General features: G+C 38.5%; 3 protein-coding genes and 1 pseudogene across 3 annotated transcripts in view; 3 read left to right on the top strand and 1 right to left on the bottom strand.

Moving 5' to 3' along the window:
• Positions 1 to 26,873, bottom strand: part of LOC144664206 (uncharacterized) — a 37,793-nt gene extending 10,920 nt beyond the window's left edge. Inside the window, exons 1-14 of the mRNA XM_078525317.1 lie at positions 26,738 to 26,873; positions 24,163 to 24,294; positions 13,508 to 13,670; positions 12,626 to 12,798; positions 11,891 to 11,923; positions 10,032 to 10,188; positions 9,034 to 9,206; positions 7,948 to 8,181; positions 7,415 to 7,532; positions 6,293 to 6,367; positions 2,996 to 3,067; positions 1,430 to 1,501; positions 686 to 757; positions 1 to 63 (exon numbers count right to left, since the gene is read on the bottom strand). The exon at positions 1 to 63 is cut by the window's left edge and continues 9 nt beyond it. Of these exons, the coding sequence (XP_078381443.1) occupies positions 1 to 63; positions 686 to 757; positions 1,430 to 1,501; positions 2,996 to 3,067; positions 6,293 to 6,367; positions 7,415 to 7,532; positions 7,948 to 8,181; positions 9,034 to 9,206; positions 10,032 to 10,188; positions 11,891 to 11,923; positions 12,626 to 12,798; positions 13,508 to 13,670; positions 24,163 to 24,253 (1,496 nt within the window). The 5' untranslated portion in view covers positions 24,254 to 24,294; positions 26,738 to 26,873. The remainder of the gene's footprint in view (positions 64 to 685; positions 758 to 1,429; positions 1,502 to 2,995; positions 3,068 to 6,292; positions 6,368 to 7,414; positions 7,533 to 7,947; positions 8,182 to 9,033; positions 9,207 to 10,031; positions 10,189 to 11,890; positions 11,924 to 12,625; positions 12,799 to 13,507; positions 13,671 to 24,162; positions 24,295 to 26,737) is intronic.
• A 4,335-nt stretch (positions 26,874 to 31,208) lies between these two features.
• LOC144662703 (uncharacterized) lies at positions 31,209 to 71,750 on the top strand. The gene is made up of 26 exons (XM_078523568.1): positions 31,209 to 31,260; positions 32,955 to 33,086; positions 33,567 to 33,729; positions 40,448 to 40,620; positions 41,069 to 41,101; positions 41,829 to 41,985; positions 42,178 to 42,350; positions 43,286 to 43,519; positions 44,517 to 44,634; positions 45,659 to 45,733; positions 46,862 to 46,933; positions 47,318 to 47,389; positions 48,891 to 48,962; positions 49,942 to 50,013; positions 51,283 to 51,354; positions 51,759 to 51,830; positions 52,710 to 52,781; positions 53,058 to 53,129; positions 53,863 to 53,934; positions 54,486 to 54,557; positions 54,793 to 54,864; positions 66,644 to 66,858; positions 68,011 to 68,136; positions 68,440 to 70,005; positions 70,574 to 70,952; positions 71,289 to 71,750. Exons 2-25 carry the CDS (start codon positions 32,996 to 32,998, stop codon positions 70,945 to 70,947), a joined length of 4,290 nt encoding a protein of 1,429 aa, XP_078379694.1. The 5' UTR covers positions 31,209 to 31,260; positions 32,955 to 32,995; the 3' UTR covers positions 70,948 to 70,952; positions 71,289 to 71,750.
• On the top strand, positions 57,437 to 58,510 carry LOC144662739 (uncharacterized; annotated as a pseudogene).
• On the top strand, positions 58,606 to 59,548 carry LOC144662744 (uncharacterized). The gene has a single exon (XM_078523637.1). The coding sequence runs from the start codon at positions 58,606 to 58,608 to the stop codon at positions 59,485 to 59,487; it is 882 nt and encodes a 293-aa protein (XP_078379763.1). The 3' UTR covers positions 59,488 to 59,548.
• Positions 71,751 to 72,089: the final 339 nt, after the last annotated feature.

Here is a 72,089-nt window from a genome sequence, read left to right as displayed (position 1 = left end):
AGATTTGTTAGCGCGGTAAACACTCCGTCAGGTAAAACGGAGATAGCGTTTGAAGAAATATCCCTGATGAATGATGAAAAGTTCATGAAGGAAAAGTCATGTCGGTGGTGCTACTAAGAGGATACTGTTTTCGAATTTTACAATACAGTGATTACAGTCACGAGCAATTAAAACACGAAAGGTTCTGTAAAATGTGCATAGCTCCTACTACTTTCAACACTATCAGTTATTTGAGTCGTCATTTTGCACGTAGAAGATTGAAATCTTTATAAATCCTGTGTTTTTGCTATCCTATTAACATAATTTCTCAAAGCTTACTCGAATGAGCAAGCAGGCACGTGAAAAGTACTATAACAAAAAAATTAAAACAGGATAAAATCAAGATTAAACTTTGTTGAATTTATCAGGATTTGAGTTCAAAAAACCCGAATACAACTGTTATTACTAATTTGCCCAAAAAACGCTTTCTACTTGTGCTGTTACCCTCGAAAAACAAGCTCCTTCTTGATGGATTAAATAACTGTTATTATTCGTTTTCAAGTTCTTCTTTTTGGAGTAACAGAACAAAGGGCTCAACATTTAAATTTCATCGCCGCCAATTTACAGCTGTTTCGTTCCACAATTGAGACCTGCTCTCTCCATTGATCTCTTTATTGTGTCCGCGAAGGAAGATTTTTTCACTTACAGAAAAACTAATTCTGTCAACGTGGCAAATACCCCATATGGTAAAACTGCAATAGCGTTTGAATCAAAATTCCTAGGAGTTTAATGAATTGTCTAATTAACGATTTATTAGGTCTAAGTAGTGGTTTAGATTAAAATATTTGCACGTCTATATAGGGCATCATGGGAATAAATACTTTTATTCGTGACATACATCTACCCGAATGCAATTGTTTTGTTGATATTGAGCGAAGTACGTCCCTGCACTTGTTAAGTCTCGTTAATACATTCGTCAAGTTAAAAGAAATGTTGCTACCAAGATTTGTGGTCATATATTCAACTGAGATGAAAATATTAATAAAATATCTTTTCATCCACTAACATTATACATGTGACGTGATAATGACGTCATATTAAGTCATTATGACACCAAAACTTTAACAGTTACTAAAATTACTGACTATATCATCGTGTGTCAATTTGCTAATCATGGGGTTTATCGGTTTTAAAGTTACATGGGGTGGGGAGTTTAAGCCCCCCCCCCCCCACCCCCAGTCCCAGAAGGCCCAAAAAAGCCGGGTCTGAATGCGGTTAACATGTTTGCGGATTTTTTACAGCAAATGCTCTGGGAGATATGAAATAAGGATACCATCTTTGTACAATTCTATATTCTTTTTCTTTTTTTTCTCGTGATTGAAAATAAAAATTTGTTTCGGCAATTCAACAAATTGAAATTCCTTTGCAGTTTGCAGATCCTTTCACTTACAGCCTCCACAAAGCTGTTAATCTGGTAAACACTCCATCAGGTAGAAATGTGATAGCGTTTGAAGTTAGCAGTCTGTGAGATAAATTTGAATAATCTTTAATTAAAGCGTGAGACTCCTCTACGTAACACAATATACTCACTCAAATACAAAGAAATTGAGATTTCCTTTAATAACGTACCAGGAACTATTCGTTAACAGGTCTAAACAACGATTAAACGAACTGTTTGATGATGACACCAAAGTTGGTTATGTCCAAGTTTGGCAAATAACGCGCATTACACTATAGCAAGAAGCACCGCAAAATAGGTGTTCCATAAAGGTTACGTAATGGCATTGAAAGGCGCGTTTGTTATGTGACTCAGAAATTCATTGTTTCAGAAAAAATATTAAGCTCTCTTCTAAAGTGTCTGAGGCTGATAAAGTTTTGCATGGTGGCTAAACAATCCTTATATAGTAAATGGTTTCAACCCAGGAATATCAGTACGTCGTATAGTGTGGTCGTCCGGGTGAGAGTAGTTCGGAGAAGAACTGATGTTGGTGACTGACATTTCGACAATCTGAGCGATGTAGAAGGCCTGGCAGTCGGAGTATTGGTTCTTATAAATCGCTCCCTGTCTGTCATTACGTTGGTCCATGTCTTTAACGTTGGTCAGTTAATGTCGTAACGTAGTTCTAGGTTTGTGAGCTACACGGATTTTGTAGGATTGTAGAAACCGCGCAATAGTCTCAAAAGTGCCCTTGATGTAGGGTATAGTCCGAATTCCAGGCCTCCTTCATCGGAGAGACAGGTAGAAACCTCAACAAGAGACTGACTGAACACAAACGAGCGACGAGAAATGTTGATGTCAATTAATTATCACATTTCTGAACACCATCGACTTACTAACCACAAATCGACCTGGATTCTGCTGAATGCTTAACTACAATACTAACTATTTTCAACGACTGCCTCTGGAAAGCTTGTACACAAACTTAGAACAGACGCCTATCAACAGATGTCAACAACTACTGGCACCTTACAAACGACTTATTTACGACATAAACAGAACTTACAAACGGACCGCAAACAGGGCGACTTAATTTGACTAGCAGTAGACGGAACTTTAACGACTTAATTTGACATACGGATCGAAACTGACCAATCACTGTTGAAAAACTTTACACGAGCCTTACAGCCAATAACATCACGGCTAAACTGACCAATCAACTTTAACGGACCAGACTTATAACATCATCGACTGACAACAACTTTTCACTTGACTCCGAAGATGACCTCCGCTCAGGTTGTCGAAACGTCAGTCACCAACAACAGTTTTTCTCAGGACTACTCTCACCCGGACGATCACACTATACGGCCTAAAAATTCCTTAAGTACTTCAACCGCTTCTTCCCTAACATAAGTTTAATTTGTCGCCATTATGGTTTCTGAATATTTAATCGTATGACAAATTGGATCGTTGTTTAATTCTGCAATGTTTGTTATTACGCGAGGTTTTTAATCGGAGTTGCAAAGGGAGAAATTTGCTCACTGAAGGTCCTAAAAAGTAAACAGTTTTTGAACTTACAGTGTTTGTAACTTCGTTAAGTTGTCAAATATGTTCGCAGGTAGCTTTTGAATGTTGTTTGATCTCAATGACCTGGAAAATGAAATGAGAGTAAATGTAACGTGGCAGGGTCCTAAAACTGTTATGACATTGAATTTCGCCAGGCGGTGCCGGAATCTCTTGGTGCCACTGAAAATGTCCTTCTAAAAATAAGCAAACTGTTGCTCGATGTTCTAATATATTAGGAACTGCTGGTAAAATCCTAACGGTTACCATGGCATTTTCCAAGCCGTAGCTAAACTTTTTGACCGGAAGGGGGTCATTAAAAGAAACTAAAAGGGAATCTAGTGAAAATTAAATAATAAATTGGCCACCAGGATTATAAGTTTTTAAACTGACATCACAGCCGCAAAATCCCATTTTATTCAATTAAGATCGAAAAAATATAGATATTTATTTTTTTTCTCAGCGCGCGAGCGGGCAAGATGAACCGAATCCTGCAATCTGATTGGTTCCGGGAGCGGGCGGAATTTTCCGATCTTGACCGCGGTCAACGGAACGGGATGCGTCACCGCGCGAAATCAGTTTGCAGCGCGAGTCGAACGAACACATGAAAAGTTTTGCTCTCCAAAATCGAAATAGCTGTTCACTAACCGTTGTAAATTTGAAAGGACTAAAAAGCAGTGGAATTAAAGGCCTCAAAGTTCTTCAAAAGGCGAGTATTTTTTTTATTTCTCAACAAAATTGAGCTGTAGTGTACCGTTCGTAGTTTGCCGTTGTTTGTACATGCATTTCGCAATGATTTTCACACCACTGCGGTAAACTTCACCGGTTTTTAGACTTCCTCTAAGAATTAAACTGCCTTGTTTATCCGTCATTTTTGGCTTAAAACAGCACTCTTTGCCATCATTCAAGGAAATGAGATTCTTTGATTAAAAACGGACTAATTAATTATCACAATATTGTGCCGTACGTTGACACTACGCATTTCATTCAGTTTGGCACTGTTTATCAGATTAAAATTCTACTGGGATTCATTCAGAGATTATTATTGTTCAATACAAGTGTGAATAGCTTGTAAAACTGCTTTTCAGTCAAAGAGTATTTTCGAGTCAAGAGAAATAGGATTACCACCCTACGAGCAAAGTTTCAAACTTTTCAAAACATTTATCGGCAATTGTTCGGGAAGCCGAAATCGATTTAAATGTGTTAAGTTTTGTGTCTTATGTGTGCTATATTTATGATGTTTTTTCTTGATTCTCAGCAGTGTAAATTAAATATGCTGAACCGTTCTTGAGTATGGTTCATTTTAAACGAAGCTATTTTATTCCGAAATAAATAGCAAACAGAATTCTTCACTCTTGCTCGTCGATCGAGTCGGACTCAACATTGAAGTCATATCCGCGCGTACACAAACAAAGATTTTGCGACGCATTTTTTCTCGGTTTCTTTTCCAAACAAATTAAAGTAGGAAACAAAATAAAAACGTTATTTGCCGGCCTAGGTCGGTCCGTACTGGGAAAAACTGTACCCTCGGTCTTGAGCACGGCCCTTGGCCTGCGGCCTCGGGCCGTACTCAAGACCTCGGGTATAGTTTTTCTCAATACGGACCTCCCGGCCGTGTATTTCACATATATTTCTCAACTTTCCGCATTTAATAATAATAATGGTACTAAGCGTAAGGTTCAGCTACTCACTAACGCCAGTTTTAATAAACGGTCTCGGGTTCGGGAATGAAGCCCGACCCCCGGTGAATAAACAGCATCCCTAACCTTTCCTCGGTCATTGTAGAACGGTTCCACAATTTAAGACGCCTTAGATCTGAGCATGAATGTTAACAGGAAACTCCTTCCACGAGTGTAGTAAGAAGAATGGTCAAGATCTTGTGAATGTCTGGAAAAGTCTGAGGGTCACAAGCGCGCAATGCTGAATTTGCGTTAATCTTCAAACGACATGTTCCCATCATAAGCACTTTTTCACTTTGTAACCTTTACTGAAAAATAGACTGATTCTTCAAGGTAAGGAACTTCTCGCAGTATTTTAGCATTTCATTCTAATGACAGGTATCAACGTTTATTGCTGTCGATTGTCTAGCTGTCTGCGATCAAACCTTTGAGGCTTTCTGATCATGACAATGTGCATAGTGTCGATTTCCGGGACTACATGATCCACAAACGAAAAGAACACATTCACTTTGTAGTAGTAACTTGCAGTATGGTCAGAGATACGTCATGCATCAGCACGATGGCGCTGGATGTTGGCAGTTCGTTAGTTTTGTGACTGTGGTTCCCATAGCCCTCGCAATTGTCTTAATCTGGTCCCACAGCCTCTTCAAAAGCTCATCTGATCTGTTGTCTGGCTTGCATGCATTTGATATGTGGATAACTTTGTAAGCTTCACAAAGGTTGCAGTCTTTTGCTTGGATTGTCATTGTAAAAACAGCAAGAATATAAGTACAGCTAGTGCTACTACAATAGCCATTATAAACGCTGAAACACTTAAAAGACAAAATACGCAGTCGCTATATTTTTTGCATCACTTCTACTGCAATCTGCATTCTTTCCAGTGCCTGAACTACAGAAGCTTACTTCGCCAACAAAGCTGATAGAGTTGTAACGCTAACTGTCCAGCTGGTTGCGCAAAACGTTGGAACCGTTTTTTGCATTTGACGCTCGCTCAATGTGTTTTCTGTGTTCCTTGTTTCCCAAAACAAACACAGTAGCTCGTCTACTACCTGTTGTAGAAAAGGAGTTGGAGCAAAACGAATTGTCAGAAGCTTGATCATTGCCTCATGATTAAACAAAAAGATATACAGGATCACCGAAATCATTGCATATATTCGAAACAAGACCAGCACAAAAATTGGATTTTGTTTGGGGGGGGCAAACTGCCCCCTAGCCCCTATGCTAGCTACGGCCATGCTTTCCCTCTCATTTGTCTTCGCCAATATACCAAAACATAGACAAGGAATCTGGAAGCGTTGAAAAGAGCGGGTGGTGAAGAAAACCAAGAAAAAAATCCTAATGAATGTACAGCCCTTACAGAATATTGAACTGTTGATTTGTTTGATCAGGTCGACCCCAAGCTTAACCGCTGTGTTGTGTTTTATTCAATATTTACTCTTATGTTGACGACATCGTTATTAGCTGTGCCGGTCAGTCTGCTGTGAAAGCTGTTACAAGTTTCCAACAAGCGAGCTTAAGGGTCGTGGCTGCCTGGCACTTGCAAGCCCGTAACGTTTGTTTTTTGTGTGGATTTTGGCACTTCACTGTGAACATTTTACATTGCATTGACACATATCATTATATATATACTGACAGCCACCGCAGACTTTCAAAGCCTGAAAAAATCCCAGCCAAAGGATGTGAAAAGTTGGCCGTATACTCCATCGAACTGCAAAAACAAAAATAAAATAAAAATTTCATCGGAAACAAAACATTTCTTACGTCAGCTGGACAGTGGGCATTCAATGTTTATATCGCTTTTTGAACTCAATAAGTGATTACTCGCTTCAAATGCTGCTCTACATTGCTGATAAAGGCTGTGTTTCACAAACAGCTCACTAGCGAAGGAGTGGGAGTTGGAATCGAAATCAGAGACGTAGAAATGCTTACGGACTAGCAAGCTTGAAAATCGGAGTCGTAAACGGATTCATTAGCGACCTTCAGATTTGAGTTCGAGTACGAGTTCGACTAAGAGTACGACCTTCGAATTTCAATCCAGTTAGGTTCCTAGAGCCCTCACTCCTCCCTGTTGCCGACCAGTTGAAAATAAGATTAGTGTGAAATGTGATAATTAAATGCGTAAACACCAGGTTTCAAAAGTCATACTCGTACTCAATCTCGTACTCGTATTCCGATCTGAAGTTCTTTAATAGCTCAACGAAAACGGAGTCGAAAGAATTCGAACGTTTCCATTTTTTCCGATCCCGTTCAGCAAGATTCCGTCGCTTACGATCCAGTAAAGACTACAATGACAAGGTCTAGAGTAGAAGCAAAAGAAAACAAAACAAAAAAAAAATTAGTGCAGGTTTTCGGACCCTCTGAGTGCTTCCTTTCTGCTTGCAACTCCGGCAATTTAGTTTTACTGAATCATTAGCGACGGAGTCACTAGCGGAATCAGCCTGAAAATCTGCATACGACGTGGTCGACTTGACTTTTCACGAGATCGTGACGCTCTACGCTTCTGATTACGACTCCGACTCCGACTCCGACTCCGACTCCCACACCGTTGCTAGTAAAAACCAGCCTTAAAGTAAAAATTTCAAAGAAAAACATGAAGCAACATAGCCTTATCTACGTTATTTCATAAACTAAAGGCTTGGCAACGGCAGGAATTTGACACTTATCTGCAACGAGGCATATACTTTAAGTTATACGTATCTCCTTTTAAAAACATACCAAACAAATAATTTAACGACAGTAAAAAAGACAACCTTACATCTTGTCAGTGACCGTTGTAGCGCATTTCGTAACGAGCTCGGGTGACGTAAGATTTAAGCACAAAAGACTATTGCCCCCAAGACCGTCTGTCCAATAAGAACACTGAGATATACAATCTAAAAACAGATAATAGGAGAAATATAAGTTAGAATACTGGGTCAATGTTTAGAAAAGGGGAATTTTAAAATAGATGTAACTAGTTGTGGCCGTTTACCCACTGGCGATTGCTGGCAATGATTGTGTTGCTCTCTTTGAAGAGCAAGAAAAAATGCAACTTGTGTAGCCCGAGGATATGAAGTTGGTTATTTTGGTCCATTTTGCATTTAAGAATACGGGTTGCACATCATAGGCGCGCAAATCAAAAGAGATGAGATGTAGTGAGGTTTATAGAAGCTTACAAAGAAGTTCAACCATATAGCGAGTTGAGAAATTTTGGGGGTTGACACTAAAACTCGGCAATTTGCAATGCAGAACGTTAGTCTTTAACTCAAGAAAGTGGTCTGGATGTTCCCTGTCAAACCAAACACTCACCGGCAAAGGTGACCAGGAAATCGCTTATGTTGTTTCCATATTTGCTTGTCGCTGCACAAGTGTAGTTTCCTTCCTCATATAAACTGATTTTTACAGTACCGGTTGTATTTACCAGCACTGTAAAGTTTCTTATCAGTGCTATGTGTATGGGAGGACTTCCAGTAGCTGAACACCACACTTTGTAGCCTGGTAATGATCGTACAACAGCAGCTGGTACCAATACCCTAGGTGGTACTACAAAAAATAGAAAATTGTACATTAATGTTGTTCTCATAGAAATCATAAAATTCTCAATCCTGATTGGTTCTTAGTACGCACCTTTGGAAGTGATGAGTTTTTTTTTTTCTAAATCTGTTACCATGCAAGCAGAGTCGCCGCTCCAGAGGCGATAAGATGAGGAGAAGAAGGGGCAAGGGAAAGACAAACTCTTTTGCTTGGCTTTTCTCCTTATGCATGCTTATTGCGAGCGGAAAGCCTGCATATTCATATTTACACAATCACTATCACTGTGATAAAATGTATTGTTCGTTTCAAGTTTCCTCTCAAGAAAAATTAAGTTTGGTACATAAATGTAAAATCAGAATATTTCTAAAATGAGCATAATGACATGCTGTCTGTGAAATCCATTTACTGTTAATTTGTTTTCTTGGTGAAAGTGAGTGATTGGATAGTTCCATGGGTTATGTCTAGTCAAACGATTTTCAAAATTGTATAGGGCTATCATTTATTATTTTGTTTAGATGCCTTCCAAGTGTCTTTCAAGTTTTTTTTATTTTTTAAAAAAGGAGCTCATTTATTGTTCTAGTTATAATTATGATTGAAAGTATAAATCACTACTAATTCAGTAAGCGCTTTCTGCGTTTTGGAATTCAATTTACTAATAATTATTAGTTATGTCTTTTTGGCGCCTTTCAGCACCTTAACGACCTTTTTTATTTAATTTACCCTGTGGAATAGCAGTGAAAAACAAATCCTTACAAATATTTCCGAGTCGTTAGAGTCTGCCCACTCTCACTTATTGGTGGTTTCCGTTTCCTTTTTTACGTCTATTTTGAGGAATCGAAAGGCTTCGGGTTTTTTACTTACCCTGTGGAACAGCAGTGAAAAATAAAAGAAATCCTCTTCTTTGAAAACTTGAATCTGAGTGGAACATCAGCACAGCGTAATCTCCAGTTACAAGAACTGTCTGTCCTGATTTTTTACCACAGTATTCACCAAGGTTGTCATTGTAATCATTAGTAATCCTCAAATAGTCAAAGCTGCAAGAAAAATAAAGAACGTACTAGTATATACAAAAATTAAAGCCATACTGGCCCAGCATCTAGTTAATTTGTCTACAGTCTACTATTTGTTTTTGATCACCTACGAGTGTTGTTATTTGTCGACAGTTTCGCCACATGAGCAGGCTACGGCTTCATTTACAAGCTTTTCAGCCTATTCATTCTTAGCCACAAGGAACCGTGGTAGTTTCTTCTGACAGAGCCGCTTCGCGGAAAAATTTCACTAAAATTTCGGACTCTATGTCCCTTTCTTCTACAGGATCATAGGCCATGTTAATCCTCTGGAGAGATCGTGGTTTAAAATAGCATATTATCTCATTTCTTTTTAAGTGTCGCAATAAGTGTTTTAACAAATTTGACCAAAAACCAGAAGACAATGGCGGTCAGTTTTGAAGTGGGTCTATTGCCTTTGTGTTATGCCATTGGGTAAAAAAGCAGAGTGGAGTTGACAATTAAAGTATTCTTTTTAATGAAAACTTTGCGCGCAAAGCAAAATAGAAAGTATAGTAAACCAAAACGCGTCATTTCAACTTCAACTTGTCATTTCAGAGCGGCCTTTTAGCTCTGTTTCAAACCGATTCCTATTGCACAACCTTTTTGTCTGGAGACGAATTTGATTGCAAGACATGGAACGTGTTAGTTAACATCGTTTCGTTATCAAAGATTGTGCACCAGGGCTAGTTTCAGTGAGACTGGGGAATCTCGAAAATGGCATATTTATAATTCTTTCTTTGATGTTGATTATCTCATCTAGTAGAACTAGTTCATGAACTGCTAAGCCGCTCCAATATTGCCCTGCAGTACCTGCACCATTTATCGTCCTCCATGTCAAAGTCGTGAAAGGAAATGTTCATTGTTGTGCCTTGTGGAATAGGAACCACGTAAACACAGTCCATGCTGTTTGGATAAATGCTAGGGTATCCAGGACTTCTCAGTGTATTGTTTACCACCGAGCCACAAACTATTAAAGAAAATATAAAATATTTGTGAGTTTTGGGTACGTTGATCCTAGGCAGGAATTTGTAAACAAGAATTTCAAGAAAGTCGAGCTAAATGTAATATTAACTCACTGCATTTGACAGCCCAACGTTATAAGATAAAGAAATGGACAATTCCAAAACAGGGTCTAGTTGGGCTATGCGAAGTTTGAACCAGAGGTGTCTACCCAAAAGTTCGTTTGATTGACAATTGAATAATGGTAAGTATTTAGCATTATTAAATTCTCAACCTCGGATATTGCATTTCTAGCTTTCTGATTGGTTTACTGAATCCCGGTTGTCAGCTCGTATACCTATGTTTGACCTTATATGGGAAATGAGTGCGACAAGTGCCGCTTAGCGTAAATTAAAATTTTCAGGAAGCGACAGTTCCTTCAAAATAACTGAATGGTTTTAAACAGCAAATTTGGCGAGCTTCATGAACAAGAAATAATTAGCGGTGCCTAGAAAAACCACAGAAATGCCATAGTAAATTTAACTACGCAAAACAAAAGGATTGATGCGAAAAGTTTAATTAATAATACTTTTAAACGCACAACTGCAGAGAGCGAGTGAATAAAGTAGAAAAACGGCAAATAATTTACGAAAGAACGGCAAACTGACACAGTTTCATTCAGTGTACGTCATAAAACTAGGCTCAGCACGTCAGTAAAGTTTGTTACCTTTTAATCTTGGTTTTGTACTTTAACACTTCAATAAACCCGTTCGACTTTGAGCTCAATTTCGCTTCAAATAATATAGAAGTCTTGATGACAGCCGTGGAGCCGTAAAGAAGTACAATGTAAACACTTGCTTCGTTCGACTTGCACAAGACTTGTAGTTTCCAGAAAGCTTTTGCTTCGGATCTTCTTGTAAATCTTAACTGTTGTAACAATTTCCAGGATATTTAGACGACTTTAGAGGGGATTGTTCGAGGAAAATCTTGGGAAGAAAGCTCTCTCACTCGCTTTCCTCGTAAGTTTCATTCAACTCAAGAAGTGAACACCGCGCCTGAAATTTTCGCGCCTTCTCAAACTATCACTTCGTTTACATCAAAATGAAATGTCCAGTCGATTTAAACTTGAGAAGAATTTAATAAAACAATTATTCCATTCGCCCTTGTTGGATACGAGTCGTTATAGCCAACTCGGCGCTTCCCGCCTCGTTGGCTATTTACCACCTCGTATCCAACGCGGACTCATGGAATAATTGTTAAATAATCAGCTAACAAATCGAAACATACGGCGCTTATCATTTATAATTTTGTTTTAAGTTATTGTTTTCTTTTGATGGGACACTAGAAAAGAGAAACAAATGGTGCTAAATTCTTTGACGGCCTGTATTAACCGGCATTAAAGGAGGTCTAAAATTTGTAAACAATTTCCGAATGGATTTCGCGGAACAATGCTGTTAAATGATGAGCTCCTCAGGTCTTAGATCGACACTTTTCAAAATCGTTGTTTTGAGGCTTTTCGCATGTACACTTGCGCTGAGGTATTCGTAATCAATGCATCTGTAGTGATTATAAGTTAAAATGTTAAACAGAAATTATTGTGACTCATTGCTGCTTTTTTTTATTACAGCGCATGTTCGGCAACCACGGCTTTTAAGGGAAAACATGTGTGGTTGATATCAACTTTGCACAGGATTAGAAAGAAATGTGGAAAGCAAGATAACATATTTTACCGTTTGGTGGTGGCTGAGTGGCCGTCTTGTTTCCTATTAAAAATCAACTAAACTTTAGAATTTACAATAGAAATACAATAGGAAAATGAAAAACGCAAAATGCCATTCCAAAAGTCATTCCAAAAGTGAGAACTGGGTACCGGGGATAAAAGACGAGTTTAACATACGTTGCCTTATAAAGATTGAGAGTTGTTAGCTATTTAACAGTTAAACTACGAGCCCGAGTTTTTCTGAGTCAACGAGGCTCATGCATATGCTTTGAAATTATTAGACACTCTAAAGGACTAAAGTCCGTAACCCTGAATTTTTATATATTGATTTTGAGTCACAAATCAAGTATGATTTTCTTTTTTATAACATCTACGCGCGCACTATCGTGATCTGTCAAGAAAACCAATCAGATCTGACGGATTTCCTAAAGAACGAGCTGAGTGTTACTAAAAAGAAACTTAATCACAGGATTTTAGACGTTAATTTTTAAAAATATATATTTTCAATTCTCACTGTTGAGTCTTTGAGTAAAAGTGTGTCAACTTTGATGGCCAAGTAACTACTTTGATCGAGGAAGAGTTAAATTTTTATGCAATCAGATATCTCGGGGTACATCAAGCGGTGTTACATCTTTCGCCCGAAATACCACATTGCTTATAACATGGGCGATCGATATCTCGTTTCCTTCATGAAAATGATTTTTGATCCTACTCTCTTATCAATATTTCCTATCAGTGTACTTACCGATTGGGACAGCGGCGAAATACAGGAAAAATCCTTTTTCTTGATCACCCTCATCTGAATGGAATACTATCACGGCGTAGTTTCCAGTTACAAGAACTGTGTGTCCTGTCATATCGCCACAATACAGACCATACGCTTGGTTTTGGTCATTAATAATCTCCAAGTAGTCATAACTAAACACAAAGAACAATGAGTTTTTTTAGCAGAAAAAGTTTTACGAACAATAGCAAAAGTAAACAAATCACTTGATAAATTCGAAACAACTTGAGGACCTGTATTTTTATTCTTTATCGCCGTTTCAATGAGCAGGTTACTAGCATATACTAGAGAAAACACTTAAGCCTGGTTTTCACTAGCGACGCAAGCACACGCGCAATCACAAGCGCGATCACGCAAAAAGGACAAATTTTGACCCTTGTGCTTGAGCTTGCCGCAAGCAGAAACAAAAGCATCCAAATGCAATAAGCCGTTTTCACGGAGAAACAAGAACTGTTATCCTTGCGCTTGTGCTTTCTATTGTGCTTGCGTTTGTGCTTGCGCTTGTGCTTGCGTCGCTAGTGAAAACCAGCTCCGCTTTCCTACTCAGGTTTCCCTTACTCCCTAACTAGTCCATCAAAAGACTTTCCCCCACCCACCTATCCTCTGTAGCATGTTCACCCACACAACGCGCATGAGCCCTCCATGTAACGCTCTATGCAACTCCACAAAATGAGCAGGTAACGTTCTTCGATGATCACATTACGCTAGAACACGCGAACAGCGAATAAATTGGTTATTATCCAGTGGTTATTGTCCCGCCAAAAGTACGTCACATGACTTGGTAGATTATACAAATATCGCACGTTAGTTGTACTCTAAAAAATAGATAATCAGGTTACTTACTCGCAGTAGGGTTGACTATCCTCAATGACAAAGTCCTTAAAGGAAATGTTCATAGCCATGCTGTCTGGAATATGAACCAAATAAATACAGTCCATGTTTCTCTTGTAATCTAAGTCTGGATATCCGGGACTTTTCAATGAGTTGTTTACCACTGAACCACAAGCTGTTAAAACGAAATATGTTTTTAAATATCTTTGCAACAATAAATTTAAATAACACAAAGAAAATCCGTCGATCGCAGATTAAATAAATAAATGAAAGATTAATCCGATTAATAAATGGCACAAGTTATCCAAAGATATTTATAGCATAGCTAGCAGAACCGAGCATTGAAATATGGTATACGCAAGCATGCATCATAATCCAAAGGTGCACACAGATAGCGTGAACAAATCGCTTCACCGAAATTTTTTTTTGACACGAATGCGTGGTCCGCGTTAGAGGGGGATTTATGTACATTGCCATCCGAAATGTTGTAAAACAAATATATTGCTCCATGCCTTTAGCTGTGCAAAACCGAGAATTGCTGCATGTGTAAACCAAAAGAGTTGCTCTCGGCTATCGCATTGAGCAACTCTTTCGCTTCTTTCGTGCTCTCCAAATAAACTTCCCACGTTCACCATAATTCGATATTGCACGCTAAAGCTTGATCCAGTCGGTAAAAAGCGGAGAGCAGGGATGATGCACTGGTGAGAGCGCTCGCCTCCCAACAATGTGTCCCGGGTTGCATTCCCGGACTCGGCGACATATGTTGGTTAAGTTTGTTGTTGGTTCTCGTCCTTGCTCCGAGAAGTTTTCTCCGGGCTCTCCGGTTTTCCCCCTGCACAAAAACCAACAGTGCCAAATTCCAGTTCGATCTGGAATCAGTGGGATCAAGAAGAGCCACAATGTGGAAGAGGCCACTGTAAATTACCATTTATTTATTTATAGCGGAGCTAACACGCGCCGAAGGCGCGTAGCGTAGCTCCATTGGTAACATGCGGGTACGAGGGAACAGACAGGGCAAATGGTATCCTATCGAACCGAGAAATTTTGGTTGTCGCGTACGTACGTCCGTCCGTACGCACGGAATAGGCCTGGGAACGAGCTAGGCTCCGGTGGCAACCCGCGTCTTTTGGCGGGAAAAATCATTACTATCAGGCCCTCAGCAAATAAGTTTTTTAAAAACGATTTCTACTCAGCTATATATAGTAGGAAGTTTTAAACGCGAGGGAAAAAAACATTCTTAGCTCTTGTTGACAATGTTAGAATTACATGAAGGGGAGACTAACTTGAGGAAGTCCGCTGGTGGCTGTCCGGCTCGTCTGGATTTATCAGCTTGTAAGCGAGCTTTTAAACTTGTGCATGGATTGATTTGCCAAATGTAGCTAAATGTTCTGGTTCATACGTGATAAGCTCTCGGGAAACGGTAAGGTGAACAGCAGAATTTTGAATATGGTTCAGAGTCAAAAGTCAGGAAACAATCTCACAGCATGCCGATTTACCAAGCGTACGCATGAGTTCACTACTAAGCATGAAGACTTCGCGATTGAAAAGCACACGAAGAACTCAGTTTTAAAGACAGTTTATTACAGATACATTATTTCTGGATATATTTCTCGTTTTACCCGCGATGACAACCATAGTTAGTACAGGAGTAAAGATTGTGGCCGATCGAAATGGAAATCTTCCAAGCTTCTTGGTGAGTTTGAAGCAAAGACGGTCAAAGACAACATTCCTTTACGAAAACAAGGTGAGCTATTGATGTTCATTTTTTTAACAGATTACAAAAGTCTTTGGTATTTAGATTAACCAGCATTCAACCTAATACATTATTTTTAAACGAAGCTGGGTTCTAGCTCTCAGTCGTGTACCGGTATGTCAAACAAGGACATAGACTTAGTGAACTGAAATTCGGACTTAGTGAACTGAAATTCGTTTTGTCTTAAACACGAATTGTATATTCAAAGCATACCTTACTTCTGGTTTTTCCTATCCGCGTTAATTTGTTTATTCTGTAGTTAAATCACCGAAGTAGGAAGAACACACCACTTTTAAACGTTGGAAAGAGTACAGAACAAGTAGAGAACAAAATTTACATGAAAATTTGTGAGGATGTGGTCGAGTCAGATGCAATATAGGGGACATTGCTAGCTGAGAGTCTTAGCAAAATATAGTTTCTCCATGACCTCTTTTTTTTTCACTGAGAACTTTGCGTAGTTTTCCTTATTTTTAAATTTTTATAATATGAATGTTATGAGTGAAAACGTTTTGTGAAAGTTTTGTATTTCTTATCTGACAACAGCCTTTCTCAGAATAAATTGACTAGTTTATTCATATTTTTTTATAACTTACCGTATTTAATCGATTAAACGCCTCCCTCGAATAAGCGCTACATGTTAGAACAGAAATATTAATAAATGTCGCCCTCGAATAAACGCCGCATCATGATCATGTGGCATTCATTTGAATAACAGACTCGGAAAGCAAATGCAGTAATAATCAAGCTTGAGCAGGCCAAAACAAATATTTTTCTTGATTGTAACAAGGTTTTAAGGTATTGAAATTGACTTTTCAGGCATGTACTAAAACATGTTTCTGTTTTTTTTTTTTAATTAAAGTGTTCAGTTACCATACTATTGTTTACAAGAAATAAATTGAATTTTAAATGAACGGCGCCCTCGCATAAACGCTTCCCTCTAATAAACGCCGCACTCCAATCACGAAAAATTAAATAAACGCCGTGGCGTTTAATCGAATAAATATGATACATAAAAGAATATAGCACAGATTCTAAAATGTTATGCAAAAGATCATGAAATTTTCTTAAGTTATAACAACCAAACTGATCCTGAAGTTATAATGTAGGATAAGGGCTTGGAAAAAAATAAATTCCAGATTTCCCTGTGATTGACAAGCAGCTCTCAAATTTTGCTTGCCTAGGACTGTGCATGATTGTGTTTCTTAGTAAACTTGTGACTGTATAATTTACATCTAGACGACTTGCCTGGGCCTTTTAACCTATTACGCAAACAGGCATGAAAAATTAATTGCTTGACAGAAAAATCTACTTGCCCCAGACAATCAGAGGGTACTTTTTTAGCCCTGTGGCTATAAGCATTGCTTTTTTGAAGGTTGCACATGACTCGTACAATTTTTTAAGCCTTTCAAAGTTTTCCACTTAAAGCAGTGACTAAATCAAATATTTTTGCCAATTTTTTTTCTACAAGAGAAGTACATGTAGGATTAGTTTTTGATCGTGAAAAAAATATGTTCAAAATGGGCCTGTCTGCGATGACTCGAGGATATAATTAAAAGTAAATAATACATGTACAACAAGTTTTTTGAGGTCAATTCAGTGAGAAGTATTTATAGAGGGTGTAAGATGCAGTTTGAAGTTATCATTTATTTTGGTAAATCTGTTGTCTTTCTAAAACTTGCTATGATAGGATTTCCATACTTTTTGCCAGGATGCAAGTTAAGAATTTTACAGGTTTTTGGTATGTATAAATTTTGTTTTCAGTGCAGGGAAAACAGTCAAGGTGCAGTTAGTGAAATTGGTGATGCAGGTAATCATAACATTAGTGTCAGCTTATACCTTTCTTTATCTAGATACCCGGGGGGGGACTCCCATATGAAACGGACGGGGATGCTCGTCGGAAATTTTGAAAAGAACCCCTAAAAGAGACCAATCTGGGTGTGGCTCAAGCCTTTCTTGACCCCTAAAAGATACCAAAAACTAAAAATGGAGTTTATATTTGTATATTTCTTCGTGTGTAACCCTAAACGAGACCATTATGGCAAAAAATATTGGCGTTTTGGGCGTGTTTTTTTTTCCCGGAACACCCTAAGCGAGACCAAACGTCCGAAATTTACACCCCTAAGCGAGACGACGAGCATCCCCGTCACTTCCATATGCGAGTCCCCCCCCCCCCCCCCCCGGGTCTAGATATTAAAGAAACTCCATGACACATTAGTGCATGAAACTTGTTTTTCAAGTGTAAAACTTTTGGGTGTGAAAAATGGTATGTGTTTTAAGTGTCATTGTCAGAGTAAACCAGGCAATGTCAAAAGATGGAGGTCAGCCGATTTCCCTCATATTTTCAGCATTTAAAACCTATTAGATAAGATTAAGATTGGTGGCATTTAAATGATTTTCTGCCTTTTCAATCTTGAGATTGACCACCCCCTAGTTTTTGGCACAGAAAGTGCCAAAAATCCTCATAAAAAAGGCCAAATTCTCAGTACAGGAAACAGATCTTCCTTTTGCATTTCGTGCACAAAACTTTTTCTCAAGTTAAATTAACTGGTTGTTGATGTTTTGCATGCTTAGAAATAACTTTTCAGTTCAACTGTAATTTTTACCATATTTTCTAAACTAGGTAGGTAGCTTGTGTCTTGCCACAGAGTGAATTTGGGGGATTTTCAAATTTAATTTTTTCAAAAGTGCGATGGTTTATTTTCTATTAAAAGCCATTTTATAACAGTCCATACCCTTCTTAATCGAAAACAATAATTTATTGATTGGCACAAGAAATTCTTTTTCCACTAATTTAGTTCAAAAATGGCTCTGATCGCTCTTATGGCTATTTTCCCGCCAAAATTAAATCACACTAAAATATCACATTACATCGATAAAATTATATTTTGAAATAAAATAGTTGTATTTTAATTCATTGAAAGGAGTAGAAACTTCGGCAAATGTGTTAATAATTGATTTTGAATTAACTATGTTAATTAAAGTAATAGATACCGCATTCTGTGCATGAATTAATTGTGTATTTCCTGCGAAAATTTAGTCGTATTACGTAAGTATTGCTTCGATTTTCATAGTTTAGTTTGGTATGTCTTATAAGCGAGATTATAAACCTAATATATAAGGCGGTCTTTGTAGTAATGATCCAAGGTACCAAAGAAAAAAACCACGAGTCGAGACGTTATTTCTCACGTTCGACACGGAACTTTTGTCAGTTTCAATTCATGTTATCACGTTTCATTCGGGACAAACACTCTTATAAGTATGAATTGTTCGTTAGCTTCACAAGAATCACCTTGTAGTCTTCTCGGATAAAGTACAACTATTCTATTCTGCTTGTAAACAAGATGTTATAGTTCGCTTACTACTCGAGGTCTTGTTGTGAGTGGCAAGCGAGGATGGCGATCTCCCCGGGGGGGGGGGCACTCCCATACATGAGCTATATAGGTATGTGCCGCTGTGAAGGGTATGGTTTTCAAGCAGTTTAATCTGGGATAGGGTATAGAAATCAGAGAATTTTGGTCTAGAAAAGGGTAGCATTTGCCGGGAAACCGATCGACGGTATGACGAATATAGTCCAGAAACTCGGAAGAGAAAGAGGCTTTCCTAAACGTAAATAAAATCATCGCGGCATCGTTGTTCACAGATGGTTTTCCATTAAAACACTGATAATGATACAGTTCTAACAAAATGCAAGTCTGGGATAGGGTAGGGATTTTCAGTGTCTAGTCTAGTATAGGGTTGCAAAAATCAGCTGAACATGGTCTGGTATAGGGTAAGGGCTTCAAATTCCCAGCGGCACACCCCCACCCAAAAATATACCGGGTGCCCCCCCCCCCCGGGGCGATCTCGAAGTTCAGAAATCACTGAGGGAGCTTTCTTCATTCAGTTCAGGTGACTTTGACTTATCCGTAGATAGAGTGGCAGGTATGAGCATCTGTCCAGAACACTAAAAGAGAGTAACAGGCGACTGCATGCGACTGGCGACCTTGAAAAAATACCTGTTGTTATCACTGCACAAAGATCATTGGATCAATGCAAACAGATTAATGACCCACGCCGTGTTTGCATGACCTTTGTAATGTATGCAACACTGTCACGCTGGTTGTAATTCGAGCTCCTATCTTTTCAAGTTAGTCTCGAATTCTTTTCATCCTAAAAGAGACACAAAAACGCACAATAGGCCCAAATAAACATAGGTAGAAGTTCAGATCAGCTGTGTATTTTTTTTTCAAGAATCTTTAGTGACAGGAAGCGTATTTTTTCATTTCTAATTTTTCTATAACGCAAGTGTCATCGTGACGCACTCGAAGTAAGTAGTAACTCCAATTTAACCAATAAAAACAGAAAAGATCTCTGTTTTGATCTTTGTCGAGGACTGCATTTTCGTTTTGGTCATTGGAGAAAACTGAAATGTGACCCAAGTCGTGTGTAAATTTTCATAGAAGCACAACCTTCATCAATTTATCGTTTCAGGTCACGAGAATCAATGTCTAGTATATGTCTGTGTCATATTTTATAACTGAATCGTCTGGTCAGATCAGAATTCGTACCCAAGCGATGATGATGCACACACTTTTCTTATGATTCGCCACTACGAGAAAACGTATTTAACTAGCTCTGGTTTCCTTTCTTATTCAAAACTATTTGTGAATTAAATTAAGAAACATAATTCGTAATTTTTGTAGCACAAACGCCTGGTCAAACCTGACAAAGGTCGTGATGGTGGCAACAATAACTTTGTTTCGTGTTGTGTACCTTTCAGACACGATAAATTTCTGTGTGGGCGTGGTTCACCTACAACCCTGAAGCAGATTTCATTTGTACTGTAAAAGATTTGTACTACAGAAACCCTAAGAAAAAATCGTGCAAATGGAATATTAAGCCAACCTATTGCCCGGCTTTTTAACTATCAAAATAAATAATTGGGCGGGGCGAGAGTTAGCCGATGTAAAGGAGAAATGCTTACAAGAGTATACATCGCGCCAGTGACACTGTCGTGCATGTCTAACAATTATATTCGTTTTTCCTTTACGATCACTTGATTGCCTGTACAGCAAAATATCCAACATTCAACCAACATAAATTAAAGGAAAGGGTAAGCAAGTGATCTTCTTGTTCAAATGTTGAATATTTATAGATGTATCCCACTGGCATTTCAAAAAAATGATGTTTTGTATACATCAGTTTCCTCTATTCTAAGAAGCTGGGTGTGGCCATTACAAAACTGTGTATCACTAACCCGAGTTTTCTATGAGTTAGATTAATCAACGAGGCTCAGCCGAGTCGACTATCGCTATCCAAAACCTAAAATTTAAAGCACTTTTAAGCCAACGCACAGTCATGCCCTATCAGCGATTATAGTTCACCAATAAATTTTCTCAGATTCTGATTGGATTAAATTGATCACGTGACGCGATGGTGTTCATCCGCGGAGGGCACTATCAGCCCATAGTGAAGCTAACGAACAATTCATACTTATAAGAGTGTTTGTCCCGAATGAAACGTGATAACATGAATTGAAACTGACAAAAGTTCCGTGTCGAACGTGAGAAATAACGTCTCGTGGTTTCTAATTTAGTACCTTGGATCATTACTACAAAGACCGCCTTATATACTAGGTCTATAATCTCGCTTTTAAGACATACCAAACTAAACTATGAAAATCGAAGCAATACTTACGTAATACGACTAAATTTTCGCGGGAAATACACAATTAATTCATGCACAGAATGCGGTATCTATTACTTTAATCAACATAGTTAACTCAAAATCAATTATTAACACATTTGCCGAAGTTTCTACTCCTTTCTATGAATTAAAATACAACTATTTCATTTCAAAATATAATTTTATCGATGTAATGTGATATTTTAGTGTGATTTAATTTTGGCGGGAAAATAGCCATAAGAGCGATCAGAGCCATTTTTGAACTAAATTAGTGGAAAAAGAATTTCTTGTGCCAATCAATAAATTATTGTTTTCGATTAAGAAGGGTATGGACTGTTATAAAATGGCTTTTAATAAAAAATAAACCATCGCACTTTTGAAAAAAATAAATTTGAAAATCCCCCAAATTCACTCTGTGGCAAGACACAAGCTACCTACCTAGTTTAGAAAATATGGTAAAAATTACAGTTGAACTGAAAAGTTGTTTCTAAGCATGCAAAACATCAACAACCAGTTAATTTAACTTGAGAAAAAGTTTTGTGCACGAAATGCAAAAGGAAGATCTGTTTCCTGTACTGAGAATTTGGCCATTTTTATGAGGATTTTTGGCACTTTCTGTGCCAAAAACTAGGGGGGTGGTCAATCTCAAGATTGAAAAGGCAGAAAATCATTTAAATGCCACCAATCTTAATCTTATCTGATAGGTTTTAAATGCTGAAAATATGAGGGAAATCGGCTGACCCCCATCTTTTGACATTGCCTGGTTTACTCTGACAATGACACTTAACCCCTTGGTAAGTTTACATTGTATGTTTCCCTAAAATCCTCGTTCAATCGAGGAATTTAATATACACAATTTATATGTAACAGCACATGTACATAAAATGTTTTTATTGTTCAAGAAAAATGTTTTCATTGTTCATACAATGCACCCCTTCCCCACCATGGAGGAGGGGTATGAGGGCAAAGACCCAACAAGATCTGCTACCTGACCCGACAAAATACCGGAATACTTGTAATGATTTTGTGGGAGAAGTGCAAATTGACCTGTTGTGTTTGAATTCCTTTTGTTAATACCTTAAACCTTAATAGCTAATAAGCTCAAGCACTAACTTAACATAAATTGTCTTGTTGTGGTACCAGGCAAATGTAGAAATAGAACTTAAACTCAGCTGAAATTTTACGTGAATACAAAGACTTATTAAAATTTTAGAGCTGCTTAGCCCAGAAAAGCCATCTGGGCTTGTTGATGAGCCGGCTTAGTGTTTTCTTAGCTATATCCCTGATAAAAGTTTTAGGGAGAATATGTAAGCTTTCCTGGACTTAATCACAGTACTTTCAACAGCACCTGTCAGAGATAAATATAAGAGTCTTAAAAGACACATCATTTTATAGGGAACTCTTGAATTAAGCCGGTGTTTCACACCCCAAAACATTTATCAAAGCCTTGCCATGTGCCGGGTCTTATTGATAGCACTATTAGTGTCTTCAGTAGGTAAAAAAAGGTTTTCCTGGCACACTCACTCTGAAAGGACTTTTTGGTTCTAAAAATATCCCTCAACACATTCCCTGGCCCATGCAAAAATTGGAAAAATAACTCTCTTTTTTATGTATCTGTATAATGTTCTGAATAAATTAAATTAAAATTATAAATATTCATTTGATGTCAATGATCATCAACAAAATGGTATCTGTTATTTTCCCTTTTTCAGGGTTAACACGAGTAGCAGAATTTCCACAGAGAGTTGCAGACACAGAGAGAGATAATTGAACAATCAGAATGTATTATTTCTTCATTGCATGTACAACTAATACTTATGTACTCTGTGTGAAAATATACAATTTATGTGGTCAGGTGTAATTTTAAAGTTAATGAAATAGAGCCAGATAAGTTTCAACCATGTACGTATTTCTTAAGGGATCTCTGACAACACAATATAGATAGATAGATAGATGGATAGATGCTTTATTAAAACTAAATTGCAACCCAAGGGTTGAATAATATAGTTTTTACAAAAAAATTACAATGGTTAAAAAGGTTAAAATTACTTATATACACAAAATGAAATATACAGCTATAAAAAGTCAAACATTTAAAATTTGAGCGCATTGCTAAAATAAAAAAATATAAAAATCATCCGGCTACCCAAACATTTGTGGGAGGTGTGGTGACCTAATGGTTATTGTGCTGGACTCCGGATCGAGCGGTCCGGGTTCGAGACCTGGCCCGGGCACTACGTTGCGTTCTTAGGCAAGACACTTTACTCTCATAGTTCTTCTCTTCACCCAGGTGTATAAATGGGTACCGGCTTATTTACTGCTGGGGGGGGGGGATTAACCCTGCAATGGACTAGCATCCCATCCAGGGGGAGTAGAAATACTCCTAGCCGCTTAATGATGCTTCAGAAACCTGGTTACGCTCCAGCCTGATGAGCCATGCAAAACTTTCTAGTTTGTATGCTTTGTACAGCTATAACATACCAGTTATGGTGGGTGTATGGATATTTTCTAGAGCAACGCTTTCTTTGTTCTAGTTTCTCTTTGAGAGTTTATATACCTTTGGGAGGTTATGCACAAACTGCTAGATAATTATCCTCTTTTGATTGATCAACTATTTTTACTTTTATTTGGTGCTGTTGTTCATGGTGAAAAACAATACATAATATATATAAAGAAAATAACACGAATAAAAAATCATTCTAAAAAAGCTGTAAAGGGCATATAACCTGGGAGCTCCGCTTTTAGGCTTGCCTAAATCTATATATTATTTTTATTTTTTTATAGCACGACCGTAGAGAGGAAAGCATAAACAATTTAAAACGCCTATGTTATGACAATTTCATGTCCACTATTTTGAATGTTACAGTTGTCAAAAAAATCACTTTTTATTGAGTGTGTGATGGACACGGCATTGTCTTATTCAAGCTAAATCCTTTTGTTCCTAAAAAAGGTTTAACTTTATAGGAAAATGGTTTGTGACTTAAGTTAGGCGAAATAAACCTTAAATTGGCGACGCCAATATTTTTTTTTTAAAATTGCTTTAAAAATAAGTTATATTCTCATTAAAAGCTTTGACATGGACTTCGCCAACTTGTTTATTTCGTGTAGTTCTGTCTTGAGAGGTCAAAGGGCGACAATAGTTGTAATTTTCAGATTATTTTACACTTGTTCCAGGCCCTTTAAGCCCCCAATATGTCTACAAATAAAGAACTGTGTCTTGAATTCACGTGGAATATATCCTTTGACTTACCTTGTGTAGCAAGAGCGTCGCTGTTTCCATTCCACATAAACACAAACAGTGCCAAGATAATTTTTATGTTGCTGAAGTATTTTTTGTCCATGATACCACTAATGATTGACCGTTACTGGAAAGTCACCATTTCTACAAAAAAACGAAAAGGAAATGTCTCAATCGTTTTACAGCAATTTTCAAAATGCTTTGCCGTAGGGATCAGCTTACCTCTTTTTACATCAAATAACGTCTTGTTTGTTAAAGAAACCTAGAAAGATTATGTCCCCAATTTTTTTTTTTCAATGTTGAGTCGATCGACGGGTTAGCAAAAGTAAAAATGCTGTTTGCTATTTATTTCCGAATAAAATAGCTTCGCTTAAAATAAACCGTACTGAAGAAATGTTCAGCATATTAAATTAACACTGCATAGGGTCAAGAACAGCAAATTAAGTAATAAATATAGCAAAAATGTAGTGCAAAACTTAAAGGCTTTGTCACGGTTTCCTGCCAATCTTTGTGTCGTGCCTGGGCCATATCTGGCGTGACTGTGGGTCTGCCCTGCGGGGGCGGAGGCTCATTCATGGTTGGTGCATCTCCTGAATTTTAGGCGTGGTTGTCCCTCCGCGTTCGGTTTTCTTCCTTTCTGTTCTGTTGACCGGTTGTTCCCTTGCGTGGACTCCTCCTTGACGTGCCCCTTTAACAATTTTGAGTCGATTTCGGCTTCCCGATAAAAATTCACGATAAATGTTTCGAAAGGAAGTTAGGGAAGTCAGGGAGTTCCATTTCTCTGCAATTTCTTTCACGCTGGGAAGCAGTTTGTATGTTGTAGCTCAATTTTATCCTTAGTTCAACTTTCATTTTCCTTTGTTTGAAACTCATTAATTAACCTACATAACGGTACCCAATAGCAAAGGAAAATAAAATTTATAGCAAGGATAAAATTAAACCACAACATACACACCACTATTAAACAAATTAAGAGGCTGTCTCTATAAAAAACAATGTGGTCGACATGACTCGAAAAAATAGATTTCACTTATTCCTTGTGTTGCAAGACTCTCATGTACTTATACTAAAACCATAATCGGCTTTATTGGATCATTTAGTTTTCCGAGCTTTTAAGAACTTTTCGGTTCACCCAAACGAGCTCTCGTAACGACCACTGTCAAAGCTCGACTTTGAATAAAAAGTTAAAAAGAACTAACAACTTCCGTAACGAACAAACACCACCGCCAGTTATGTTATGTCTTTTTAATTTATCACACCAACTTTCATGAACATTGAGTTCGAATCAAGCCAGCAGCAAGACATTAGCGGTGTACACCTTGATTAAACACGCAAAAACGGCTCACAGTCAAACTTTATTTTTGAAAAAGTGAGGCGGTCTATTTCAATTTAACCAATGCAGCCGCAAAGTAGATACAATAAAAAAATTTCCTATAGAAAAAACCTTGTGGTAATCTAATTCCCTTGAATGATTGCAAATAGTGTTTTGTTTTGACAAAAAGTGACAGATAAACAAGGCAGTTAAACTCTCATAAATGGAGTCCGAAAACCGGTGCAGTTCACTGCAGTGGCATGGAAATCATTGCCAAATACACAACAACGACAAACTACGAACGTTATGTAAACTACAACTCGATTTTGTCGAGAAAAAATCAATGCTCGCATTTTGAAGAACTTACAATGGCTGGTGAACATATATTTCAATGTTTGAGGCAAAACTTTAATGTGTTCATTAGACCGAAGCTACAAATGATTTCGCGCCATGGGCGGTCCGAGTTGGAAAATCAAGATCGCTGGAGCACCCGCAATAGAAAAATCGAATTCAGTGGATTGAGGATTCCGGACCACTAAGATGCTTGAGAAAAAATAGCGTGATATATTTTACTGCGCCTTTCAATAAAACGCGGACTCCCAACTAACGATTTCGTGTTCCCCTATGTCAATCATAATTATGGCGACAGCTAATATACCTTCAAAAACAGAAACAAACAAAATAGATCGAAATCTACCAATCACAACCGTGATTGCTCGATCCATTTTCACGTATAATAAGAAAAATTATGGGATTTTCGGCAATCAGCGATCGAAGTTTGTAACACGCAAAGGAATATTAAAAGATTATTTTGATGATCAACTTGCGATACTCTTTCTCCTGCTCTTTACAAGTAAATTTACTTGAAATTAACTTGTTTGTCAGTTCGCTTTCTTAAGACAAAAAGATCTTATGATCTTTTTTGTCAGGCTCGAAGCAGATGTTCCATAATAGTGATACTTGTTTTATGGGCGGTTTTTTTCTTCACAATCTATACTACTGATAATACCCTTAAATCTGGAATCAACTGCTTTAAAAGTTTCGTTGGTTTTGATATCAATAAAGTTTGGCCGTCTGTGAAGTATTCGCTTGCAACAGCCGTGTGAAAACTTGCATAGTAGCTGGATGCATGCACATGTTGACTGATCACGCACGATCTACATATAGCTTCAAATTGTGCCCGGAAATTGTGACAAACACAAAATTAAATCTAACTTTGGCAAGTTGTTCAACTTAGAATTATTGACAGCAAAGTTTCTTCAAGGAAAGACATACCTTTTAACAGCAACCAACATGAACGCGTCAAGTATAAGACTGGTTTTGGGATGAGTGGAAATTCTGGAATCACTGCCAAGTCAAATATATTTTATCAAGCCGTAACGTGAGAACAATCAACTTCGTTCATCTTCTACACCGGACGCTCTGATTGGCTGTTAAAAAAAGCAAACAAACTAATGTCAAATTATCCAGCTTGTTTTATAACATCTTGAAATTTCAGAGCCTCAGAATGTTTTTTAGGTCACCAAAAAGCTAAAGAGCCCAATTCCTGTCGGTTGGAGTTTTTCATTTAAAGGAAATAGTTAATGATGGTTAGTCAATGCAGCATACTTCTTGATACATGTCCTACTGACATTCCCTCCCAGTCACAACAAAATGTAAAAATATCAACAATAATTGTTATTAACACGAAGTTGATTGTTTCATGACGTGACATAGAAAAAGAATACGATCTCCTCCTGTTACAACGGACAGCTTCAGGACCAATGGGTTTTTTAGGGCCTAAAATAATTTTCTTCATGGAAAGTGGTGAAGACTTTTATTTTAAATAATATTATACTATTAGTATGAACGCATTTTTGGAATAACAGATATTAACTGCCTTAAGCTATTTTCTGCTAACAAGCAAAGGCTGTCTTCTAACTCGACATTTTGCCCCGGAAATATTACTGAAATTCCTAGTTAGCAAAACAAAAACGAAAGTGTTTTTTTTAAACAAAAAACAACACATTAAAAACACAGCTTGATGGGTATTCAACTGAGCAGAAATTAAATTTTGCATCATAAAAGAAAGGCAAACGACTCCATGAATTCATTATTTGTTTCCAATTATTTTTTCCGCTCAATTCAATGTTTATTCCCCAAAGCCCGGTTATTGCTCCCTTGCTGGAACACGTAAGCAACAGATAGTTTTTCACCCAACTACAAACAAAAGACTCGGTGAGACAACACTATATATGTTTTGACAAATAACGACATTTTGCTCAACCTCGTATAAATACCCGCTCACTGAGTCGCTGTTCCGTTTACAGAGCATGTTAAATGTATTCCAGATGGTAGTTCAATACTCGGAATAATCTGGAGTAATGATGTTTTTCTTCGTATCGCAAGCTTTAAAAAAAAAAAACAAGCAAAATTGGCGGCCGCTGCCAGTGAAAATGAAACGTCAAGAGGGAATATCCACGAAGACCGAGCAAGTGGTAGCACATAATAAAAAACAATAAATTCTTTATACTTTGCCCTATGATAGTCCTAGGGGCGCTTTCCAATTACAATTACAATTTCGACAAATGTAAAAGTGCATTTTTGTTTCATCACGTTAAGAAAAAGCTAAAGAAGCTTTTCCTTTTGAAAATGATATTGTGATAGCACCGCGAGAGCTTGGATCGCAAAAACATGTCGATCGAGGGTGAAACTTTTCTACGTTATCTTTTGTTTTTATAAAGCCTTGGAAAAAGTTCAAGGTAAAAACTTCCGCCGCTTGAGAAGAAACGCCCTCTATCTACACTCGACAGGAATTTTGAATAAATTTGAATGGGTACACTTTAAAATTGTCGACCTTGCTTTTTGAACAACCATTCTGGCTGTAGCAAATTCTTCATTTGCATTAGCTAAAACCCTGCTTTTGGCCTTTAAATGTGCTGTTGAAGTGTTTTTTTTTTGTTTTTTTTTTTTTATAAAATTTTTTTTTTTTTTTTTTTTTATTTTTTTAACTAAAATAAATTTGGGGGGGAAAAGTTTTTTTTTTTTCTTCAAAAAAAAATTAGGGGGAAAAAAAAAAAAAAAAAAACCCCCCCCCCCCCCCCCCCCCCAAGAAAAAAAAAATTTTATGGTTAAAAAAAAACCCCGAAAAATATTTCACGCAGAATCCCCCCGTGAAAAAAAGACCCAAAAAAGAGATTGTAAAAATAAAAAAGAAAAAAAAGCGACTCAGGTGTAGCCGCCTCGGCAGCCGCGGCAGTTTTATGTAGAAATATATTAATATCCTGTATTGCCTGCTCCAAGCTTCTCTGTGTGCGCTCTTTCGATCAGAAGCGCTCGCTCTGATCTTCCCTGTGTGGACGCCAATTCTTTGTGTATAGAATTGTACTGCGGCAGCCGTCCCGGCTGCGCCAGAACCTCTAGTTTTTATATTTATGCATCGAAATACTCATGAATACAGTGAAAACTGAACTATAATAGGTCAAATACTTTGATGAAAACGAATGGATGTCGTTTTGTTTTCCTGTTGGGGGAGCAGCCTCCCACCAAGTGGCATGGCCTTGGATAACTTCCGGCCCGGTACCATATGTATGTTGAGTTTGTTGTTAGTTCTCGTCCATGTTCCGAAGGTTTTTCTCCGGTTTATCCAGTTTTCCTCCCTCCACAAAAGCCAACATTGCCAATTCCAATTCTAGGAGTTTCATTTTCTATTGAAGGTATACGAAAGGACTACATTTTCTGTCAAAAATGGTTTAAAAAAGATGACGGGTTGTTACACCCCTGGAGGTCCAGCACATGTGATGAAAATGTCCTTCCCCACCATTTTTCCACAAATGATTTGCCACTTTTTCATTGTTTAACCTTTGGTTCATTGTGTATTTTTTTCAAACTTGAATTTAACTTGTAGCGACTAGATAGTTGTAAAATTTTTTAATTTACAGTGTGAAATCAAGCGAAGTTAAAATGAAATTAGTTTACGGTTGTAAGTCCCTTTTTCGATTTTCGTGTGACAGGTCGATCGTAAGCGCATGTTCGAATAGCTTTAACATAAAATATCTTTCGATTTGTTATTTTTAGTTCAATTTATGGAAATCGTGTCACAAAACCTGTCGAGTGACTATAAGAGAAGCCATTGCTTGACAGGCAAATTTAGAACATCGGACAATAACAGTTCGGTTTCAGGCAGACCGTGGATAACAAAAGTATTTCGTTTGGGACAGCAAAGGGTTGACACTAGAAGGTTCTCCTAACTCAAGAGATGTAAATTTTAAATGTCGATCTTAAAATTATTATTAATTATTATTTTTAACAGTCCAACATGGAGATTTATCGAGGTTGAAGAGTTTCCAGGGAATACACTTATTTGCATTTTGCCACTTGGGTTTGAGCAATTATTTTCGGACAATAATTATCGTATCTACAAACACGTAATAAGTCAGAGTCTTTCAGGAATCTTTGTTTTAAAACCTACTTTTCAAACGTAGGTTCGGTTCAAGCGGTTTTTAAATAAAAGGGGAAAGACGCCGTCGCTATCAAACTCTTAAAAGCATGTCGACACTTCTTAAAGTTTTGTTTCAGTTTATGCTAAAACATATTGTAATGTTACAAAAGAACAGAAAACAAAATATAATGACGGAGACCTTAACTCTTGAATAGTGCCATGATATGCCGAACTTTTTTTGCTGTTTTTTTATTTCAGTCTTTTTGATCACAACATGGTAGTGAGTCAGTGAGACTGCCGCACTTCTTACGACTATGACAATAGAGAACCTGCGAGACATAACATTGTGCTTACCGTGAGGAAAAAAATATCTGTTACTTAGTCGTTGGAGAGAATTAAAGCACTGCTAGGTCAACCAATTTGGCAAAACATGTGATTAGAAATCCAATGAATTCGCATTTTTATTGTAAAATTTAATTTCTGCTTAGTTTAAAAACGAATCCAGCTGTGTTTGTTTATGTATTGATTTTGAGCCTATATATCACTTGTTTTATTTCTGTTTTGATGATAAAACGTCGGGTTCTCGACGCAGTTTCTAGAGACCAACGTCTAGGTAAAATACACTGTTTCTAGTAAACAGAGTAGGTAACTACTAGTTTTATGGGCTGTAAATGTAGAAAGTGAAGTTTGTTTTTGTTGATGGAACACGCATTGATCATAATTTATGTGCTTGGATTGGTCCCACACGTTGCTTTTATTGACCCTCGTATGGCCACACTAACACCAAGTCACGATCGTAAAAGTTGCCTGTTATAGCAAAAGTTGGCTGTATTGTTTTTCAGAATAGGATTCCGATCAGAAGCCTAAAGTCAACCCGAAAAGAAATGACAAAACTACAAAACCTAGCGAAAAAGAGAACGAATGTAAATACCGGCTTAAGCAAGAAAAAAAAGCCACTTTTTAAAAAGTGGATATGGGGATGTCAGCAGGGCATGTATCGGCTAAATGCTGCATTAACTAGCCCAGCTGTTTCAAGCCATTGGTATCAGCTATCCATCGTCACTGGGGAGAAACTATTTACATAGAAAACAAAACGCCAAGTAACAAAACTGGGATCCTATAGACGACATATTAGTGTTTTGGTGAGCTATACATGGCAGCCAAACCCAATTGCGTTTTTAGGATGTTATAAAACAAGCTAGATAATTTGACATAAGTTTGGTTGCTGTGTTATTAACAGCCAATCAGAACTCTTTGGTGGTCGTAGGTAAACAAAATTATATGATCTCACGTAATGGCTTGATAAAACGTATTTGACTCCATTGATTCCAGTATTCTATTCGTCCCTTACGGTTCGATGTTGGTTTACTGTTAAAAGGTACGTCTTTAAATGTAGAAAACTTGATATCAAGTATTTCAAGTTGACTAACTTACCAAAATTAGATTTAGTTTTGTGTTTGCCACAAATTGAAGCTCTTTGCAGATCATGCGCAATTTTAACATGTGCATTGCAGCTTCTATGCAAGTTTTCAAACGATTGTTGTAAACGAATACTTCATAAACGGCCAAACTTTATCGATTCCAAAACCAACAAAACATTTTATGATCAGGAAGGAGTCAAAAATTGCGAGGAAAATTACAGCCCTTCATACAAGTATTACGATTAGGGAACATCTGTTACGAACCGGACAAAATAAAGTCCTTCAAATTTATGTTGTAAGCAAATACTTAATAAAACAGTGGTCAAATTCCATCGATACCAAATCCAACGATGGTATCCAATGCTTTAAAAGCAGTTGTTCAATCAAGATTATAACGTATTACTAGTATTATAGTTTGGGATGAAAAGAACCCCACTTCAAAGAAGTATTGCGATTATGGAACATCTGTTTCGAACCTACAAAACGTCTCCCTTCAGTAAGGCAAAGCAAAGACATTGATAACGTTTCAAGAGTTTTTGTACATATTTTTAGCATAACAAATGACAACTAACTTATTTCAAGTAAATATAAGTAAGTGTATGGAGAAAGAAAAGCAATACGATGTGACGATCCTAACAATCTTTTACCTCGTGCGCGTGTTACAAACCCTGATCGCTGATTGGCCATTTTATGCGAGAGAAATTATGGTAATTTTTCGCATTTGTTTTTCTAAAAAAACTCGCTTTTGTTAAAACGAAAAAAGTTGAGAATACATTTAAAACACTATTGTCATATAACAACCATTGTTAGCAATCATTGTATGTGGTATATATAACGTTTAAGATTTATGTACTGTACCGAGGTTTTTACAGTAATTAAGGTGTTGAGCAAGTGTTCCTTATTCTCTAAATTTTCTTGGATGAATTTCTACTTTTATTCTCCCACCTCTGTCAATTAAAGATCTGACAGATAAATGAACAAAGCGAGAGGATTTCTCTTTTTATCTAAGTGGTATTTATAAACCAAGATTTGAAAGACAAGCCTGTGATTTTTTTTTTGTCCCGCTGCAGACATGAATATTAACAGCCCAGTATAAGTTCAATAATTTCCTCAAAATTTTAAAGTAAATCACAATCTCCTCGTATATCCTAGAAAATTATGCCAAACGATTCATCTCAAAACGGGATGAAATAAAAAAAATCTTTGCAGACTGTTATTAAAGGAAAATTTTCACAAGAAATCTTCTAATTTTGGGGTGAACTGTGCTAGAATTATAAGGTGCATGCAGTTACTATTTAACAGAATATAGCCTTTGAACAACCAAAGAAAGGCATACATTTTTCAAGTTTTTGGCAACTACGTTCCCATCAGTCCGTGACCACACAACTGTTTAAAAACTTTCATTACTAGTTTAGTACATTTTAGCAATGGAAGGCAACTTTCTGCACTATAAGTGGATTTCCAATTGATTCCAAAACCTTCATTGGATTTTTAGGTAGCACTAAATGTTGGTGATACTGCCCCTTTAAAACGATTTAGACATTTACTGTTCAGTTTTCCACTATATGATCATAAGGCTTTTATTATTTTGAACTGGTACTTTTCAACAAATAATAACATTGTTCTTATAATCACATTTTAATATCTGTAGGAATGGTCACTTTACTGTAAAGGTCTACCATTAGTGATATCATGGAAAACAAATATTCCAGCGTCATTAAAGTTGTTTTCACCCTCTTCCTGTTTATGTGGAATGAAAAGAGCGGTGCTTTTGCTACACAAGGTTAGTTAAAGGATATTTTCTACTACAATGCAAAACAATTATATCTTTGTGAACAGAATTGTCCTGGCTCGGTTAAAGGATATGGAACGAACGTAGTATAAAATGAAAATAACAACACTTATCACATGCACACGACACAAAAAATGTAGTTATTATCATACGCCCCAGTATATAAAACAATATGTGTAAGTGTAATCGCCAAAACAAAACTTTTTAGAATTATTAAAGCATATTCACCTCTGCAAGCGTGCTACATTGGATAATTTATGTCATAAATTAGCGATGTTTTCTAACCACTCTTGTCAATTGTTGTTTACATGTTTCCCTTACAGTTCGCAAGGATGATGTCAATTTTAATCTTTCCTTCTTTTTATTTTTGTGATCGACGAAACTGTTATTTATACCGATTTCGATCCATAGTATTATTTTGATTCATTTTGATTTACTGTAACACTAAAAAAATATATTTTGTTATTCCAGCTTGTGGTTCAGTGGTGAACAACTCATTGAAAAGTCCCGGATATCCAAACACTGATTACCAGAAAAACACGGACTGTGTTTATTTGGTTCCAATTCCACACGGCATGGTCATGAATATCTCCTTTGAGGATTTTGTCATTGAAGCTGGTCTTCCCGACTGCGAGTAAGTGACTTTATTACAATGTATCTACTCTGTTTAGAGTGCATCTAACGCAAATATTTATAAAATCCACAAAAATATGATAAAACAAGAAGCTTAAAGAAGCTTAAAACTGGGCGGGAAATGACGTCCACAAAGATATGTTGTGGCCTTAACGGTTGGACCTTGAGAATGTAAGTGTAATGTGATTTTCTGATGCTTCGTGTTCGTCCTGTGGCGAATTTTGATGATATAGTTACTTAGTCTGAAAAGGCGATTCTTTTTGGACGGCGGTCATTTCGTATATTTTTGTATAGAAAGGACGTTTCGGGCCGGAGGTGCGGTTAGAGAAAGTGAAAAGGGTTTTAATTATCATTTCATCGACGCTTTGTCAAGTATTACGTCGAGTTCTTATGAAAAGGTCTTATTTTTCGGTGGTTGGCGAAAGAGAGTGAGAAAACTTTTGTTTGCTGATGGTTGAGTGTGGTTGCGAGCTTTGTAGGTTCGTGCTGGAAGGCTGGGAGAGAGAGTTTTTTTAGTGAGGGTCTAGTGTGAATAATTTTTCTTTTTTCAGACGTGGCCTGGAAAATACTTTTTCTGAAACGCCGCGTTTTTTTAGGAATTTTGCATTTTTTTTTTGTAGGATACTGTTTTTTTGTTTGGTTTCTTTCTTTGATCTTCTCTTTTCTTTGTACTTCTTAATTTTTGAGGGAGATTGTAGGGGCTAGTCTTTGGTGATTATTTTATACTGGAGCTAAAATTCTTTAGGGCTGGTTAGGTGGATGGTGTGTGGGGCGTAGGTATTCCAAATATGTGAGGCGCGGGGTTGCGGGCGAGGCAGGAGGCATGGGAGGCGTGTAATCCCAATAAATAGTACAGTAAAATAGAATAGGGGACAAAAAAAATAAATCAAATACGCCCTGTCATTTTGTCCGATAGAGTGTGATGTAAGCAAATTAGCCCTATTCAGTACTGTCTCCTAGGGGGGAGGGGGCTTATATCCGGATGTTTTTTTTGTTTCCTGTCATTACTATTCATGGGGGTCCACATATTCTTCACTGCTACTCAATATTCTTTTGTCTCTGCTCGCTTTTTTCTTAACTTTTGATGTCTTCTTTCGCTCTACTTTCTTTTTTTTTTTTTCCCCTCTTCTCGCCTTCCTACTCTCCCGCTCTTTTTTTTCTTAGTGGTATCTAACACGGAGCACTACTTTTTTTCGGTTGCGTGTACTTTGCTACACTGGTGCATCTATATTATTCCAGAAATTGTCTTTACTTTCTCCTTTCACTCCTGTTGTTCACGTAGTCACTAGTACTTCTCGGTTACGGTATTTTTCGTAGCGCGGCGCTGTTTATTATATTTTTTTGCGCCTTAAGCGCTTATTGGATCGCAGTGTGGCGCTATAATTGGATGCGCTATCTGATGGAAATTTTTTGTGTCCTCGTCTCTCCCACTTACATCCACTAAATTGTAGTAGGCCTTCACAACGAAACAATGTATTCTTCTGTGGCTTAGGTTTCCCTTGGTGCTCTATTTCACAAACTTTGCGTTGGTTGTTTACTTAGGAAGTAATTTTGATTCAAGATCTTTCGAGTTCGACTTTTTTGCTGAAGTAGTTGAGTAGAAGGTTCCTGGGCTTGGTTATCATGGAGTCTTTTTTCACATTTTTTTTTATTTTCGGCTGTCGGGCGGCACCTCGTACGTCTGCCTTTGGGGAGGAAGCCGAGCTTCACTTTCCCTCCCTCGGCCTCTTTCCTTTTGGTGCATTCGCTCCTCTGCTCTTTCCTTCTGCGGCTTTTCAACTAATCGCATTCTTCTTCCTCTTTCCTTCGGTCATCTCTTGCACTTTTCTGAATTATTTTGCTGCTAAGCTTTTTTTTTTTTTTTTTTTTATTCTTGTTTCCTTCTCCAAACAATGTGGGACACTGTGTTCCCCCTTAGTCCCACCTCACCCCTACCTTACTACTTTTGCTTCTGGGTTTGCGTCATCTTCTGGTGACTTCTTCCTTTCTCTTCCCTTCAGTTCACCTCCATTCTGACAGCATATATATTATAACAGGAATATCATTTATTTATGTTATGATGGTTAGAGCATACAATCTGATGTTCCTTGCGTCTCGATTTTCTTTCTCCGACGGCGAGAACGGCGCCCCGCGCCCCCATGTCCCCAAACAAGAGAGAGCGTCTGGGTTGGGCCGTTCTCCTTTCTCTTCCGATACAACTTTTCCTGGGTATCTGTGGGCAACATGCCTTGGCTCTCCCTCCCTTTATCTTCACATCATTTTTTCCCTTCTTGCTCCCTTTCCTGTTGCTGTGGGTACATTCTCGCTGCTTTTCTTTTTTGCATCCACACACCTTATATACTCCTATATTATCCTGCTCTCTTCTTCTCTGGCCACTATTATTTATTTTGCTATTTTTTTCCTGTCATTAATTTTCGGGACCTATGGGTCGCTGGTCTGCCTATATTCCAGGTGGGATCCCCCTTCTCACAGCTCTTTAGCGCAGGTCTCAGTGTCCCCCTGGTTCCTCCCTTTAGCGCTCCACGTGGGATGAACATAACCCGATCATTTTTTCTTTTACTTTTTTTTTTCATACTTAAAAAAAATTAATTTTTGCACCAATTAGAGGTGATAGATTACTACATATTCCTCCAGGCTGTCAGGCTGAACCCGTAACACCTGTTACGGCTGGTTGGCTCACTCTGTTACAGGTAAACATTTTGATTGTGTTATTTAAGTTGCAATGCTACGGGTGATAATTCTTTTGGCTGATAAAACTTATGACAGTCCTGCAAGTTATCGTCATCCACCTTTACACTTATTGGTATAGTATTTTAAAGAGTTCCATGGTGGGAGAAATAGAGGCAGGGAAGTCCCCCACTCTTTTCTCCAGTACCTGGGATTTTACTTTCTTTCACTTGCATAACAGTGAATGGCCTGCTAATGCCTGAGGGGAAGGGAGGAAAAAAATCACTGGTCACAGTGCATACAAAAAAAAACACTAAACAAGAAACACTAAATCAGTCAGTATTTAAAAAAAAAAAATGCTGTAGTGATAACTTTTGCTTACATTATAGACAGTCTATTTAGGGGTAACGCAGGTCGGGGCGTGTGCGATCCTTCTGTGCAGCTAATAGCAGATCAGTTAGCTTTACACTCCGAACCTTTTCATTTGGAGTAGGGATTTTTGCCTCATACTATACCTCGCTGCCTCCTCACACCCTTCTGCTTGCACTGGGGGATATAGTTCCAGAATGACTTATATTTCGGAACAAGTTCACTAGTTCTTGACTGATACATTCCACTATATGACAGCTCAACAAGTCGTTTTCCGTGCGTAGTTTTCACTCAAATCAAACAAGATGGCACTGTTTTGCGCAAAATTTATTTTTATCTCTGTGGCTTTTGCTTTTAACAAGCAATTTGACTGGGCTGCTTCTTCGGGCAAAAGTAAGTTATTTACATTTTTTGCTCTGGTTCAAACTTGACTCTGTGTGGTTTAATGCGGTTTTCGATCAATTCATTTAAAACCGGAATGAACTCATTCGGATGACTTGACTTTTGTCTTGGTATCATGTAAAAGATAGAGTGAAATATATCGGGATGGGATTAATTGTTCCGGATGAGTCATTCTTCTGTAAGGCCCTAAAACTCTCACACAGCAGCAAACCGCCAGTTTTTCTTTTTAAAGAACAATTGCTTGTATCGGTGTATGACATATTCATAGCTATCGGTTTTTAACAACTTCATTACATTTCGTAGCAGATCTATATGTAGCGACTATATGGGAGCATGCAATCATGAACTTAGGCAACTATTTTTAGCCATGCAATATCAGCTTCATGCAGTTTCAAATTGTTTCCGTTTTGTAGCAAGTTCCCTGAGCTTATAAACAGATTTGAAGCAAAAGATATCAGTAACAATAACCCTCTTTATCTTTATATCACCTTCATGTTGCACACAGTAGCCAAAATAACTTTGCCTCCAAAAAGCGAACAAAGGGTAAAAGAAATATGTTAAGCTTATTTCAGTATTTTCTGGCCAAAAAAACAGATCTAGCAAACACCAAAAACTAAACCACGCATTTCTTCCAAAAATATAAGCTTACATAATGCAATGCCGATAAAATCTCTTAAAAACAAAAAAAAACCGACGACCATTGCTTTGAGTATTCTTACTTCACAAACAGTTCAATTTTTTAATCGGATCGCCGGTCCAAAATCAAACAAAGGCAAGGTAAAAATAAACGCGCAAATACATTCTATTATAAACACATGTCAACCTGAACTCTCACCGTCTCTCATCACCGTCTCCTTCATGCACGCCTAATTCAACCTCCTCTCACAAGAAATTCTTCCTGTCATCCTTACAAAATTCCTTTTCGGTTCATTTGATTCCAAACGCACATTAGCTGCACTCCCTTCTCGTCCCCAGAGTCCACGTTCCTCTAGTCTCCACCGGTCAATTTCCGCTATTATTCAAAATGGCGTTTTTTGAACAACTTTTTCAATCTTTTCGTCCCGAAAACTTCGCATTCACCTCTTCCTCCCCTGTCATCCAACTCATTCCTAGCGTTCCTCCTAATTCTACACAACATAACATGACGTCTCTCCTTTTCCTTCAAAATATACGCAAAAAACAAAACCCTCATTAACGAAACAACAGGGAGAATGAGGTATAAATTGTATAATGAGCTACCGAATCTATGAACTGGACTAAACGCCCAGTTAATAGATCATGTGACATCCGTTTGACTGGAAAATTACCATGTGATTATCCAAATTTTAAAATGCGTGCGTTACATTAGTTGTTCACGCGCTCACGAAAATTACAAGATGCTGGCCCTATCTAATTCCAGTTAAGGAAGTTCGCTTGAAAATCTTCCCCTATTAACTTTTTTCTAAGGCCCTGTCCACATTAAACTGCGTAAATTTGAAAATGATACGCTTTATTGCCTGCACAGAGCTATTGTTAACCTTATTTTAAAAACCTTTTGTTTTGACAAAGATCACATGTTGTTTATTTGACGGTACGTCACCGTTTTCAAAAAGCCCATTTTCGCTATCCACACTACACCACCTAGCCGGCGTTTTAAAATTTACCCACTTTGAAGAGCGTTTTTGGAAAGTACCGTTTTCGATGACCGAAAACACCGTTTCAGTGTGGACGGTTGGCCTATCCGGTCAAAAAGATGTGTATCCAAATTTACCCGGATCAGTGTGGACAGGACCTAAAACTTTCACTACTGTGAGATTATGAGTAACACATATCAAAAATGTAAAAAAAATGGTTCTTTGCGGAGATAAGATGTCCAACAGACCACCCTAAATCGGGCTTCGTTTCTGAATATGGCTGTGGTGTCTTTTAGTCCAAAAATATTGCAAGTAAGTCCCTGACGTACAATTTTCTCTGCCTAATATTAGATTCATATTGATCTATTGTTTAAATTGATTCAACTAGTGACGATCCTTAAAGTAAATTTTATCATTAAGTGATCACATTAGCCGTTTAACAGCCGCGACACGCCAGGATTCACGAGGATTAGATGGATGTGCGTGGATAGAATAAAAGAAAAAATTATGCAATTCCCTTATGGATTTTTTGTTCATTTTTTTACAATCTGCTAAGAATTGGAAGAGAAAGTCGTCAAAAACTCGGCCACTTCAGAGAGTAAACTGCAAGCGAAGTTTACGCAACGGCTACCAGCCCTATATATGTGTTTGTACAATCACCCCGAGCTACTACGCGCGTTGTGATTGGTCGATGCTTGGCATCTATTAGAGTACCGACGCGCAGAAGACGTCACTGCGTATGACACGCGAGTGAGTCCAAATCAGTGTTGTCGGCAAAGTTTTTCAAAACTCGTGGGGCACAACAAAACAAAAAAAGTTCGGTTTATTTTAAAATATACAGTGAGATACAATCTGCCAAGTAACATTCACCTTTGGAAACATTTAAATGGGTTAAACGAGCTTCAAGCAGACATTGAATGGTTCGAGAAATTATCGAAATCTGTAAGAGTTTGTCCGATGTTGAAAAATTGGACGCCGCCGTGGAACTGAATCCATGAATGGCGGTTGAGCGCTTTGTAAAGCTTACAGGCTTAAACAACTTTCCAAATGAAATAAAGGTTAGTTTTTTCGTTGATGTTGTAATTTTCCATTATTCTGTTTATTAAATCGGTTTAACAGTGCTTCGTAGTTGCGGAAAATTTATCGTGAAATGAAAACAACTTAAACTCACCGGTAGCGGCATTGCTTACACTGAAGTGTGCCGAATTCTTCTGTTATTGTATAAAACAAATAGAGTTCATTTTGCCGTGGGTTCTGTTCAGTTATAGATCACAGAAGACGTCAAAATGCGGTAAGGACATCAGTGACCCAGTCGCCTCACGGCTCGTGGGCCACTTTTTTGTTCTTACCACATTTTGATGTCATCTGTGATATATAACTGAACAGACGCACGACAAAATTTAAATGGAATCTATTTGTTAATTAGAAAGTTTCCCCAGCGCGCGTGCTCGATGCATGACGTAGCGTGACATTGCGACATGAATTACGTGTGCAGTAAGGATGCTCATAAACAAATTGAAACAGAACTAAACAAGCACTACGAAAAAGGCAGATATCTGGTACCTTCATGGCTTAATCGTTGGTTAAGTGCTTGCCTCATTAGTCACTAGGCTTGGAAAAAACTTTATCAGTATTTCCAAATAATGATTAATTTATATTTTTCTTTAGTTATGACTACTTGAAGATTATTAATGACCAAAACCAAGAATATGGCGTGTACTGTGGTGATATGACAGGACACACAGTTCTTGTCACTGGAAACTACGCCGTGATAATATTCCATTCAGATGAGATTGATCAAAAAAGAGGATTTCTTCTGTTTTTCACAGCTGTTCCATTTGGTAGGTACATTAAAAGTCATAGTGTCGACGGACCCTTTACAACAGTGATAGGAAAACCGACTAAATAGAACGATCAGAGTCATTTTATGAAGGAAAGGGAATATCGATCACCACTGTTGAGGGCACATGTGGTATTCTAGCTAGACGAAATATGTAAGATGATTTGAGGTTTATGGATGGTGTACACACCCGAGATATCTGATGGCACAAAAATCGGAATCTTTCTCAATTAAAGCGATTAGTTGGCCACCGAATATCACATACCTGAACTAACGGGTAACGTTGATTTTGACCTTAAAAAACTTGTATTTAGTTATCTTATATTAAAATAAAAACTCTTTGTCTTTATGAGGTAAACTCGTCATTCATACCCAGTCCCCAGTCCTAATTTTTGGAATGACGTTTTTCATTTCCTTTTGCATTCTAACATTTACTTGATTTTTAATAGGAAACAGGACGACCACTCAGCCACCATTAAAAGGTAAATTCTTCTCTCTTATTCTTTCCAAAATTAAACCAACCACACGTGGGTTTTGTTAATAGTCGTGGTTCCCGTACATGCTTTGTAATAAAACAAAAGATAGTACTGGGGAATATAAATTTTGGTTAAGCAGTGTCTTCTCATAAACACTTCAGATGCGTTCCTCAATAACAACTAGAGTAAGTGTACATTTTAAGATGCTCAAGACAGCGCTGTTCAAATGTGCCAATGTTAGACCTTGGGTACTTACCATTTATTTTAGAATCCTGGTAGTTTCAGTTGAAAAGCAAACGGAACAGTAGTGTTCCGCGCAATCTGTTCGGAGGTAGGCCTTTTGACCCGGTTGGTATGAACCGTCGAAAAAATCTTGCCCAATTTTTTTACTTATCCGTTTTCAGTTTCCCATCAAGGAAAAACAATGACTGAAAACGTAACTATCAACAGCAAGCACCATCTCTTTCGGTCAGTTGGCTGGTTTTGGAAAAAAAAGTAACCATTATTCAACAGTCATTCTGACCAGCTTTTCTGGCAAATGGTAAACATCCCTGTTTCTAGCTTGGCATTGCCCAATCAATTCCTGTAACCAATTCCTAATATTCGGCTGTAGAATTCTGTGAGTTAGTATCACTTTCAGCACGACTTTTCTCGGAATAATTGTTTGCTTAACGCTGCCTAGAATCAACGTACCCTAAGCTCACGTTCACCTGTCATATTTTTTCTTTAATAGTTTGTGGTTCGGAGGTAAACAATACATTGAAAAGTCCTGGATATCCACAGAACTATCCAAACTTTTTAGACTGCGTTTATTTGGTTCCTATTCCACAAGGTACAACGATGAACATTTCTTTTCACGACTTTGACATGGAAGATGATAAATTGTGTAGGTATGTTATTCGACAGAACAGTGATAGGCAGTTCAAAAGTTACGAAACATTTTGTATGTTATCATCAATTTTAAAGCAAATAATGAATCGTATAGGTCTATAGCTTTGCTGAAACTCTTGATTTCTAGTGAGACTAGCCACTGGGCCTGTATGGCTGCTACTATACAAGTACTTTCTTTACTTTCTTCGCAGCTTTGATTACTTGAGGATTACTAATGACCATAACGATAACCTTGGTGAATACTGTGGCATGAAAACCGGACAGACAGTTCTTGTAACTGGAGATTACGCTGTGCTGATGTTCCACTCAGATTCCAGTTTTCAAAGAAGAGGATTTCTTTTATTTTTCACTGCTATTCCACAGGGTAAGTTAAAACAGCCGAAGCCTCTCGATTCCTCAAAATAGACGTAAAAAAGCAAACCGAAACCACCAATAAGTTACAGTGGGCAGACTCTAACGACTCGGAATATTTGTAAAAATCATTTTTTACGCGTGGCTACTAACAAAGCAATAAGAAGGGCAAACAAAAGAATGTTCCCCTTTGTCTTTGCCTTTCTCCTTTTCTTATCCCCAAGCGGAGTAAAAACTATTTCGCGGAGGATAAAGATTTGAAAAGAACTTCATTATTTTGAAGAGTGGGTGCTTGTTTAGAACCAATGTCACAAGTTTGTGATTTCAACGAGAACAAAATTAACCCTATTCAGACTAGGGGGTGGGGGGCTTTTGAGGCCCGCGCTGACTTTCAACGCTTATAACTTTTTCAAGCTACAAGCAAACGCTGCCAAACTTAAAGCGTTTATCTAAAATTTATCTGGGAATAATTTGGTAGGATAGGTTGTTGTGTCAGGAACTTGATATCACCATAGCAACGGTATTTTGACAGGCATATTTTCCCAAATTTGTAATTTTCGTATTTTTATTAATAAAATTAACTTTTATGCAATTTATTATCACATTTTTTTACGGTTTTAAGCACAGTTTTATTGATTTTTTTTTAATTTGGGTGGTTTTCTGGCGTTTTGGAAAATATTTGAAATCCAAGATGGCGGATCCAAGATGACGGCTGTTTTGACATCATGATGTAACTGGCACTTGATGTGACGTCATCATTCTATGTGACGTATACCAAAAGATAGATGTTCGAACAAACTATACATCCTATAAGTTTCATCGTGATTGCTTAAATATTCTGGAAGTTACAAGGGGGGGGGCTTTAAATGCCCCTCCCCCCGGTCTCAGAAGCTTCAAAAAAGCCCGTTCTGAATAGGGTTAATGTGCACTCACTTAATACTTTTGTAGTCCCACCTAGGGTGTTGTTACCAGCCGCTGTCGTACGATCATTACCAGGCTATTACGTGTGGTGTTCAGCTACTGGAAGTCCTCCCATACACATAGCGCTGATAAGAAACTTTACAGTGCTGGTAAATGCAACCGCCACTGTGAAAATACAATTACATGACGAAGGAAACTACACTTGTGCAGCGACAAGCAAATATGGAACCAACGCGAGTGATTTTTTAATAACCTTTGGCGGTGAGTCTTGGGTTTTACAAAGACCACTTTCGTAGGGTTTATTTATTTTTTTATGACTAAGATTATGTTGATCATAAAGGCGCCTATATGATTAAGACATAAGCGTTAGTTTTAGCCATAATCCAGTCCTAGTACATAATACAGTCATAATCATAGGAGAATGATCAATCAGTTTCTTATGATTAAGTTTACAGCTATTTCAATTGACGTTGTCCGACCAAAGCTCAAAGACAAGACCGATAGGTGGAGGGTCGAAGAAGAGAGCAACTGAACGTGCTGAATACTGACAGATATAATAACATGACAAACCCAAATTTGCAAGTTTTTTTCCTGCAGACATGCAGAAACAAGGTACTTTTAGCCACACTAAATTTAAGAAGACTTTTAAAAACTCAATGTTGCTCGAAGGTGAAAGATAGCTACAAAAAAATCTCCTGAGAGGAAAACAATTTCATGACTTCTTCACGTGCAAAAATACAAACTGATATATTTCCTCAGGGACGGCGGAGCCGGGGGGGGGGGGCTGGGGGGCTTTAGCCCCCCCCCCCACTTTTTCCGAAAAAATAAAGACTTACTAAGAGCAGAGTCTCTCAAGCCCCCCCCCCCACTTAAATTCACTAGTCAGCCCCCCCCCCTACCTGGAAAACTGCTCCGCCGTCCCTGTTTATCCTATAGGCCATATGCAAAGTTCGAGTGAATACCCAGACCACTATTCGGTCTTGTCTTTTGGTTTTAAGCTTTGAACTGGCAACGTTATTTGAAATAGCTGCATGTCTTTGACTGTGATAATGTCTTTCTTTAAGGCGGCCGTCCCCACTAGAACATAAAAATCTCATGTTTAGAATAACCATAATGTTTGCTTTTGCTGGTGATTCTTATGCCGTTAGTGGGTGCTGGTCACCACTGACCACAGCTAGTTACCTAATTTAAAATTACCCTTTTCCTAAACATCGAGACCAGGGTTTTCGTTTGCATTTCTACTTTCTTTTTGTCCTAGATTGTGTACCTCAATGTTCTTATTGGACAGACGGTTTTTGGGGAAATAGTCTTCTGTGCTTGAATCTAATGTCACCAGAGCTTGTTACGAAATGCACCGCAACGGTTACTGACAAGATGTAAGGTTGTCTTTTTTACCAGCCATTAAAATGTTTGGGATGTTTTTAAATTAAAACACATGTACATCTAGGTATAAATTAAAGTTTTTGCCTCTTGGCTGATGAGTGCCAAGGCAGAGTGCGCAAAATTCCTTTCGCTGTCGTGGCTACAGTTAATGAAATGAGGTAGATAAGGTTATAATGCTCCATATGTTTCTTTAAAAAATTTCCCTGTTAACATCTGAATTCCCAATATAGAGTACCGTATTTTCTCGATTAAACGCCGGACCCCGATTAAACGCCGGCCTCGTATAAATGCCGGGTCAAAATTGCTAATTTTTAAATAAACGCCGGGGGCGTTTGTTCGAGGTCCCGGCGTTTATTTGCGGTCAAGCTAACAACTAAAGTTTGGCGTAACATAGCTAGGATGGACGCTGTACAACAAAGTAAAACATGGTAATGTTTGCGTTCCTGTCTTCATGACTGACGTATTTCCTTTCTTGTGTAAATGCTCACAGTCGTTGAAATCGCGAGGATCCCTCCAGGAGTTTGTACCAATAACCTTTACTTGCTCCTTTATTGTTCATATACCGTTTATGTTCTGTTGTCACAAATCGTGTTTGCAACATAAATGTGTTCAATCCGCAATAATGCACCTTTAGGTAATAATCACTTTTGGAGACCCAGGGACAGGTTTTCGGGGCAGAACGAAGGGAAAAATTGTCCCGTATTGACAAACTGCCCCTGGATCTCGGAGTTCGGTAAGTAATAAATCAATCTGAAAAATTGACAGAAATTGCACCTCGTTAATAAACGCCGGGCCCCGATTAAACGCCGGCTTCAAATAAACGCCGGGTCCACCAAGTCAAGTTTGATATAAACGCCGGGGGCGTTTAATTGAGAAAATACGGTAACATGTTTAAGTAGCGAGTCATTACTTATTGATGAGTTCAAAATGGAATATAAATATTAAATATCTACTGTTCATCTTCATAACAGTTGTGTTATTTTTTCAGTAGAAATTTGTTTGTTTGTTTTTTTTTAGGTCGATGGAGTATACAGGCAACTTTTCACATCCCTCTGCTGAGATTTTTTCTGGCCTTAAAAGTCTACGGTGGCTGTCAGTATAAATAAATATGTTTCATTTTATATCTATTTGACCAGGAAAGGGTCTCATCAACTGTAAATTCATGCAAGAGACTTCGAAGAGTAAACTATATTGATTTTGTTGCCATCGATATGGGCAGCCTCTGACGCGAACCAACGATCATAAATTCAGTGTTAGCAACATTTAGGCTGAGTTTGTTAGCTCTTCGCCAGGTGTTGACGTTGGCTAGCTCTGTGTTGATCAATGTTTCGAGGTCGTAGTTCGTCGAGGCTGCAAAGCTGATACTGTTGTCATTCGTGAACATTCGAGCGGTGCCATTGTTAAGAGAGTTTGGCAAATCATTTATGTAGAGTAGAAAAAGAAATGGTACAATTAAAGAACCTTGTGGAACACCGCAAGTAATTTGTCTAGCGGTAGATAGATTGCCATTAACATTACATTGTTGACTCCTGAAAGATAAGTAATACGTGACAGAATTTCGGTCTAGGCCATACTTGACCAATTTTTGGATAATAATATTGAGGTCAATAGTGTCAAAGGCTTTCTTTCAGTCGATAAAAATTACGCCATTAAGGAGGCCTTTGTCAATATTAACACATTAAGTGATAGTGGCTTCAAGCAATGCAGTTAGGGTACTGTGCAACGACCGAAATCCTGACTGGCAGTTTGATAATAGGTAGTTTATATTTAGATAATGGTCATAATTGGTCATGAATAAGCTTCTCTTAAATTTTTGCAATAAGCGGGATTACCGAAATAGGGTGATAGTTGCTCAGATCCAGCTTACTGCCATTTTTTAAAACTGGGGACACTCTTGCCTTCTTCCAATCATTCCAATCATTATTCTGTCACGACCGCATTAAACTTTCACGGAATCCAGCGATCATCAGCATATTTCTCTTGGCCTCTCATCACCACTTCTCAACGTTTTCAGAATGCAAAAACGCCTTGACGGGGAAGCAGCAAGGAGTAATGTAGAAAAAGGAGGTAGAGGACGTATTTGAACGTTTTTGCAATGTCAGATTACTTATGTTTGGAACGAAAGCTTTCAGTGAGGCACGGCCTAGCCAGTATTAATTCCAAATAACAGTTTTAGGAGCAATTTACTTTTCCAATCACAGGTTACATTAATTTTCACAGGTCATTGAGATCAAACAAAATTGAAAAGCTACCTGCCGATCTATTTTACAACTTGACGAAGTTACAATCACTGTAAGTTCGAAAAGTGTTTATTTTTCGGAACGAAATCATCATCATCATCAACAACAGAATATTTGGTTTGTTAATGTTTTTTTCGGTTTGCCTTATAATTATTTCAGTTTTCTAACCTCTATGCACCAAATGTAAATTAAAGTGGCCAACTGCCGACGTGTATAGTTAGATCAGTGTCTGCAGGAAAGCAGTAAAGCACTTTAGTAGATGTTCATTACATTCAAGTAAATTGCTGAAAAATATGTTCTTTAGAAATTCATTGCATCATTAGATCGTTATGTAACAAATTTTATGTATCATTAAGAACTTTTATGAAAGATGCTAACGGTTAAACGTAAAACAGTCTTATATTATAATTTCAATTTTTGTCAATTAATTTCACAGATTGTTGACTTCAAATGCTATTACCCTTCTACCTGATGGAGTGTTTACCAGATTAACAGATTTGTGGAGGCTGTGAGTGAACCGATCTACACTGCAGAAATTTTGTTGAATTGTCCAAAGAAATTTTTACTTTACATGGACGAAAAAGGGGAAGAATTGTATGAAGATGGAATCCTTATTTTGCATCTTAAAGAGAATTTGCGTTACAAAATGTATATACACTTTTATACCATGCCATATAAAATACAGCCAATCAGAATACAGGAAAGCCGTTGTATATTCGACGGTATTCAACCCAACCTTCCCATCGTGCGCTGCGATTGTATTCTCGACGAAATTTAGTAAGCGTATTTTCTATGGTATGGTATAAAATAGTTACACAACACTTTCTCGTGGTATACTTTGGAATATCCCACTTGTCACTTGTATTTTCTTGGTATACACACTCGCCTAAAGGCTCGTGTTTATACCGAGAAAATACAAGTGACTCGTGGGATATTCCATAGTATACCACTCGAAAGTGTTGTATAACTAGTATATACCAAACAGTTTTGCAAACATGTTAAGGGTTACCGTTTTCTTATCTGCACTATACAGCGCTACCTGTCTATTTTAACATCACCAGAGAGTATTAAGTACATGTTCTGGTTTAAATTCATCTTAAGGTCAGATTATGTTAATGGGTACTGTAAAAAAACGCATATAAGAACCTTGTGATTTAAGAACCTACAGGCTGAAGTTTCGTTTAAATTTTTTCAAACCAGTTTAATATTTATTCCCATTGTCTTATACAGCGAAAACCTAAGATAAATTTAAACCACAACATATACATATACTCTTAAAAAAGTATTGACCATACCTTTTTACCACTAAATATAATAACAATGCTTAGCGTTTGATACACTGCAATCATTGACAAAACTTTGGCGCAGTTGCTGTTTTTCTCACTCGAACAATGAAAAAGTTAAGTAACTCCCTCTCTCTCCCTTTGCAATGTTGCGTAGAATGCAAAAAGTAATGCTTTAAGTTGCTGCCTACTTCTGCTCACAAACTAAAACGAACTAAACGAGTTTGGCCTCATTGTGCTATGCAACACGAAACAGGGGGATGGGGGTGGGTGGGCCAACGACTTTTGTCAATGATTAAAGGCTTAAAAAAGAATAAAAAATTATAATCGGCGTATACTTCAAACGTACGTAACGAGACTTTCGGATGTCAACAAAACAATCAAAATCGCGCAGCTGTAGATCCCAAATTGAAACTGTTTGCATATACCGCCATATAAAGGTGTCAATATTTATTTTAATCAGCAAATAGACTGCTTAATTACTAATCATCTGAATTACCAATAAGCCATTACTTATCTCTACAGTCGAATCCCGATAACTCGAACCTTCAAGGGAAATCCAAAAAGGTTCGTGATATCGGGAGTTCGAGTTATCGAGGGTAAAATTAGTAAGAAAACGACCTGAAGGGGAATCGAAAAAGGTTCGAGTTAGCGGGATTTCGAGTTACTGACGGTTTGAGTTATCGGGATTCAACTGTACTTAGACATCTATTTAAACTTCTATAGGAGTTTTGCTTCAAACGCTATTACAGTTTTACCTGATGGGGTATTTGCCACGTTGACAAATCTATTTTTTCTGTAAGTAAAAGTAATTTTGACACGATAAAGAGTTTACTGACCTACGAAAAGGTTTCATTTGCGAACAAAACAACAGCTGTAAAGTGGCGGCTAATAAAATTTAATGTGTAACCCTCTGTTCTGTCACTCCAAAACTGGGCAGACAAAATAATACTAGCTTTTTTATTCCATCAAGGAAGAGCCTGTTTCGAGGGATAATTACCCCAAACCTTGTGCTCCTGTGAAATTCAAACAAAGTCTGATTTTTGTTTTATCTCGTATTTTGCTTATTTTGTTTCTACACGGCTTTGAGATTATTTGTAACATACCTTTAATACGAACAGAGTTCGATTTCAAGCCCCGCGTTAAGGTGTCGTCCATACTAATTTAAACGGCGTTTTCGGTCACCGAAAACGAACTTTCCGAGACGAACTCCAGAGTGGAGAAAATTGAAAACGGCGGCGACGTGGTGGAGTGGACGGCAAAAACGAAGCTTTTATAAAACGCTCATTTCACCGTCCCACTGATCTGGATAAATTTGAAAACGAAACGCTGCATCGCCCTAGATGAATTTTAGAGCATGCGCATATTACTCGAGTCTGCAAGTGTACTATATTCAAATTAGGGAGTGAATATTTAAAGACAGCGAACAGTTCCGAAAAAAATTCACAGAACGCAGAATTCAGTGATCTTGCGTTACTCAGAGAGTGGCGAAAGTAATGCACGTGCAGAGCTATTGACAGAGATCACATGGCCATCTGACGTTGTTGAAAACGATTCAAAAACGATAGTGAGTACCGAAAACATCGATATCTATCCGTTTTCTGAGCAAAAAATTCGTTTTAAAGTTCATCCGGATAAGTGGCAAAGGGGCCTTAAAGTTTACAGAATCACAGTTGCTTGCTTTAAGCCTTGATCTCTTGGTTGCACCGCCCGAAGTTTTGAGTCTGTCCAAATTTTTCATCTATAAATTTAATGATTATTTTCATCATTTTATCAGGGACATTTCTTCGAACGCTATCTCAGTTTTACCCGAAGGAGTATTTACCACACTTACAAATCTAAATGAGCTGTGAGTTTAAATAATACACATTGCTTCCCGGAACTAATTAGTGAGGCCCTGTGATAAAATGTAGACTACATACAGATCCTAAGAAGAAACTAAAGGGTTTCATCAACCTTTTCCATTATCGCTTATCATTTGTCTAGACGATATAACGACGATAGGGCGTTAATAGGAAAATACCATAAAGTGGGCTCCACTTTATATTTCCGGTATCATGTTCTCACAAGGTAAAACGTAGACTTGAGTATATTTTTCTGACGTTTAAAACAGAAGCTTGTCGATTTTATTGTTGAAAAGCAATTGTTGTACACTTCAACTGTCAAAAGAGTAAAACTGACACATTGATTTTTAAGAAAAGGAGTTGGGTCTTTAAATAGTTTCTCTTCCTTGTCGATCATATTGTATACTTAAGAATTAGTCAATGCTTAATGTCCGTTTATCGAGATCAAGAAGCATTCTGGCACCACAACCATTTAAAATAGCTACTCTGGCAACACACAAACTCTTTTCTCAGTCGGAGACAGTGATTCGATTGAACACCGACTTGGTCGGGTATATTGCTTCAGTTTCGACGTTGCTATTGCAAATAATCACCACACGGATTCAAATTTAATTATGAGTAAAATCCACCGGCCGTTCGCGCTAATTGTTTATGTGCATCAATCCTTATTGCCCACGTACTTCATGTCGCAATGTCCTGCCATATCATAGATTAAGCACGTGCGTTGAAACGAAGCTATGATTTTCAGCTATAGGGCTGGTAGCCATTGCAGTTAAATGTTTGGTGACCCCACCAATTTTTGATAGGCAACTTTCTCTTCTTATTCTCGACAAACTATAAAAACTAAACAAACTATCAATGTGAAAAAATGTAGATTAAGGGTGGTCTTTTGTGCATATTATCTCCGCAACGAATTTTGTTATCCCCCCGTTTTTTTTTTTACATTTCTGACATCAGTTACTCTTAATCTCACAATGCTTAAAGTTTTAGAAAAAAAATCAATGTTAAAAGATTTTCGCGCGAACGTGCTTCAATATCTTTGTTTCTTCTTAAGATTTTGTTAGCGAAAACAGATGCGTTTCCTCAGCGATCTGCATTAAGTATGTTTTTGCACTGATTTACGATATGAATACTTATTCCCTAGTGCAAGGTAGAAACTGCTAAGAGCATATTATGAATACACGGCCGTGCTAATTATTGAGTTACGAGTACAAACTAAGAACGCGTGTCCTTGCTGGTTATATAATAATATAAATTTTCCTTTCCTTTTACAGGAACCTGACTTCAAACAATATTGAAAACATCACTGCGGATACACTTGCCTCTCTCACACAATTACGCACTCTGTGCGTCGTAAATAGATAGACTAAGTAAATAAGTGATGACAGGTTAATTTAAGTATGTGATGCTAATTAGTAAGTGATACTGATTAATCAGTCAAGCAGTGACTTGACTTCTGGCACCAATCAATCAATCAATTAATCAGTGAATCAATCAATCAATCAATTAGTGAATCAATCAATCAATCAATTACTTTCAAATTATGGAATGAGGGCAGACACAAAACAGAAAAGCTGACAAAATGCCGCGCCCTCTTGATAAAACATATACCTCATGTTGTATACATTGTCAATTGGCCGGCCATGGGTTTGTTATCTTTCTGGTAGCTTAACCATTTAGACATTGCTTCCTTTTTATTTTTTAACTTTTAATTTTTTCCCCTTTTCAACTGTTGTTAACTTTTTTTCAGGTACCTGGCTTCAAACAATATTCAAAACATTACCGCAGATGTTCTTCGCCCTCTAACAAAGTTAATAACACTGTACGTTTGACGTAACCGTCGAGATTATTCATGAAAAAAGGATAAATTCCCACGTGTTAATAACGCTAATCTATCGTTACAAGAAATACAAGAAAATAGAAATTAGATTGGCTGCTTTACTTAGAACATTGAATTGGAAATATTAATCTAATCCAGTTTTGGCAACTCGTGAGTTACTTGGGGAGCTTCACACACAATACATCATAATAGATTAAACATATATATCTTTGCTAGCCTATAGTTCTCTCTGTTATTATCTCGACGATTTTGACACTTGTTTAATTACTGACAAGCGTCAAATAACTTTAACACATTCAAAATGCAAAGTATCAAACGTAGGGTGAAAAACATAATCTATAATCTCCTTGATAGAGGTACAAACAGATCTCTCTGATACAATCAAATTACTTTTATGATTTCGGTTTATGTGCAAATAGCCAGCCTCGTGCCAAAAATCTTCGCTTCTCTTGGCCAGCGGTCAAATAACGAGCGACCCTGAAAAGTTCCGATTAAAAAATAAAAAAATGGACTTCAGTTGAATTGAGCATACTTAGCTTTTAAAAGCACAATTCAGCAGACTCCTCAGTGTTTTACTTCCGGCCCTCTATGTGTTTTTAAAACCAATCAAAATTGGTCCTGCAACGGAAGTATCGAGAGCCACTCGTTTCTTCAAGCATGCGCAGTAAGTACCAAATCTCGCGAATGAACGGTTAATTTTGAGATCATAATTTTTTGTTCCATAAGTACAGAGACACTCGCACTGTGCTAAAATGATAGTGTTTTAGCATTAGAGAACAAGTTTAATTTTTATAATAATTTCATTTGAATTGAAAATTTTACCAAAATGTTCTTGACCCAAACGCTGTGTCTGTCTTTCAGGGACGCGTCTTCAAACAACATCCAAGAGCTAACCGCTGATCTATTTTCCATTCATCAAGATTTAAACACTCTGTACGTCTGACCATATTATCGTCTTTTAAAAATAGATCCAAAACCATGGTAATCTTTTGTGGCATCAATATTTAAAAATAGTTTCAATTAAAAAAAATAAATCTAAAAAAGTATCAAAAGAGTTAATCACAATTATAAGTAAAGTTATTATTAGTAATCATTAGTCTAAACCGGTTTATAAGCTTACTTTTAGTTGTACTAAAGATAAACTACCAAATAATGGATTTATTGTCTTTTGCATTTGTTAAACTTTGTTTTCCTTTTACTTATCTGCAGGTACCTATCTTCAAACAACATCCAAGTCCTGCCTACCAAGTTATTTTTCAATACGTTTCGACTAAGGCGCTTGTACGTTTGATACAATACTAACACTAACACTAACGCTAACTAATGCTAATGCTAATACTTATGCTATTATTAATAATCCTTTCGTTGAAAGGAGCAAGGGATTTTTTTTTAATAAAAACCTTTCTTTCTCTTTAAACCCAGAGGCAAAAATGACTGCCAAGAGGCTTCATTAAAAAACACTTTCCAAAAATGATGGGGAACCAAAATGAGCCCATCATCCTCGAGAACTCCACAAACTACTTCTACTTTAAACCAATATTCTCAATAAGTCAGGGTGGCTCGTAATGGTTTAGACATGCCTTTGTCTTCCATTTGTATCTCTGTGACAGCATATTTTGACCATTCAAAGCTAGCAACCTCAAAACTACTCGGTGAAAGTTTTTTCTTTTAATATATTTTTGTCTAACCGGCAAAAGAAGCATTTTTACAAATTTTGTGAAAAACTTTATAGTTAGAACTTAGAGCTACATTCTTTTTCATAAGCTTAAGCGGTTCTAAATCTCCCGCAGAATTTTTTAAAGGGTATAAAAATGTTTGTTTTGTCAATTAGTCAAAAATAAAAACCTTCTTCGAGTATTTATGAAGTTATTAGTCTGAATTCCTTTTTGAGGTCAAATTGACCTACTAAAAGTTATTCCCCAACAATACTGGTGTAGTTGCGATAGAAAACCGACGACAGGCATAACTAAACCATTACAAGCCTCCTTAAACATCCACTTATTTCTCTCTTCAGAGATCTTTCGTATAACAGAATTATCACCTTACCAAAGGGCTTGTTCTGTTGTATGTCGCGGTTGAGATATCTGTAAGTAACTCAAATACGAGTTTTACTTGGACTTACCTAAAAGTACTAAAGATGACGGTAGCTCTCCTACAGCACCGAGAAGTCTTCGTCTGAAAATATTTTCTTATCGCACAATAGCAGTATCATTTCTTTGAAAAATTTTCACAGACGTTTTTTGAAGTTTTAAGAAAGCTTTTGAAAAGAGATGCCGTCGCGAAAACTTCACTTGCTGTAAGCTTTGTTATTTGGAGGCACCAACGGCGCGCTCTTCGCCAGGTTCCCTACGCCGTCGCTCCTAAAACGTCAGTGCTTAAGTTCCCTAATAACAGAGTAACATGGTTTTGTTCGCGTTTAGCAGCAGGAATGATTCTTCGCAATCTTCGTGTATAGTTGGCACCAACCGTAAGTAACAGTGATGGTGACAGTGACATTAACAGTAACCGTAAGGGCAACATTAAGAGTAACAGTGATAGTAACAACCAGTAAAGAAAATGGTAAGGAAATAATTATAGCAATAGTAAACATCAACTGGTACAACAACGAAAACAACAGGTTTTCTTTCTTTATGCTAGATTTTTGCGGAATAACATCATAACCTCCATATCGAACGAGACTTTTGCCATAATGACCCGTCTTCGATACCTGTGCGTATTTCAAAGTGTAACGCTAGATTGTTATGAATCACGCGTTTTACTTTAGGGACCTGCCAGAGTTTATTGTTTTTTCCATTTTTTTTCCGGGATTTAAAACTCGCTCACAATTATGCTAATATTGGGACACCGACAAGTGACTTATTAGAGATGCGTTTCACTAAACAAGTCTAGGAGTTACACCATTATGTTACTAACAGTGCCACGAAACTTATCTTTTTAATTTTAGATTTCTTAGCGCTAACCGACTGGAGACTATTCCACATCGAGCCTTCTTTACTCTGCATAATCTTGCGATAATGTAAGTAGGGGACGAAGCACGGCATAGTGCATGGTTAAAGTGCTAGACTTGTTATCTGAAAGCCCACTGCTAAAATCGCCCTGTCAGCATGGATTGGGTTTTGTGATCAGTAATTCAATTCCACCACGCCATGTAAATAGCCAGCTAGTCAGCTTCCATGCTAGTTGAAATTCTTATATATGTTATGTATGGTTGATATCTGTCTCATTTACATGACCCCTCAAAGCTCAATATATTTCGTTCTTGTTTATGGGAACAATAAACTGATGTTAATGAGACCTGAGAGAAACCACTCAAGATAGCTAGGCACATTTGGTTTAGCACCACTTTATTCATAAACTACTTGTATGTTAAACGATAAACACTCCTATGTTATCCGATATGTAATCCCATAGCCCTAATGTCTCGCATACCTAGGAATCTCATCATGCTCCGATCTCTCTAGTATCACTCGATCCCAAAGTCCAAGCACGGGCGACAACAACGAGCTCCTATGTTTAACAATGCATCCTTTAATATTTTAGCTGATCCAATGTAGATTTATATCTGTAAATGCAGGCCTTACAAAGGTTCCAATCAGCACTCTCACGTGCCCTCTGCATGCCCCTTACCTCTAGTTCGATCACACACGCCTCTTGCAATCATTGTTTGCTTCGTGCAGATCCTCACAAGTTCCTTTTTTCGAAGCTCTTATTGGAAAATAACCTAAGCTCAACTCCCCGTATTTTTATCATCATGCCAAACCGAGGAAGACCCACCACTCGGAAATCAGCTAGGACCCGCCAAGGTCCCGCAGCAACCGCACAAACGCCTGCACAGACTAACTTTCGGTCAATGGCCACCGAGGCCCTTCGCCTCCTGCTGGCACAATACAATCTTACTCAGACGGGCACACGGCAACAGCTCATAGCTCGTCTCGAAGCGAACCAAGAAGTTCCCAACCCGCAAAGCGGCTCAGACGTTCCTGTAATTCGTACGGTGCAAGACAGCACCCTGGCCCCACAAGCCGAACTGGCGCAGTTAATCGCGTCCATCATCGACGAAAAACTGGCTTCCCGACAAGATGGCGGTCATCTACAAATTCCACGCGCGACGACACGCGCGACGCCCCGCGAAGGCCATGCTGTGGAACCCAGTCTCACGCCGTTTCAAGATGGCCGCCAACAACTTCAAGATGGCCGCCAACAACTTCAAGATGGCCGTCATCAACAACAAAGCCTCCCCACGCCTCAATCGGCCTTCCCTGCTCTCCCACAACCTGGTGCATTATTCAACCCATCAGATCCAGTCACCGTCGCTGCCCTCCTTCCGGATTTTCGCCAACCGTCCATCGCAAGCCAGCTGACGAAGACCACGACGACAGCCATCACGAACGGTGAGTACGTGGACTTTGCTACTCTCCTCCCCATATCGTCTCTCCTAGAGGACGCCCTGAGCTCCCAGCTCAACCTCAAGGTCGGGGAACAAGGTCTCACCATTCCCCTTCCCTCGGCATCCAAACGCCCCAAAATCACCACCATTGATAAATGGCTCGATGCTTTTGCCATTTTTTCATCAGTACTGGTCGCCTCTTACCCCTCGCGCGCCACCGCGTTAATTGCTTACCAGCAGCTAATTCGGGACGCGGCGAGGAAATTCCCCGGGATGTCCTGGTACGTCTACGACGTCGCATTCCGGCGCCGTGCCTCCCACAACCTCTCCCTCAACTGGGGGGAACGTGACGTCCAGCTATACCTGGATACATTCACGGGTCTTCAAACATCGGGCTGCAGATCCTGCAGCAGTTCCGATCACCATGCTGACTCTTGCCCTCTGTCTACCCCCAGGACAAGGAATGCCCCCACCCAGTCTGACCTGTGCTTCAACTTTAACAATGGCCGACCCTGTGCCCGCACCCCATGCCCTTTCAAGCATCGATGCAACCACCCTGGATGCTATGCCACTCACTCAGGCCAGGAACACTCAAAACTCTCCCGCTACAGAGAAGACCGCCCTAAGTCATCTTCAAGCTCTAGCAGTTCCTCCCGGAGCCACCCCTGAGTACCTCTCCCAGCTCTCTCCCCCGACCCCTATTAACATCCCCAAGCTGGCATCCTATCTCCATGATCACCCCAACCAGTCATTTGTCCAATACCTTCTATCCGGTTTTTCCCATGGCTTCAAAATTGGTTACTCGGGTCCCCGGGCTCCACAAGAATTTCCCAATTTACCCTCCGCTAAAGAAAACCCTTCAATCATCGACAAAAACATGTTGAAAGAAGTGTCATTAGGTCACACTGCAGGCCCTTTCCTTTCCCCCCCTTTTCCAAACTTTCAAGTTTACCCCATTGGGGCTATCCCTAAGAAACACTCCTCTGACTGGCGGACAATCTTCCACCTCTCCTACCCGAAACACCGCCCCACTAGTGTCAATGCCCACATCCCACCGGAGGATTATTCCCTCCATTACATTAAAGTAGATAATGCAATTACCATTCTCCAGGATCTCGGTCAGAACTGCTTCATGTCCAAACTAGACATCAAAGCAGCCTTTCGGAATATCCCTGTCCACCCTACAGACTGGGAAAATGAAATGGCAAGGCCTTTATTTTTTCGATATGGTTCTCCCCTTTGGCTTGCGCAGTGCCCCTTTCCTTTTTGACCAGTTCTCTTCTGCCCTTGAATGGATCATTCAACATAAGCTTAATGTTCCCCAGGTCATCCACATTCTGGATGATTTTTTCATTGCGTTACCCCCACCCCGGTCACACTGCGCAACAGCCCTTTGCAAAGTTCTTCACCTGTTCACTGAGCTTGACATTCCTATCGCCCCAGGGAAAACCTTTTCTCCCTCCACCTCCCTGGAATTTATGGGAATCCTTTTAGACTCCCATACCATGGAAGCCCGCCTTCCACAGGACAAACTCACCCGAACCAAACAGGCCCTTCTCCAATGGTCCCTGAAAAAAATCAGCCACCCTCCGGGATCTTCAATCCCTTATAGGCACCCTCCAGTTTGCATGCAGGGTCATTGCTCCCGGTCGCCCCTTCCTTCAGCGTATCATTCATCTAACCAAAGGCCTCAAGCTCCCCCACTGGCACATTAAACTCAATGCCGGCTTTCGTTAGGACATTAAGATGTGGATAGAATTCCTCGAACACTGGAACGGGGTAAGCATTTTTCTCGACTCCAACATCTCTTCCCCCCCCGTAACTCCAACTTTTCACCGATGCTTCCGGGACCTTAGGTTATGGAGGTTTCCTAAATGGGCTTTGGTTCCAAGGCCGCTGGCGGCCCGAACACACCTTAAGCAAACAACGGGGCATCAGTATTGAATGGCAGGAGCTTTTCCCCATCTACCTGGCTTGTGTGTTATGGGCCCCTACCTGGACCGGGAAACGTATCCGCATGTGGTGTGACAATCAATCTGTTGTAGCCATTATAAACTCCAAACATTCCAAGTCTCCCCGGGTGATGGACCTGGTTCGCGCTATCACTCTCCTGACCTTGGCCCACAACTTCACATTTAGTGCTACCCACATCCCTGGGTTGGACAATGCTATTGCTGACTCCCTTTCCCGTTTTCAGATGGTCCGGTTCCACACCCTGGCTCCCACAGCCTCTCCCACTCCCTGCTGCATCCCTCCATCAGCGATGCTCATCTGACAGCCTCAGTACAGCAATACTTCCAGGCTTCCCTCGCCCCATCCACAAGGCGAACCTATCGAGCCGGCCAAAAGCATTTTGTGACCTTCAGCTTAATGCATGGACTGGTGGGCCCCTCCAAACCCCTATTGCCAGCTTCGGAACTGACCCTCATTTATTTTGCTTCCCACTTAGCCAAAAAAGTAACCTATGAGACAGTCAAACTGTATTTGGTCGCAGTTCAGGACCTCCACCGTGAGCTTAACTTTCCCCTTAACACCCAAAAAATGCACCGCCTGCAGAAGGTCCTGACAGGTATAAAACGCCTAACCCCCTCCCAACAGCTCGACCGTCTTCCAATTACCATTCAGGTTCTCACTGCCATCCATGACTATCTTCACCCCGAGCTGAGCACAAACCCAAACCACATTATGCTTTGGGCAGCCTTTACCCTGGCATTCTTCGCCTTTTTACGTTCTAGCGAGTTTACCTGTAATGGGCCTTTCAATCCTGAGGTGCACTTAACATCCCAAGATATAACCTTTCTCCTGGATATCCATTCCCCCACCCATATGCTGGTTAGGATAAAACAATCCAAAACCGACCCCTTCCGCCAGGGATGCACTCTCACAGTAGCTAAGTCCACTTCTCCCATCTGTTCTGTGATGGCTCTGAAAGACTACATCCTCCAAGCTCAGCCTCCAGCAAGCCAGCCTTTGTTTACCTTCTCTTTATCTGGCTCATCGCTAACTCGCACAAGCCTTACGAGGGAGCTCCGGACAATTCTACATCATTGTGGCTTTCGATCCAACAACTACTATTCCCACAGCTTCCGAATCGGAGCCGCTACTTCCGCAGCCTCAGCAGGCATCCCCTCATGGCTAATTAAAGTCCTGGGAAGGTGGAGCTCAGACTGCTACGAACGCTACATTAAGACTCCAAAATCTTCTATTTTAGCTGTACCAAAACTGTTAGTAAGCACTTGTAGCTCTCACTAATCCTTCAATTATGAGTATAGCTTCGCGAACAGTCCTATGTAAGACCAAAAAAAAAAAAAAAAAAAAAACATTTTTGAAAGGAGCAGGAGGCTCAACTCTCACCTGAGCATTGGGTCTCCACTCCCTATTACTGTGGGGGAACTACATAAACTACTTGTATGTTAAACGATAAACACTCCTATGTTATCCGATATGTAATCCCATAGCTCTAATATCTCGCATACCTAGGAATCTCATCATGCTCCGATCTCTCTAGTATCACTCGATCCCAAAGTCCAAGCACGGGCGACAACAACGAGCTCCTATGTTTAACAATGCATCCTTTAATATTTTAGCTGATCCAATGTAGATTTATATCTGTAAATGCAGGCCTTACAATGGTTCCAATCAGCTCTCTCACGTGCCCTCTGCATGCCCCTTACCTCTAGTTCGATCACACACGCCTCTTGCAATCATTGTTTGCTTCGTGCAGATCCTCACAAGTTCCTTTTTCCCACCCTCCCTCCCATGATTGGAACCCTTGTGTTTCGCCATTTTACCCACATATTCAGTTCTTTACGGTTTACTTGGCGTTTGCTTTTATATACAGTGGTTGCTTAAGCCTACCATTCCTGTATTAATGAAAACTAGTGATTTACGTTGTTACTCAGACTTTTGTCCTATTTTCTTTACCTTAATTGTATTGGCGTTTGCGATTAAAGGTCGGTGGCAGGGAAGTGCACCCTTTGGCTGCACTTTACCCCACAGTAAGCCTCTAGCCCACTGGAGACAGGTCCGGAGAAATATCCATTCCAGGGTGGCTACCCCCGGTACCACCTGATCTGTACTCCCCCCCAGGGGGGGCTCCCCCTCCTGGTTCCCACAATCCCTCGGGACTGTGGGATATGGGCCTCACCCCTAGAGGCAGGTCCGGAACATTTAACCCAGGGTGGCTACCCCCGGTACCACCTGATCTGTCCTCCCCCCAGGAGGGCTCCCCTCCTGGGCCACTAGACCCAAGTCACGCTTCCCTGCCACCCCTTATTTTACCCACAACCAGTGTGTCATTGTCACTTGTGTATTGCTTTAGCAACAACTCAACCAGCCCTCGAAAGAGGATCATTAACAATAGTTAAAGTAACTAAGAATTGCAAAAGCATCGGCATAACTACAATGTTTGTAGATCTATATTATTTAAATCTATCCAAATTATAGGAATGAAACCAAGCAACTCAACAATTATAATTTAATAAATTAATAGTGAAGATTTGTAGTTACAAGAAGTGAGCTTGCGATACTGTTAGTATGTATTTCAAGTAAGTTACGTCATAAGGACCATAGCATATAATTTAATGTAAGTTAATATCATATTGAAGGTCTGCTTTAATTAATTGAAAAGATATTTAACAATTATTCCACGAGCGCGCGTTGGATATGAGATGGTAAATAGCCAACGAGGCGCGTAGCACCGAGTTGGCTATAACGATCTCATATCCAACAAGCACGAGTGGATTGTTTTATTAAAAACGCCCAAAGAATTGCAATATTCGAGCTCCCCAGCTGTTTTCGTTGACGCGAATCGGCTACCAAATTTGTGGTCAATGGCATATGAGCTCATATACCATTCTCTATTAACCAATCAAAACGCAGGAATTGCAATATACCATTGCTAGTTTTTTTATATAAATAACCCTAATATCTTGTTATAGTATAACCTTCTTCGTTATTTTCTTTACTAAACAAATTTATACGCAAAAGGATTTAAGGAAATGAAAACGTGCTAATCATTTTATGTTATTCAGCTTCTGTTTATTGTTAGCAATATCTTTATTGCAAAAATGTGCTTGTTTGAAACCACATCAAAGATATCGCAATTTTTCTCTCTCTTGTACTCTCCCGATTTTGCTTCATGCCGAAAATAAGAAGTGTCGCTGTTGCGACAACCAACTGTATTTATGTATTTAAACAATGTGTTGATTCATCGCGCGCTTTTTAAATCAAATTATATTAAAGTTTTATGGGGTTTTTCTGTGTTCATCGGAAAGTTTAATCTTATTTCAGTAAAGGATGAGGGCAGGCAAATTTCGCCAATAATGACTTTCAAATGATGAAAGAGAAATCATGTTTATAACAAGAAACAAGAAGCAAAGCCTCTCACAGTTTGACGGTAGCGAGGTCTTGATTTTATCAAATCTAAACTAAAATATGTCAATCTGTCAGACTATAAAGACATAAAAGTTGGAACAGACGGCCTGAATTGTAACGAGTCTGCTACTAATAATATTTTCCCATTGTTTTTTTTATAAGAATGCTTTCAGACAATCCTATAAAGACAATCGAACCAGAAGCATTTCAACTTTACGGTGGCAGTAACTTAAATATGTAAGTAAACAATTTGAAGATTAATACTCCAGCAAGATCCGAATTCTTGAACCTTCAAGTCAAACGAAAATTGCTTCGAGATATTTTTTGAGTTAAAAAAGTCGAGGGTAAAATTGCAAATTCGACTAAGTTACCCAATTCTAAGGGATAAGACTTTTAACTCAAGTCATCGAGAGGTTTGAGAAATCAGAGGTGTGCAATATAGATAGTATCAGATAGTAAGACCTTTAGAGTAAGTACCTAAGCTTTCGCTTTCTTTAACGCAATCTTGAAACAAATTTTGAATATTTTTAAATCTGAAAAAAATCGACCAGAGTTGGATGACCATGCAATTAAGTTGGACAAAGCAAAATGCTTTATTCTGAACATTGGAATCTACTACATGTAAAACATCTCGTGCTGCATTTGTATTGCATTTTGGCTTTGTTTCTATTTCCGACCAAGTTTGATCTAATGCCACCTTCTTCTACTCTACTAAGAAAAAAAGGAATTTTAAAACATTTCAAGACCTAAGTGTGCATTAATTTATCAATAAATTAGCGGGAAAAGTCTGTTAATGAGAGGGTTGCAGTACTAAAGGTGAGACTTGTAACAACAATCAGGCGAAAAAGAAGCAGATACATAAAAAAACGTTGAAAAACATCTCTTTTTATATTACTATCAGAATTTTTAACACTTTGGAGTTAGTCAATTCAATTCTTTTTTATGGCCATCAAGTAAGCATTTTAAAACTCGTTAATTTGTATAGCTTAGTATTTCAGAAATAATAATAAAGTTTTTTTGGGCGAATTTAAAAAACTCAATGCGCTTACAATACTATTTAAAAAATAGGTTAGTTAAAACTAATATAAAACTAATATAATCTCAGACAATAATAATTAAAATAAATGAAACAACTAATTAAAAAATTAAGGTGATTCTGAGTGACATTTTATTTTATTTTCACGGCATGTTTTTCTTGCGGAATCTTTCATTGTTTTTTTCCAACAGATATTTGCTACGGACGAGACTGAAGATATTGAGCCTTGAGTCTTTCGCTGGTTTCCACGATCTAGATTCTCAACTGTGATGTATCCTATTCATGACCGGAAACTGACAGAATCATATGGCACTGATATAAATATACTATATACACCTAACCGAAAAACGTTGACCATTTAAGGTGGTTGAACACAGTTTCCGCGCGCTCTCTTGATCTGAGTCCGTGCGCGCGCGATCAAGGCTTTGAGACAAACTTAAGAGACAAACAAAATTTAAATGCTGCGCGTGTGCAGTTGATCAAAAGGCTGCGATCGCGCGTTTTATTGTCTTTGCAAAAAGGCACGATTTCTAACGAACCCGTCATTAGAATTTTAAGAAATTTGGCAAGGCTGTACAGTGGAACCTCGATTTAACGAACCTCTATATAACTGTGGAACTATGGAACTGGACCTCGATATAACGAACCTCGAGCTCTCGATATAACGAAATCCTCGTTATAACGAACACAGTCCAGAGACCCAAACGTATAATGTACCTCGATATAACGAAAAAAAATTTCAACACCCGACAAGATATGAATGCGAAACAGACCAACAAGGATGAAAATCCTTTATCCTGTAACAAGAGAACAAGTTCAAGTACATATGTCCTTAACTATGTGAATATCTTAGACATCATGTATAAATGTTATTTTCAGAAATCGTTAAAGGTCAAATGAACAGAAATTTCGATTTTTGTTATTTTTTGCCCATGTGTTTACTAAGAGCCAAATAAACATATCCCAAAGTTTCAAAGCAATCGGTCATTACTTCGCAGGGATATTGCAAGTTGAAAAATGCTTTTTTTAGGCTGTCATAATCGTATAGTGGTCGGAAAAATTGTCGGAAAATTGTCGGAAATAAAAACTTGTGACGTCATAATTGGTGTTTTTGAAGACGACCGCAGACCGATTCCGCAGACGGCACCTTAAAATCTAAATAAATGTGTTTAGTGACATTTCAAGCAGTTATTTCGTTCTATTCGGCCGTTTTTCAGTGGATTGATTGTTGGTTGTTGTTTAGAGAGGCTTATTTTTTTTTTAAAACAGAATAGCTAAAGCACAAAAATAGCTTAAAGTTTTGTTTGCTGTCGTTTTTCATATCATGTGAGACATAGGTAGAATGCACGCTGGTATGAAAACAAATCAGGAATCTCTATTGTTCTTTCTCATTAGCATTTAAAGTTAATGAGCAGAATTATCTGCACGCGCGTTAACTATGCATGTGCGTTTTGAATTTTGGTACACTTCAAAGCCGTTCTGCACGCGCGTTAACTATGCACGTGCATATTGAATTTTGGTACACTTCAAAGCCGTTCTCTGCCGAACAACAATGTGAAATAACGAAATTCTGCGTATTTTGGACAACGTCAGCCACGACGGCTAATTTTTGGTTTTTCTATTTGGGGTTGAACGCTTTCTTTGAATATTCAGCGGGAGCTAGTTCATAAAGCGATAAATACGCAGAATGCGTCCGGAAAGCTGCGAGATTCTCAAGTTGACGTTGCCGTCGGTGCGGTCTGCGGAATTGGTCTGCGGTCGTCTTCAAAAACACCAATTATGACGTCACAAACTCGTTCCATTCCTTCCATTTCAGTGCGCTGTCATTCAAAAATGTTTTCGTGAAGCCTTCGGAAATCTTCGTATTTTTTGCTGTAATTCACGCTTTAAGATTCGGAAAACAAACATTTTTCTCAATTTTACTCAATAATGGATAGTTTTAGCGTTTGAGGGGTTAAAATGGCATTTTGAAATTTCTGTTCATTTGACCTTTAATATCGGGAATGCTGGGTGCGTAGTGCAGCGTAACATCGTTAAAAACTGATTAAATATACCTCGATATAACGAACATTTTCGTTGTTTTTCCGCGAATTCGTTATAGCGAGGTTTTCGATATAACGAACCCTCGATATAACGAACAAATTTCCCCAGTCCCTTGGCACTTCGTTAAATCGAGGTTCCACTGTAATGACTGAATCAAGCCGTATTCAACTTTGTTGGTTGATTTTTTTTTAGCTGGGTTGCCATGGTAACGCAACATGGTCTTTCGCGACACGCAAAAATTCAAATGCAGTAGCTGATCGTGTAAACTGGCAATTTGAGCTCGACAACTGCGACGGTTTGGGCGTGAGAGCAATATTTATATTACGTACTCCAAAGATTGGAAAACTGTGTTCAGCCACCGTAAAAAGCATTTAACATGAACGACATGACCCCACAATATTATTTTGGGTAGACAGACTTGCTAAGCTTAGTACTGTTTCTTTAATCGCTGATCAAGATATTTTCTTTCTTTGAGAGCCTTAAGACCATGATTTATGAAGCCTATCTTATTAAGTGGAAATCATGCATTGCGCGCGTAACCTAAAGATTATTCACTAATCTTCTAGCAGATTACTGAATAATCTGTGGGTTGCGCGCGCTATGTATGATTTCCGGGATCATTGTTTAGTTCACGGGCGGTCTGAGTGGCTTCTTGCACACAGCGAAGAAAAAAACATGGCGCGTCGATTCGCTTCTTCAACCGAGCAAGAAACTGAAAAGTTCTGGACGGCTCGAAAAACACAAAAAGATCGACAAAAGTTGCAAAATAACTGCTTGACGAATATCTTGAGAAGTATAAACATTCAAAAGCCGGTCAACAAATAAGCACAAGTGTTGAAATCGTTTGTCGTTATTTTCTTTAAAACAATGTATAAAAAAACAATTATTAGAGTCGTTTTCTTCCTTCGGATTCGGCTGATAACACTCACCTCGACCTTGATTATTCCGGTTATGTCAAAAACCTCATTCAATAATTGTTTTGTATTGTGTCACAAAGTACGATAGTTTTTTTATTTCTTAGTAAATATTTGGGTCGCATCGTTCATTTTTTATGCTTTTCTTGGGTCAACGATTCTTCAAATAGGTGTATACTCCCCTTGATAACCATAGGTGATGGACGGAGATACAGTTTGGGCCTTTGTTCAAGCGATGCTTTTGAAAATTGGTTTTCATTTCTTTTTGTCAGGATAATGAAGAATAGAACAGTGGGAACACTGAAATTTCGCTCTCCAGCCAAGAACTGCACAATATATTTGTATGTATTTGGACAGAAACAAAGCGAAAAATTTGCTAATGATGGCGGGTAACAGATTTTTTAAATGATCAGAAGTGGTATGAAGTGGTGGTAAGAAGTGGTAACAGTTGGATGAAATTGGATTGGTGTATAAGGTATTTTGGGGTTTGAACCTTCCTCGCGTTAGCTTGTTACAATAAAAAGCTATATTTTTTCTAGCACAAGGAGCAACAGTGTCATATGACTTGAAAACTTCTGAACTCAAAAGGGTTATGCTTGGTTGTAACATTTACCAACTCGGTTACTTTTATCGTGAGTTTTTTAAATCACTGTAATAAATAAATTACCTTTATTTAGACACGGTTGGGTTGAATGCTAGAAGCTTGTGGGGCCGTGTATTCCCGATCGAATTGGAATTTGGGAGTGCTGTTGTTGTTGTTTTTGTGGAGGGAGAAAAACCGGAGAACCCGGAGAAAACCCCTCGGAGCAAGGACGAGAACCAACAACAAACTCAACCCACATATGACACCGGACCGGAATCGAACCCGGGCCACATTGGTGGGGGGCGAGCGCTCTCACCACTGCGCCATCCCTGCTCCCCTACAGTCTGGAAAGACTATAGTCTGGTATTCCCCTATAGTCTGGTACGACTATACCCAGAGTTAGAGGTGTAAGTCAATGTTTTTCATTTCAAAATATCGAGATTTGCATTCTCCTAGGAATCCTCTGAATTCCGAAGCAGAAGCCATCACAGTTTATTATCCAGAGTCAAGGGAAAATAAATCATTTATCTCGGCTATCATGGCTTCAGGATTCAGAAGAATATATAACAACATTACAGATGACATTTATCATACATTTCTTCCTTGTCCTGTTGGAACGTTTTCAAACACTTCATCTAGAGGAAAAGATGGCTGTACGCCATGCTCTCCAGGTATTTATCTCCTTTATTTTTTTTTTGGCATGTCTAGCATACATTCGAGCTTGCCCTTAGAGAGTGCAGTGAGAGACAGAAAAGACAGCTTTTTTAAAACAAGAATGTCTTTAAAGGGACACTGTCACGGGGATTTATATGCTTTTCGGTAAAAAGTATTAAAATTGGTGAATATGTCTTCTCGTACATGGAATGCACCTAGTACTTCAAGATGGAGGTATAAAGTAAATTGTTGTTGAAGGAAGAAGGGAGCAATAATATTTTTTAGGTGTTTTTCCAGTCCACAAGGACAAAACTTGAAAAAATCAGCCTGACTTTTTCAAGTTGAGATCTAAAGTTCCTGATAGCATCACAATAATATCACTTGTTTATCGCTTCAGTACACTTTTATGGTGATTTATAACAACGTTGGACCACTATTCGTAGTTTCCATATGTCTTTTAGGTGACAGGTTACAAATAATATCCGGCTTCAAAGATGCAGTTTTAATTCCTTTTTGTGAAAAGTATTGCAATTAGCATAGTATTTTCTAATAATTTTCCTCTTAAATTTTAATGTAATGTAATTTTTAGATGCAGGTCCCCTTATGGATACCAGCCTTTTAGCCAGAATAGGTCACCGTGTTTAAATTAATTAGTTTAACTTACTTAAGACAGCAAAACAAAGTAACAGTTGTAAGTAACTGAATGCTAGTTTGGGATGTGCAGCATATAAGTAAGTAGTCAAGGTTCAGTATTTTTGCCATTTCGATGCCTAGGTAAGGTGGATAGGCAAGACACTGATATGTAATAAATGAGTTCCCTTAAATTCCTGACCGAGTTTCCCCATATTAATTTGCTAACGTCTTCATTCCCTGAGATGGAAAGTTACCCGATCGCTGGTTAACAGCAATCTATTGGTCGTGAGCTCAAACAATTTATACACATGGCAGATGGACACTAATACCATCCATTGTCGTAGCCAGGTACACATAAAACTGATAGAACAAGGAGTGGAGCTGAAACTCTAAATTTTGCATTCGAAGTTTAACGTGCCTTCTTCGTCTCCAACGCAGACGAAGGATAACTTAAATTTATCAATTCCCCTTTAAATATTGCCTTGCATTTGCTTTATTTTATACTTATTGTAGGCTTCAACGTTTTTTTCTTTCAGGAGGGTTTTTCTCTGACAATGTCGGCCACGTTGCTGATAATTGCAAGAAGTGTCCGAATGGTTCTTTTGTTGCATATGACAAAGCACCAGGAACACGGCCACAAGATTGCAAGTCTTGTCCACTAGGTAAGAAATAAACATACTCATGTTAAAGGCAATCGTTCATTTGTAAATAATACTTTCTGTTACTTAAAGTATTTATAAAATGGACGGGTGGCATCGACAGTCTTTATTCCGGATTAACAAATGTACTATAATTTCCTTAGGTGAATATAAGATTTCGTGGATAATTGTTAAAACTTCTCCACTTATTGTTATTTCGGGATTTTGTCAATCAAACGCGGTGGTACCTTAGTCATAAAGATGGAAGTGTTTATAAATATAGTGATCTTTTTTAACCCTTTATGGCTCGTTTCAACTGTTCCACAGGAACAGATACCGATTTCTTCGCTGGATTTCGCGGTTGTAAATGTTTGAAGGGATATTATCGAACAGATATGTTTGACAAATGTGAAAAATGCGGCCAAGGTGGACTGAAATGCCAAGATGATTATGCATCTTTAAAATCTGGCTATTGGTGGGAATGGCGGAACGAGACACATAAAGATCGTTACAAAGAGTACATAGCAAATCTTTTGGCAACCTTACCAGCACTTGGTGTTGATGATGTCAGATTCCCTCATCCGATACCAACGCCTTATAGGTGTGCAAGAGGGGAGTCATGCAAAGGTGGCCTAGATTCCCCCTGTGACAATGGCTATGAAGGTCCTCTCTGTGCCGTTTGCAGTTCAGGACATTACAAGCAATTGCAAGAATGCCAACAATGTCCATCAAAAAAGTGGATGATGGGACAGTTATCCATCGTTGTGGCCGTTTTACTGATTATCTTGTTGGGTCTGGTGAGGTCCATAAGCAAACGGAAGGTTAAGAAGGACCAAGGCCGCACTGTTCTGGACATGTTTTTCTCGAAACTTAAGATCGTAATTGGCTTTTATCAAGTCACTTATGGTCTACTGGAAGCGTTCTCCTACATAAAATGGCCAGGTTCTCTTCAAGTTATTGGCAAGTATTCAGAAGTACTTCAGATGAATGTACTTCAGATAACACCCATTGACTGCCTAATTTCGGGATTTCGAGTGAATGCGTTTGGAAGCATGTTTGCAATGATGGCAATAAATGCTCTTGTCATTGTTGTTTCAGGCGTCGCCTACGGAGTGCGTAAAGTCATCATCTTAAGAAATGGAGACATTGACAAGGAGGAAAAGTTAAGAAAACTCTCTGAGACAAAAGAGATTGTGTACAGGAATCTGTTTTTTATTCTGTATGTTACGTATCTCAGCACCTGCACTAAAACAGCCAATGTCCTTCCGTTCGCCTGTCGAAAAGTTTGCCGAGATGAAAAAGAGGAGTCGTGTTTCAAGTACCTGAAGGCAGATTACAGTGTACGATGCGAAGGTCCAATGTACAACCACTTACTTATTTTGGGGTACATCTCTACTGCCTATATCATTGCCCTTCCAGCCGCCTCATTCACCTCTCTTTGGAGACAACGAAAGGTAATGTTGGCAACAAAAGGCGTCAAAAATTCTCGGAATCTAGGCTCTAGCATGGAAATGATCGCAGGATTGCGTTTCCTCTTTGAAAACTATAAGCGTCGCTCTTGGTATTGGGAATTGGTTGAAATGTGTCGAAAAATAATCCTGACATCGGTTCTGATTCTTGTGGGAGAAGAAAGCAGGTCCTACATTGGTTTGGCATGGGTAATCGCTGGAATGTATGGAATGGTGTTTGCCTTTATCAGTCCCATACAAGACGCAGTCGAGAACCGTTTGATGGTGGTATCACTTTGTGTTACTATTGTCAACTTGGGCATTGGAGGTGTGAGCAGAATCCCCGCGGAGAATATTCCAGGCTCGACAGATCCGTATACAGACACGGCCTTGTTCAAGGCATTGGTGATTGTAGCCAATACATCGGTGGTCGGTCTTCTTGTTGGTAAGATGAGAGTGTGAAAAAATAAACTCTGATGCTTAATAACCATACGTTTAAATAAGTAGTTAATAAGTGCTTAAAAGGGCAGGGTAGGCATTTATGATAGGTTTTCGCCAAGGAAAGGTTATATTTCGTTGTTTCAGCTTGGCTTTACCCTTGGTCATAATATTTAGTCATATCTTCATGTCCTCCAAAGTCGGCAACGAATATTAGAAGATCGACAAGTGAAAAAAGTGACTATGATCACAATGTGTTGTCGATGAACGTAATTTCCTGAAATCATATCAATTTATTTTGATAAATAATCTACGACAAATATTAAATTCCATGGTTGAAACAAACTCTGTCCTTGATATCGAGGAAAGTTATGTCTATGATTTCGGGGAATTGCCTTCGCTTCGTGTTAAAAATTGCTTAAAAGAAAAAGGTGAACCCAGATATTGTTGCCAGAAAACAAGATCTTTGGCTGCAGCATTTCTAGTCTTAAAACCCAAACGATTTTGTTTCAACCACCATTTCACAGCAATTTCCGCTAATGGGAAACTCGTCTTACTTTCTCTTTCACTCCCAGTTCAGTATGCAGTGCACCTTTATCAGTACTTCAAGAAATGGCGCAAGAATCCACATTGGTCCTTGTCTTGCTGCCTGGAGGTGCTTCTTCCTCTTAATGACATGCAGGGAGGAGTTGGTGCTTTGGCTGAAATGAACCAGCTGCAATCAGGACAAGTGGAAATGCCCGTCATTCCCACTTCCAAAAAAGACCGTGGGGCTGGTGACGATACTCGATCAAGATGTGGCCAAGGTGGTAATAAGTCAACAGCGGTGCAGGATGGTTGTGAGTGTAACATCAAAAAGTGCCATCAAGAGACACAAACAATTTTTGTTACGCTTTCAGTTGCTGCTTATAAGGTGGTACATGAGACAACACTAGAGGCGAAGAAATAAATATTGTGAGTAATTAGATGTACAATTAAAAATGTTTTACTATGCCGCATTTTTCACGAGGAGCGGTGGTATTACTGATTACGTCCGCCAGGCTGATTTTAAATTAAATACAGTAAGCTGGGTTTCTCAATATCAATCTTTATGTTTGAAAGTATTATAGTTGCTGGTGCAAGGGTTCCAAGAAAGATGTTGTGATTTGAAATGAGCTTGGAAAGAACGATTAATTTGTCTCTTAAAAAGCATGTTGTAAATTGCCCCCCATAACAAAAACATTTTTGTTATCGTGTATTTACAAAGAATGTCATGTTCTACTTTTTAAAGATCTGTGATTTTTTCTTTAGGTCTAAAAGCGGATGTCATCCCTTAAAGTCTTCTTCGATCAGAAAAATAGTGACATAGAAAATGGACACGTACAAGTAGTGATCACGAACTTTATAATATGGCCGCTTAGCCGAGGAAGGGCTATAATGAGTTTTTAGATTGAAATCTAGGTGATTGTAGAAATAGACTATGCAACATTGCATTGATATTACAAAGACAGGATTACATAACAAGTAACTGTTGAATAATTATGTTATTTCATAATATTAACCTTTCATAACCATAGTTATTTCTCACGGATGCTGCTCGAGGATTATGTACAGCTTTGGACATTTTCATGTAAATGGTAATGAACGCTAATATAAAAAGCTTTCAATGAAACTTTGAAATTGTTGCGTGATGTCAGAAGTGGTGATTTGGGATAAAGGCCGATAGAATGTACATTAAAATTTCACTTTAATGCAAAATAAACTAAATTAAAGGCACAGAATGGTTTGTGCATGTGTTATTGGGCAGGACACTTCACCTCTCAGTATCATTATCCGTCTGAAAGTATCCTGCGATGGTCTAGCATTCCACCTAACGAAACCACGGTATGCGCTCCCCTGACTCCTAGGACACGCATACACCTCCTTAGCTTATGGAATATATATCATTTTCAAGTTGTCCAGTGTTTTGTAATTTATTTTTTATGCAATAGTCTGTTTATAAGGTGTCTTTTCAATTGTCAATGGCATTAATTTGATGGCAATGCCTTTACTGTCAATGCAGTACAAACACGGTTTAACGGGGTCTTTAGCTGATAAACGCACTTGCTCGTT

Source organism: Oculina patagonica, chromosome 8, assembly GCF_052425735.1.
Source record: "Oculina patagonica isolate OP01 chromosome 8, crgOcupat, whole genome shotgun sequence".
Lineage (NCBI taxonomy): Eukaryota > Metazoa > Cnidaria > Anthozoa > Scleractinia > Oculinidae > Oculina > Oculina patagonica.
Note: the sequence above shows the minus strand (reverse complement) of the source record. Positions and strands in the feature narration are given on the sequence as shown.

Bases quoted from the DNA above. Each gene is read 5' to 3' on its own strand.
- LOC144662703 (XM_078523568.1), top strand. From the start codon at position 32,996: ATGGAAAACAAATATTCCAGCGTCATTAAAGTTGTTTTCACCCTCTTC. The intron at 40,621-41,068 runs GTAGGTACATTA...GATTTTTAATAG, and splicing joins TTTCACAGCTGTTCCATTTG to GAAACAGGACGACCACTCAG. The intron at 52,782-53,057 runs GTACGTCTGACC...ACTTATCTGCAG, and splicing joins CATCAAGATTTAAACACTCT to GTACCTATCTTCAAACAACA.
- LOC144662744 (XM_078523637.1), top strand. From the start codon at position 58,606: ATGCATGGACTGGTGGGCCCCTCCAAACCCCTATTGCCAGCTTCGGAA.